Here is a 72,089-nt window from a genome sequence, read left to right as displayed (position 1 = left end):
GGAAACCCCATGCCTATACTCAACCTTCTGCTCTATGTGTTGAAGCTAATCCAATTAGTAGAAACGGAGAAGGGGGAAAATCTAAACGAGCAAACCTATGTCAGAGGTCTTACATGCTTCACTGAAGGAAAAACCTCTTATGCTCTCAATAAGTTAGGATCCCTCTTCTGCCCCAAAAATAAATAAGTGCCTATGCACTATTCTATTAAAAAAAAATACAAAGGTGGAAGAAGAGAAAGGCTTCCTGCATAGAGAGGTGAAGCATGCAACTCCACTAGGGTACTAACCAAGCTCGCTCACACTGGAGAAATGTGTGTGTTCCTATGTGACTCTATGGGGGTATTGTCCAGGCCTTCTGAAAGCGAAGCAACACCGGAGATGAAAACTTATACTCTGAAAATCTTCAACTCGTGAACTAAACTACCCTTCCCAGATTCAAAACACTGAGATCTAGGCTAAGCTTTTGATTGTGTTTGACTGAGTTAGCAAATGGTAGACCATGTATGTCCATGGGGTAAGTGGGGAAACTAAAGTAACCTGCACAGCGATTTAATTCTTCTTGAAATACCAAGGCCCTATGCTAGCAATGAATTGAAACAGAGGAGCTGGATTTCTACCAGTGTGTCGCCAAGTGTTGTAGCGGCTACAACCACCCTCCAAAATTTTGGCCTGCACTAATTTCAGAGCCGCCCTTGGAGAGTTTCAATTGATGACTGCACACACTCAAGTTCACTCCATGAGCTCATGTGAGTCTTTACATTCACCTTGCTTGTTTATTGCTCTCAAATCTCGGCATGTTGATGTCTAAGTCATGCTTACGACCGTTTTCTCATTATGCTCAAAGTCTTTGTTTCGTATGTGTTTGACATGTTTGCCATGAAAGAATCTATCGCACTTACAAACAGAGTCACATTCACTGTCGCGCAAGCGTTGTCTTGATCATGAATGATCAATCACAAGTGTCGTGCTTATCGCTTGCATTATCGGTCAGTCATGTTGAACATGTGTATCCAGATGGTTTGGTCATTTTGTCATCAAGTCATTCGAGTGTGTGTCTGTATGATCGCCTATGCATCTTTTGATTCTTCACACACTTAGTCATTTTTTCTAAAGTTCTGATGACCAAACTCATCACTGAAAGCCGAACCATCACCATGCTTTTGACTCGATCGACTGTCAACCAGAACAGTGCAGAAGCACCAAGCTAGTCCTTTCAAGCTATGCTGCCCACAAGAAATTCAATCAACACTCATTCTGGCCACCCAGACAGTCGACTGGCTATTCATCTAAGAAATTGTGCATTTCTCATGAGCAGGCCTCCCACTGCCCATCAGTCAGCTCAGCTCAGAAATTGCGCTGAGATGATCAGCAGGTCGGCCTCCCGGCCTTAGTGCAATTTTCCCAGCCATCAGCTCCTAGCAGCAAACTACCTGTTCCCTCCAGGAATTGCATAATTTATGCTACCACTGACTAAGCAGCCAATTGGTAGTTCCCTCTCAGAATTACATAGATCTAGCTGCAAGTGACCCAGCAGCCAACTGCCAGTTCCCTCTGGGAATTGCACAGATCTGGCTGCCAGTGACCCTAGTAGCCAAATGGCAGTTCCCTCTAGGAATTGCGCAGATCAGGCTGCTAGTGACCCCAGTAGCCAACTAGCAGTTCCCTCTGGGAATTACGCATATCTAGCTTCCAATGACTCTATCAGACAACTGGAATTTCCCTCTAGGAATTGCGCATATTTGGCTGCTAGTCTCCCAAGTAGTTCCCTAGAAAAATTACACAATCCCTCCCTGCTGACCCCTCAGGCAGCCTGGCCTTTTCCTCTATAAAATTGCCCAAATTTCGTTGTCTAGCCCCTGCTGATTGTTTGTTCCAGGAAATGCGTAAAGCATGTCTGCCTTGCCTTCCAACAGCTGGGATTGTTCCTCCCAAAATTTGTGCAATGTTGCCTCCCAATCGAGCTAGACCTTGCAGTCAGTCAGTGTTGACTCAGATCAGCTATCTCCATCTCTGAGTCACTCTTCCATAGTTTTCATCAGCAGATGCTCAGAGCCATCATCCTGCATCATAGTCCTGTTGCCTCTCTCGGTCACCCGCATCTGAATCATCATGTGTCATGGTAGACTAGGAGGTTTTGGATTTGATGTCGTCTTGTCATGAGTGACTGCAGTTACAGGTACACCCACAAACATGTCGAGACGATGAATGGGATGAATGAAGGCGCACATGCAGATGGATAGGTTCACCAATAGACAAATGGATGAAGCATGTGAAGCAGACGAACGAACGAGGTTAGTGATGTATGGTGTAATGATGTGTCTTAAAACTTTCGCTTAATTCAGAAGCCTGTCAATAGGCCAACGCGTTTTCACACATGTATTGTATTTGTTGTGAGATTGATATTTAACACTTGTAATGCATGTTTCTTTAACCATTTGTTCTACATATGAACTGATTCATTTGTTGTAACGCATAATCTATTAATGGAAATGTGTTGTATATGTTGTTAATGTTGTCTCCTCCGTGTCAACTGCTCTACCAGACATCAAACGGACCTTTCACATGAACCTTGTTGTAACAACCATTATGCTCGTCTCAGACTGATCCATGAGTGATGTACATGTTATCTTACCTTGTATGTGGATTGCCGCATCTAAGTAGACTGCTCCGCCAGAAGCTGTGTATGTCCTTTATATTGTGTGTTCCTAGTCGAGTTGGGACTGATCCCTTTAAACCTGGAACTCATCTTCACCTTTTTCCCCTCACATTGAAAGAAACATTGACACAAGTACACTTACACTCACCAGGAATGTGAACCTCACTTCTCAAAGACAAAGAAAACCACTCTCATGTGCTAACAATCAAGATTTGAGGCAAATCCTTAAGATAATGACAACCGGGCCATCATACCCGATGGGACTCCAACACCAAATGGTGTGAGGTCTAATTGGGACTTCATACCAGGGTGATCCCTTGAATGTTGGCGGGTCCAACACCATCAACATATCCTTAGCAAATAACTTTAAGGTTGATTTCATTTCATCCAAAGTGATAGATCCACCTACTTGTTTGAGTCCTCCTCTCAGAAGAAGTGAGGAAAGTGATGTATAACATGACACTATGTTGAAATTGATTTTTTTCCTGAATATTTGGAAAGGATAGAAAGGTGAGTCTTTGAAACCTCCTCCAATTCCACTTGTGAGCTACAAGTATTTCCATCAACATCCTTTATGTCCTTAATAAAGTTTGTAACTCTCCTAAGTTTTACAAATTATGGAAAATTTCGTTGTTATCATCTCCTTCCTTAACCCAAATAGCTCTACTTTTCAATTGCCACTACTCCTAGTTAGCTTTAAGTAAAAATGCTTTCCAATATTCTAGATTACAAGGATATATTTTCGCTTCAATAGAAAAAATTGAGGAGATATAGGATTGAGAGGTCATCATGTACTCTAATTCATCAAAGCCCAACTCCCTCTACTAATTTTTTTTAGCCCATATTTTAACCTATTTTTAAGTTCCTTCATTTTGGAAATCCAAGATTCCATAACAAAATGTGATGGCCCAAATGAAAAATCCTTCCAATAGGAATTAACCAAATAGATGAAGGAATCATCTTTTATCTAGGAGCAGTTGAACTTGAAAGGAAACCTGATGGGGGAAGCATTAAAAACTAGTTGTAGGAAGATAGGAAAATGATTATATATGCCCTTTGAATAGATCTAGGACAAAAATTTCCCCATCCTAGCAGTTGAGGGTTCAACTATTAGAAAACAGTCCAACCTTTTAGCTATCCCTTGAGCTCTCAACCATCCATTCCTCCAAGCAAGGGGTAGAGGTATTGGACAAGCATAAATAAGGTTGGAATCCTGAATTAGTTGAGAGAAAATTGGGGCAAGAGGGTCAGTCTGAGCATTAACCCCCAAAAATTCACTAGCAGAAGTGATGAAGTTCAAGTCCCTAGCTAAAATGAGTGAGTTTTCCTACATCAAACCACTTTCCTTAATCTATCTCCAAAACACCTCTATATCCTCATACGACCCATAACAATTGACAAGCAAGACAAGACTCTCCAATCCTCTAAGATGACCATCCAAAATTATACTAGACTTAGAAGAGAATTCTCTAAGAACAACACCATGTGGGTTCCACATGAACAAGATACCCCCATAGTGTCCCACATCATCAACGAAGCATATATACCACCTAGGACAAATCTTATGAAACTCCTCCCTAGCTTTATAACCTCACACCATAGTTTCTTGAATAAAGATCACAAAGGGTTTATGGAGACCAACTAGTCTATGAAGAGCATGTTTATTGGGAGGGCCCCCAACTCCTCAGATGTTATAGGACATGAGGATCATGGTGAAAACTCATTAGAGGGATTCTCCGCTCTAATTTCCTTACAGTTCACAAGTATTTATAACCTCCTTAAATAGACCTCTTTAGATTTGTCCCTCCAAGGGTCAAGGGGTCAAGAAGATAACAATCAGATACAAAAGAGAACCCCTTCTCAAGGTAAAAATCATGTTGAGGATTCCTGGGGGTAATAGGTTGTATAGAGGGGAGACAGTGTTCAGGGCACCTTCTTGAGGGGCTCAAAAAGTTAGAATGATTGAAAATATCGAAGGTAAAAGGGATGTATAAGGGGTGCCAGAAAGTCTTAAAGAGGGTTGTGAGAGATAACAGAGTCGAGAGGGTGAAACTATCTAGTAGGAAGAGAGGGATTCCTACTCAGAGGAGGAATTTTTTCATTGCACATTCCATTAGGGATTAAGGAGTAGAGTCAATGTTTTCATAAAAAAAAAAGAAACAGATGAAAAAGATGCAACAGAATGAGAAGAGTGAACTTCAAGATTATCCTGGATTTTAATTTCTTTAGCAATAAGTGATTGGATAAGAATACCTCAGAAGGCATATGATATGAAAGGTTTTTTCCCAAGAGAAAGAGGAGAATGGTTGGTGCTAACATTCAACCCAGGTACACGAATTCCTCAATTTCACCTGTCTCTCCATAATGCATGATACTATGGTAGAAGGGGCCAACAAAGAAGCATGCTTAGTGGATGGATGAGAACCGTCATGAGGGAGGCCACCAGAATGAGCAGGTGCACCCACACATACTAACGATAGGCTCTTATTTAAGTCCATAGACCCAACAACACCAGATGATTGAGGGCGTTCCCCCTCTATAAAAATGGGGCGAGAGAATACAATGGTCGCAGATACAGACACACCATCAACAATATTTACAGTACTTGAAGCCTTGTTAACCAACATCTCCTCAACAAAATTTCGTTTAGATCTCATACTAAAGGAACCCACATCATCTACTAACAGATTAGAAGCCACTACTAGCGAATGACTAACCTCCCCATTGTAAGAGATCTATTAGTCCTGAAAACTTCTAGACTAAACTACTCCACACTAAGGAAAAATAGAGATCCTCTCCCCCAGGCTAGGGATTTTAGGCCCCATCTCATCAACACGAGTCAAATATTCTAAACCACTTAGAGAAACATGGCATAGTCCAGGTTTAAGAGCGACCGAATACTTAGATCCCTTATTAATATTGGAATGACATTCTACTTTAAGGTGACCTTGTTGACGACATCACAAACATCTCAACAAGACCTTCCATTAGTCCAACCATTGATTGAAAGAATTTTCCCCTAGAATAATTTCCAATTCTGCCGAAAGCAGTCGAAAGTCCCTCGGAAACATCCAACTCCACCAAGATCCATATGACCCTCTTGTTAAAAGAAACCAAATATAGGTCGTCAAAATACATAAACATGTTGAAATTGTTGGCCACCTTAACAATGATGTAATGGGTCTAGAGCTCCAGAGGAAAACCAACTAGCTTAACCCAAAGTTTTTGAGACTCGGGTTTCTCCGAAAATGGATTGAAACCCACATGCCATGTTTGTAGCCAAAGGTAATCGTGATCAATAACCCATTTCTTCTTGTAAATCAAGTCTAGGTCTCCTTCGTCCAAAAAATGGAAGTGGAGTGAGTTATTCAACAAGGAGACTAACACTTGGGGTATAGCCAATCAAAGGTTTCTACTGTTGTGTCACCAAATTTTGGATTTTTGCCTTGCTAGGAGCCATGTAAAATAATTTAGGCATCAACGATCTAGACATTAGACTAGTAACCCTGCTCGTGTCAACATCACTTCCCATGGTCAGTGTATGCTTCATTGCATGGGTTCTTAGAGCTTTAGCAGGGCTTTTGTCCCTCGCCAATGTCCCACGTTTCTTTGAAGGATTTTTGAAAGGCACACCTGCCTATTCTAGTTGGGACTCTTAGATAGTTGCCCCTAACTAGCCCGAACCCCATATTGGGGGTTGTTAGAAACCCCAAGCTCCATCTGCACTATTGTGCTAAGGTTTTTCTGAAAGCTTAGGCTCAAGAAGAAAAAATATGATTTAGAATATTTCCTCCTAGACAACTTCTTGCCTATAAAAGAGCAACTTATACTTGCTAGGTTATTAATTCCCTTGAGTATCAAACCTGTAGACCTATTTCTCAAAGTGAAATCCTATTTAAACAAAAGAGATAATGATAATGACAAACATAATGCAGATAGAACCAAAAAACCTCACTCCTATCCTAAACTTGCAACGCTCATCATATGCTTCAGATTTTGTTACCCAACATACACTGACCCTAAAAAATTCAAAGGTTTGAAGGCATAAAACCCTAGAAAAGCAGGGAAGATATATCATAATGATAATAAAGCCCTAATTACGAGTTTGGTGAGTGTGCTTTCCTCACACTCGTTTCGTCTGCACTTCATCTGTAATTGCACGTATTTTCTACATAAAACATGAACACATTTTGAACGCCATTCAGGTATTACTACTAACCCCAAGTTATTTCCAACCAAACACCCTATGTCCTTCTTAAACTAAATAGTCCCGAGTCCTCCCCTTTTCAAATTTGATAACTCACTACTACACGAAGGGCACTTTTAAGATATTTTTTTAAGACAAAAGAAATCTTTTGTCTTAAAAAATCACTTTTCATTTTAGTTATTTTACATTAAAATTTAATATCAATTGAATTGTCTTAAATATAAACTTTAAGACAAAAACAATTTGAGACAAAAATATTTTAAGACAAGACTTTATATTTAAGACAAAAATAGTTTAAGACAAAAATATTTTAAGAAAAAAACAATTTGAGACAAAAATATTTTAAGACAAAACTTTATATTTAAGACAAAAATAATTTAAGACGAAAATATTTTGAGACAAAACTTTATATTTAAGACAAAAATAGTTTGAGAAAAACATTTAAAGACAAAAATTTATATTTAAGACAATTACCACTTTAGATCAAACCTATTTAATACAATTAACAATTAAGACACAAACATATCAATTTAAGACAATATTTTCTAACAACTGCAAAATTGACTGTGACAGTGAGCCCTAAGTCCGCCAACTTGTAGACAACTACTGTCTTGCACCTATATCGAGGTTGTTATTTTACTTACCATTCACACTATCTTATATAAAGACAACCATTTGTTGGGCTCTTTGTTTTGTGGGGGTAGTCGACTAAGAAGAACGCAACACGTTTTTACTGAAAAGATTTCTCGGACATCAATTCCTCTCTTGTCCCTTTCATATATGCTGATACGATTAGAGACAACTTATCTATCGTTTCATTCGACACTACTACACAGAGGGGGATTTTAAGACAATTTTTTAAGAGAAAAGAAATATTTTGTCTTCAAAATTTCAATATGAGGCGATAGTAAGAAAAGGTAAAGGTAAAGGATTAGGGGTCTGTCTACTAGCATTCACCAAGTGGTTGGTTTACCATGGTTGTGAAGTGATATTCAACAAAGGAAAATCATTCCTGAGACACATAGCCATGGGGCAGGTGAACCAAATCGGGGTTCATGTGAAGAACTTGTATAAGCTAGATGTGGAAGACTATGCTACATTAAGCACTAAGGCAGAGAAAGTGAAGGTCGCGATGTCGATGAAATTTGTCACAAAATACTTGGTCATTTTCATCATGGTACCTCAAATATTATAGAAAAAATAACCACTCGCCTCCCTAAAGGAGCACTTAAGCAGTAGGATATATGCAAAAGATGTACGTTGCAGAAGTACATAAAATCCACATTCTATGATCAGGACAACAAAGCACATGCAGTCCTAGAAAGGATCCACTATGATGTTTATGGACATTTCTCAACAACCTACACTGTCAGACACAAATATTTTGTCACTTTTATTGATGACTTCTCACAAAACTTTTGGATCTTCTTCACGTGGAATAAAGATGAGACATTCCCTAAGTTCGTAGAATTCAAGACACTAGTTGAAACAAAAGCTAGCAAGAAGGTGAAGGCTCTTTTGTAGAGACTGCAACACCCTCCAAAATTTTGGGTGGCACTTAAATTTCAAAGCCTACTATGGATATTGTGATTGAGCATTCCTTACTCACTTATTGGTAAATTGATGATCTCAAGCTCCCCTTTTCGATCTTAAGAGTCGTTCATGCTTTTATCTTTACATAGAATGTGTCATCTTTGGGCATGGGGGTAATCACTTGTCATGCAAAGGGAGGTTTGTTTTGCTTCAAGGGGAAATCTTTATGAGAATGGGTTGTCCTCACCACATAGACATGTTTAACACTCATTTCACACACTCTTACACAAGTGTTGCCTTTATCCTCCCAAAGTCTATAATCGGAGCCGCACTTGCCGTAAGCTACCACAAAGGTCGTTGCATTAAGTGAAGTGTGTGTTATATGTTTTGGATGGTCTATGTTGTGAAGCAGGAAAAACCACCTAAAGGCAATTTCCCTGGTTTCCACAATCACCTTATGTAAACCTGTGGGTTGTGGCCCACCTATATAGATCGGAAGCGTTTCTATTGGTGGGTTTTAAAAAAAACCTGACCAATCACCAAGAAACATTTCTACACATAATCCGCCAATGAATGTTGGTCCCATCTGAATGTACACAAGACTGGACCTCAAATCGCAATTGAACACCAGTCGGGAATTGAATAGCAATCACAATTGAACAGCAATCGTAATTGAATAGCAATTGCAATTAAACAGCAATAGAATAGCAATTGAACAACAACTGAACAATAATTGAACAACATTTGAACAATAATTGAACATCAATTGAACAACAACTAAACAGTAATTGAATAGCAATTGAACAACAATTGGTTTTTGAACAGCAACCGGTCCCACATTGACTTCAAGGTTGATTTTCCCTTTTTGCACAGGCGCATCACTCTACGCAGTTGATCTTACCATTCAATCCGATGGTCGTTGATCCACCTGATCATCACACAACGCATATCGCAATTTCTCTCGGCCAGGGTTCATTCACTCATGAATGATGTGATGCGATATTAATCTAATGGTCAGCATCAGTAGTGATCCAACGGTCTGCAACCCTTCAACTAACATGCGGATTACCAAATAGCTCAACCCCCTTAATTGATTGTAACGTAAGCGTTGATTAGTGAGATCGATGGCTATGATTTAGTGCAGGCCTTCAACCATGATCAAGACATCTGTACACTCCTATTCCCCACAGTCTATTCCTCCGTTATTCTTCTTCTTCCTAAACGATTTGACGCTTCCTCTACACTTGTTTGCTTATGATGGAAATTACATCAAACATCCATTAAATCTGCCATACTCTTACCCAATCAGAGAATTGACATGTCATACATATATGACACTTTATTTGATTGTCAAACTCCTAACTTGATTTCACCTTCTTACTCTACATAAACCAAAGTTCTCCTTCATCGATATGACTCAATCTTCATGGACAGACAAGATACTTCCTTCAATGTTGTAAAGAAATTACACATACGCACTCCAAATTCTTAAAACATTTTACGCTGCTCCAATCACTAAGAGATCTCGTAATAGCTAGTCAAGTTTCATGACCTCTGCAAATACCTTCTGCGTTGATAACTTCAGCTTGGCATCACAGGCTTCTTCAATGCATATTTTAAGATCTAAATATTCAACTTATTACAAAGGTCTTTTAAAATGATAGAATTGCTTCAACACAAAACATTAAAGGAACTAATCTCTTATCCAAGACTTCAACAAGAATTCAATCAATCAACAATCATCCAAGATGAAATAGCATAATGATAACTTTCTTTCATTAATCAAACTATATACATAAAATGCTTGGCCTGATTTCTACATTTGAAATGGCCCTCACACATTTCCGCACACCCATCTCTGTCTTTTCCTCTAACGCTACTTCTCCCTATCCTCTCTATCCTATCTATCCTAATATGCAGGCTTACATTTATAAAATTAATTACATGGTTATGGATTATTCTAAATCCATGATTTCCTCCATAGGTCACTCAACTAAATCCCTCAAATATCTTATCCCTCTTTTGACTCAACTAATTTCTATTCAAGGAGTTCATAATCCCTAACATATCTATACAACCCAACTCCTCTCATGTTCTCAATTATAAGAGAATATTTACAGTAAACCACACACTCAGATTTTCCTCTTAAAATGTACATAATTTATAAAATAATTAAGAAAAACATCGCCCCCTAAATCAACCAAATAAACCCTGACATTTGAGCAGGATGCCCCTGCATCATGTTGTATCGCTAAGTTTTCAAGTTTGTGATCGTAGTCAAGTTTTATCACTATTCACATAAGTTCCACTGATCCCACACTTAGCTAAATTTCGGAGTTTCCTTAGCAACCTAGCCTCATCCAACTTTCCTGAACTATGCACTTCACATATGTAACCCACAAGCTTTTTCGTTACCTGTTCGAACTGTGGAATGCGCAGAAATCCCAACCTCCCTTACCATTCAAAATTGCGCAGTGGTTTCCTCCAGTGCCCTTCCCTCAGCTGGAACCCACTATCTCCAGAAACTGTGCAGTTTTGTCCCTTGACTACCCAGTCTGCCTTGCATCCTGAAATTGCATAGATGTGTCCTCCCAAGGCCTCATCCCATAGTAGTGCCTTGCGTCCTAAAACTGTTTAAATGTGTCCTCCCAGGGCCTCATCCCGCAACAGTCACTACCCGTTGAAACTACACAATTATGTCTCTCACGAGCCACAAAGAAAGATGGCATGATAGATGACTCTCAAGGAGTTGAGGAGAAACATAAACAGACCAAGGAACCCAAGGTATGATAGAATATCAGAACCACATGAAGAATCCATCTAATGCATAACCCTTTGGAGGATAAGTATGGAAGACAAAGCACATATTTTGAAATACACCTCTTAATGTAGCTTAAAAGTTTGCTTATCATTGTCGTATCATTTTGTCTTCAATGACATGCAGGGTTGCAAGAACTAAAATTCATTCCAGTTGTTTCCTCTACGTGTCTTGCTCCATTTCACTTGTTTATTACATAGCTTAGAAGATGAAGAGTATTACCACATGTTTATTTAAGCTACGGAGGTTGTGACCAACATGATCTTATGACTAACCAGGCACGATGCAAGGCATACTAAGTGGGATGAAAGATGTTTGATGATATGTATATAGTTAGTACACTCCTTTGCATTAATCCTTGATTTGTATCTTTCATGTACCCTCACTGCTTGTCAGATTTGGCTACCTGCTACCAGTAGTCTCTTAGCTCTTTCCTGACAAAGCAGGGGAAGGAATTTCCTTCAACCTGATTTCTTCAAGGCTTTTCATAGAAATTATAGATCTAAGAGAAGGAGATGTGGAATCTCACTATCAAACTGTTGAAAATACTTTGCATGTTCGAATATATCCAAGTGATTAAGCTGCCACTCAACAACATTGTCAATCTTGCAAGACTCAAGAAATATCACATCTCTAGATATTATAAACTTCTTATTCACTTCATCATAGAGATGGTATGCTTTGGAGGTATGAGTACCCAAAGAAGATACATTTGTGAGTCCTTGCACTGAGTTTTTTAATCTGTTCCTTAGGTATGAAGGCATAATAGGAGGAACCAAAATCCCTAAGATGCCTCACCGAAGGAATGTGGCCATATCACATTTCATAGGGAGTCTTGTTTCTAATAGCAAGAGATGGACACCTATTATTTATATACACAACACATAGAACCACATCAGCCCAAAACCTTATGAACTTAACATGTGAACTATGCCAAGTTCATAGTGAAATTAATACATTCCAATGAACTATGTGTTGAAAAATACAACAAGAAATTCTCAATTTGATTTTTCCTTGATTAAATTGAAAAAATTCGAATTTCCACATCAACAGACAACTTGGATGATGTTAAATTTTGTGACATGGATTGTTTCACCTAGTTTACTCAGTAAATTCGAGTTGGAGGAGTTAGAGTTCAGTTCTGCATACACGATTGCTAATTTGTAGCAATAAAGGTCAATTATCTCAGGTTGTTGTTAGTTAAACTAGTTCTAACTTTTGGAGGAACTAGTGGAAGGTCATTTTGTTTGCATTATGATGTATGTGTTGTACTTTATGGCAACCCACTTGTAGCAGAACAACTCTCTTATATATGGTAACTCGATGAATCTACAGAAGAGATATCAAATGTGACAGAATTCATGGTAGTTGTGTTAACAGATGTGATGCAGGGCAGTTCAAAGGAATCAGTTCAGAAGTAATGTACAATGGTAACTCACTAAGATGCCAGTTCACAGTGCAGCAAGTTAACAACAAAGAATTGTTGCCATCAAGGCCAAACGGGGAGATTGTTGGCATTATGATACAGGTGTTGTCCTTGATGGCAACTCACTCAGATGAAAGATCAACGTACCACATGTTAACAGCAAAGAATTACAGTTCAGGCTACACAGAATGAAGAAAGAAAGGTATACGCAGGTTCACCTTGACCAAGCCGCGTATACACACAGGTTCATTGAACAAAAGGAGCGTATACGTACACACGCACTTTCACAAAAGGAAAAGCACATATATCTTGGGAAAACAAGTTTTTGGGTCCAAGGTATCTGACCCAAGGTATTTGGTCCATGGTATTGATCTGAGGAATTTGGTCCTAGGTATTGGTCCTAAGTGGTTTTGGTCGATGGTATTGAGAAAGGCCTAAAACTATAGAAGGAGGAGAAGATCATTAGGCCAAGTCAAGCAAGTATTGAATATCTGATGAGATATGAGATCAAGTATGCAAGTTATGGGTTTCTGATCTGAACTAAGGATGCACCTATATGGCTGATGATGATTGATGGACCAGAATCATGAAGGCTTAGATGTATTAGCATTATGTGGTTTGATCTTGAGCATTCTAGATCTGAATACTGACGCATGTTTTATTATGTAAATGTGATGATCTGGGTATGAATGAAGTCTGAAATAGTTGTGATGCTTTAAGTTTGCATTTCCAGATCTGTACGCAGGTTGGCTTTGGTAAAATAGCGTATACACGCTGGTTCAGCATACAGAAGTAGCGTATACATCACAGAATGGAATTTGTAGATCTGTACATCGTTAGTTCCCTAGATATGACAGTGTAAATATCATCAACCTGTGACAACGTATGTCTGCATATAGATATCAACTCATCCTCTTGATCTCATCAAGATCAACTTGCTTTGTTTCCATAACCTTCCATGAATCAACTAAGCAAATGTCATATCTCCAAGTGGTAGCACCAAATCATTCACATCATATCATATGTATGTGAAAATACCATAGACATCATCCATGTTCATAACATCATTATCAGGAACTGCAGGATCTTTCCACAAGAACCTTCAATATATCCATCATGTATCATCACTAGGGAACATCCCACATCTGACAAGAATCAATCAACATATGTGAGTATCAACCTATCATAATTAGGTAAGAACTCATCATCATTATGTGACTAAGTAAACCATGTCTTAGAATATCCATGTCTTCAAATAGATATGTCTTCATGAGACCTGCAATAACACCATTCTCTTGGCCAATCGACAATATTTGTCAATATGAAACTTAATTAATTATCCATGTATCCATTCTAGCAATATGTATCTAGCAAACCCTGAGCTCATGGTCATTTGTCAAGATTTCTTGATATCCTCAACAGCAACAATCCTCAACCATGTGAGAGCCAAGAACTATAGGAATCCTGCATCATATCATATGAACTTTATGCATCTTTGAAGGCATGATGACAACAGCATAAAAGAAATGAGTGGCTCATCATCAAATATTGAGGTTGTGTACTGAAGCTTTGTACTTCTCTTTGTCCTTATGAAGATCACCATGTAAACAACATATGTTTACTATATGCATCGTCAAAGACTCATCCACAATCATCATAAATCTGATCTGAATACCAACTATGTGACCCCACGTATCATATGAGATTTTATCATGGGCAACTCATAACCGTAACATAGCAAGATGTATCGTTTAGCCATATAAGCATCATCATCATTGATTAGGTACCAAAGACTTCTATACATTATCCCAACAATGCTTTATTAGAATCATAGCATGTTCTCCCCCTGAACCTGTTCCACCTGTTCACTGTCAGATCTGATCATTGCATATATCAGTAAGAAGTATCAAGGCATTATCATCAATCAGATATACATCAAGTTATCTTGTGAGGAACAAAAAGCACTTCTAAATAACATCTTATGAGTACCAACACATTTCCACACATCATCAGCAAATTGTAACAATCATTAAACAGAGTAAATAATTGGTTGAACCATATCAGACCCTTTTTCCTGAGTCTATCCCACTGCTTTTCCTCAAACTAACATATACGCAACTGTTCAGCGTCAAACTCGCATATATACGGGACTTATCTTTATGAAACTTGCGTATAAGATTTAGAACAATGAGGTTTCACACTTTTAGCTCCCCCTAAGTTTGTTATGTTTGTACATTGTGCCATGTCACATTTTTCTGACTGTACTTCCTTCTTCTTCCATATCTTTGAGTGTAATGATGATTTATCCTTTTGGTATGGTGCCTAAAATTTTCTCCTGCATTCCCTTGCTATATGTCCAAGCTTGTTACATGCATAAAATTTTACATGTTTCATATTTCTTTTATAGCAGTCAATGACTTTGTGACCAAACATATTACAAGAAAAACAATATCCCTTAAAGTACCTGCAAGCTGATGATCTTTCCGTGTGATGGCTTTGAACCATTCTCCTTCCACATCTCGCTGCAACATGTCCAAGATTATGACATATAAAGCATTCAATATTATTCATTTCGGGAAATGACCAACTATCACTTGCATAATTAGGAGTGGAAGATTTTCTTTAAATAATTTCTTTCCTTGGTTGTAGATGGAGTTGACCTCTAGTCCCCTTGTTGAGCATTTCAGTTTTTACATTAGAGTTCCTTGCCTTAGCTTGTGAGCTAGATTCACCTTTAACAGATTCATGAAAACCAACACTGGTTTTGATGGTAGGAGACCTTTGACTACTAAGAATATCATCCAAGATCTTAGTACTATCTTTAAATCATAAGAGCTTATCCTTTTCTTCTAATTTATCTTTTAGAATATTTACCTCAACCTGATGTTGCTCTTCCTTTTCAAGATATTGCTTCTTCATTATTCCTTCAGCTTTTCTTCCTTCTTCCATCTGATGCCTTAATTCAAGAATTTCGTTTTCTTGTTTATCAAGAGCTTGGAGTAGTTCTTTATTCTACTTATTTGATTTTTCAAGATCTCCTTTTAGCGAGAGGATCTTAGCTTCAAGGCTTTCATAGTAACTGGATCTATTTCTAAGTTTCTTGATTGTTGCGCTCCTTTCATTTACTTCATTTCTTAATGATGTCACTTCATCCTGCAGCTTTTGACATTGATCTTCCTTTTCCTTGAATAGCTTCCTTACTTTGATTCCTACCTCTAGTTGAGCTTTTAGTTTGGTAGCTTCTTCTTTGAAGGCACATTCCCTTTTGTCCAATAGATCTTGTTGTTCTCTAATTTTGTCTGTAAGCCTTTTAAATTCTGCCTCTATTTGATATCTTTCTTCCTCACCCATAAGAGCAAATTCAGTTGTTTCACTATCACTTTCATCATCTTCAAATGGATGGAGAAATGTATCACCAGAGGATAATAAATTCATACCTGATAGTTCGTTTTCTTATTCATCTTCATTCTGAGGTGATTCTGAATCTGAAGAGTTGCTTCCACATAATCCCCAATAAATTCTCCTCCTTATATAGTTTTAGGCCTTTTTCAATACCATGGACCAAAACCACTTAGGACCAATACCTGGGACCAAATTCCTCGGATCAATACCACAGACCAAATACCTCGGGTCAGATACCTTGGACCAAAGAAATACCTTGGACCCAAAAACTTGTTTTCCCAAGATATACATGCTTTTCCTTCTATGAAAGTATGTGTGTACGTATACTCTCCTTTTGTTCAATGAACCTGTGTGTATACTCGGCTTGGTCAAGGTGAACCTGCGTATACCTTTCTTTCTTCATTCTGTGTAGCCCGAACTGTAATTCTTTGTTGTTAACATGTAGTACATTGATCTTTCATTTGAGTGAGTTGCCATCAAGGAAAACACCTGTATCATAATGCCAACAATCTCCCCCTTTGGACTTGATGGCAACAACAACCACACCAAGTCACTTGGTTGGGAGAATGGATGTATGTATGAGTCATTGATGATAGGAAGGTCAAACTCGCATAGTTGAGTTATAGAGTCATGTTTTCTTCTTGAAAATATTTGTAGACTCTGCATGTGCTCAGGGGGAGCATGGATGATACAGTATATCTCAGCATGAACAAAGGGGGAGCTCAATCAGCACACTTCAGCATATCAGAGAAGTCAACATGCACTCAGGGGGAGTATGACCCTTTGCCCTTGATGTCAAAGGGGGAGAGTGACTTGGTGTGGTTGTTGTTGCCATCAAGTCCAAAGGGGGAGATTGTTGGCATTATGATGTATGTGTTGTACTTGATGGCAACCCACTTGTAGTGGAACAACTCTCGTATATATGGTAACTAGAAGAATCTACAGAAGAGATATCAGATGTGACATAATACATGGTAGTTGTGTTAACAGATGTGATGCAGGGTAGTTCAAAGGAATCAGTTCAAAAGTAATGTACAATGGAAACTCACTAAGATGACAGTTCACAGTGCAGCAAGTAAACAACAAAGAATTGTTGCCATCAAGGCCAAAGGGGGGAGATTGTTGGCATTATGATACAGGTGTTGTCCTTGATGGTAACTCGCTCAGATGAAAGATCAATGTACTACATGTTAACAACAAAGAATTAGAGTTCAGGCTACATAGAATGAAGAAAGAAAGGTATATGCAGGTTCACCTTGACCAAGCTGTGTATACACGCAAGTTCATCGAACAAAAGGAGCATATACGTACACACACACTTTCACAGAAGGAAAAGCACGTGTATCTTGAGAAAACAAGTTTTTGGGTCCAAGGTATCTGACCCAAGGTATTTGGTTTGTGGTATTTATCCGAGGAATTTGGTCCCTGGTAGTGGTCCTAAGTGGTTTTGGTCCACGTTATTGAGAAAGTCCTAAAACTATATAAGGAGAAGAACATCATTAGACCAAGTCAAGCAAGTATTGAATATCTGATGAGATATGAGATCAAGTATGTAGGTTATGGGTTTCTGATCTGAACAAAGGATGCACCTATATGGCTGATGATGATTGATGGACCAGAATCATGAAGGCTTAGATGTATTAGCATTATGTGGCTTGATCTTGAGCATTCTAGATTTGAATACTGACACATGTTTTATTATGTAAATGTGATGATCTGGGTATGAATGAAGTCTGAAATAGTTGTGATGCTTTAAGTTTGCATTTCTAGATCTGTACGTAGGTTGGCTTTGGTAAAACAACGTATACACGCTGGTTCAGCATACAAAAGTAGCATATACATCACAGAATGGAATATGCAGATATGTACGTTGGTTCCCCTTGATTCAAGGGCGTATACATGCTGGTTTGGCTTATGGATGTAGTGTATATCTTCTGAAGTATGATCTATAAGGGTTTTGGTTGCTGTTGTAGTGTTCAAGGCTCTGCATTGTGTTCTGGTGACTGTTTCTGGTGATAGTATTCTGCATATTTAGATTGGTTGATTGTGATTAGCTTCAGTGTTTATGAATGAAATCTAATGATGGACCAGGATCATAATGACTTATCATTATGTGATCTGATGGGCTAGATCTGATCATTAACACTTGTTTTATAATCTATGTGTGATTATGTCTGAAGTCTGGAAGTGCAGCAAAGTGTTTGCAAATCTATACGCTAGTTTGCTTTAGGGAAGCTACGCATACACACAGGTTGGCTTCTGCCAAATAGCATATACACTTTGAAGCATGGTTTTAAGATTGCAACTGATTCTGAATGATAATATAGTGTCTATGTATTGGTTACAATGGTCTATCTGTTCCAGATGATTGATTGAATATGATTAAGTTTGAATGAATGGTTGATTCAGTTGTGACAAAGGTTTAGTAAGTGTTTGATTCATGTGTGTCAGAGATTCATGGGTTCTCAGTGATTGATTGAGTTTGGTTGATTTGGAAAGTAATGATTGAGTTTCAGTGATTGCCATGGTGATTGATTTGAGCTTCAATGTTGTTGATGGGTCTAGTATGAAAATTAGATGAAACATGGCCTTCAGATTATGATGTTCTGTTCCAGGAGTATGTAGTTTGAAAATTTATGAAACGTGGTACCTGGAGGAAGAGAGAAGGTTGTAGCCTTCTGTAGGTTGGCACCTACGTGCTAGTAAACATATCGGCTAGTACAAGAGCTAGGGGGTTGTAGCTCCCTTCCAGTAGAAGCTGGAGAATGAGAGAAGGTTGTAGCCTTCTACAGGTAGAAGCATGCATACTGGTATGAGTCTGCACCAATACAATGTTGTAAACAAATTTTCTTATTATTAAAAGAAGACAGAGATGACATCAACAGGTGGTTTTTACCCACATTGGGTTTCCACCTTACATCTTGGTGTTCATGTGTGTTGCTTATGTGTGATGGTTCTTTTTGTTATTAACTACACATGGTTACTGTTTAATGTTTAATAAAGTACTCATGCACAGATTAAAGATCAACATATGATGAATTAACTGAATCATTAGTTTGCTGGATATACGCTTGTTTCCTTAAACATAGTTGCGTGCACACGCGGGTTACCTTCATTGAAGTAGCGTATATGAAATTGAGTATGAAATGAAAAATATTATCAACTTTACTAATACTGATTCACCCCCCCTCTCAGTATTATTTTCAACACATTTAATGTCATGTACATTTAGGATTATGGTTTACTGGTTTAACATCATGTACATTTAGTTGTGTCTATTAGAGGCATGTTAGTTCAATGACAAAACCAATGGTTTGTCAACTTGGACAGCTTAGTGAGTTATGTGTTAATCATCTCAGTGAGCAACATATTAGGTCAATTAGCTTAGTCATTGACATGCACATTTCATGGCTTCGACCATTTGTAAATATACATTAATTATAACTTCAGAATTATTATTCTGGAACTATTTATTTCAAATATCTATTCTACTATTTGCTGGTGACGTGGTCCTCCTCTCCTCATCTCCAAAAGGATTGCAGAGGCAATTGGATGCCTTAGCTTTGTTTTGCAATCTTCGACAGTTGATGGTCAACCTGGGTAAAACCAAGGTTATGATCTAGTTCAATGGGGTGAAGAAAACTTCGGACCTTCAGTGTATGGGCTGATTTCCATGCTTGCTGAAATAATGTTGTATGCTCGGGGTCTACTATGTGGCCGATATGGGTAATGTTTGCTGCTCTAAGAAAGTTTTTGAGCTCAACTAGCAGCTTGTGGGCATTCCTGCAGCCAATCCATGGGTCTTGTCCAATCCTCACAACCATTCCAAATTGAATTTTCCATGTAAACGAAAAAAGACTTTAATAGCCTTTGATTTCAAACACCTTTGCTTTTTGCCTTTCCAAGTCCTTTCATCAGGTAAGGAAAGCTGAGGGTTTCTTAGTGAAGGATTTGTCACAGGGCTTGGAGAGTCCAATAGAGGCTCAGATGAGAAAACGTTGGAAATGGGAGGGATCTCGGTAAAATTTCCTGATGGGGGGGTCAAGAAGGGGAGTTCTAGTTGATACCCAGGTGAATTAGCTATGGGCTCCATGGATTGAGCAGCAGAGGGGACACAAGATCTGGCAGAAGGTGGAAGAGAGGCAAGACCCACCGAGGAGATTCCAAATCTAGGGTCAAGGGATTGATCCACAAAATTGAGAGTATAAGGTGACAGAGGCTGAGCTGTGAGGTCTGGCAAAGAGGGGGATGCCTCTGGAGGGTAACCACTGAGCTTGAAGGCCACGAGATCGAGGGCAAGAAAGTTACGATGTAAGAAAGCTTGCAGCCGTAGGTGAAGATGCTTGCTGAATTTACCTGGGGAATAGTCCAAATGGAGGTACCCTCTAATGGGTCCTCCGAATAGTCGACTAGCTCATCCATAACCATCGCGAATTTCCCATGCCAGCTGCCTCCAGAACCTTGAGATGCCTATCGCTGTTGTGACCGGGAGCAGTCAGGGAAGTGTCAAGGAGGAAGAGGATAAAACCAAGGTAGTAAAAGTGAGAAGATTAACCGCAACGGTGCAACAGCATTGTATAGCGAAAACGGGGTTGGTGTGCTGGTAAAAGGGGAGGTATAGTCGCAAATGTCTGGTGATGCTACAAGCTTCAGTGACCAGGCGTAACCCTAACCCTCGTTAGGTCTCCGTTACGTCTCATCCAACTCCATCCTCTAGGTCAGTCTGTCCAATTTTTTTATTTTAACTTCATATTAAGAAAGAAGAAGAAGATATTCTACTAATATATTCCTCTCGATGCAAATTTAAATTCTGTCAAATCACGTTTTTTATTCGCCATATTATAACCCCATCGTTTGTTGAACTAGACTATAAAGCCCCTGATCTTCACTTTGGAATCCATATTTAGCTGTCTGAATATCAATATCAATTTAACTATGTCCAAAACGAACTATTTTCTCGTTAATATGTAGGTTTTAATTTCAAATTCTATTGTTTTTGTGGTGAATCAATCATGGATGGCTTGAGTTTGAGTAGTAGTAACCCTCTCAGTGCAAAGCTGAAGGTGAGTGGCTTATGGTCTAGAGTAATTGAGGTAGATTTGGGGGAGTGGATGGTACCCATGTTGAGAGCAGAGCTTGCTCGTAATTAAACTTTTATCATGGTATAATTTAATTATAAATATTTAAAATACTAGATGTTTGCAATCAATTTTATAAAGTGTTATGGGATTCTTAATATTTTTGCTGGAATTTTAAATATTGAGATAGAAATTTGTAATGATAATATAATGACCTCAATTCCTTGTGAATGCTATAAGTATCTACTATGTGTATTTTTTTCAAATCGAATAGAAATATGAGCAAATTTGTTTTTGCTAACGAAAAAACACACACATATTCTATTATATAAGATTTTTTTTTATTGTTAATAAAATTATTATCAAACATGGTTTTTTAGAAAATAACATATATTAAACTATATAATGAATTATTAAATCGATAACTATTTAATATGGGTTGACTTTGAGTACCAGATTTGTTTCCATAATGGGTCAGAAACCTAGTCAGATGAGGTAGAAAGTGTCGAATAATATTCTTTAAGAGACAACATACCTTTTGAAAGGTGCCCCAACTAAAGCTTGTATGGTTTTCCTTTGTTCAGAATAGGATGTTTACGCAGAATCAGGGTGAGGCCTTCCCAATCTAGGGGTGAGTCCCACATTGGCCAATGATTCAAAGACATCCAAAATCTCCACTTCGTCAATGCATTGGAGTCTTACCAAAACTATCTAACTTTCTCCGCACCTAGATGGGTGGTAAAGGTTTGAATATCGCATAGAATTTCCTCTAGATTAAGTTTGGGGTGCTACATCAAGGCCTCCTCCCAAAATATAGGGTTACTGTCATTTCTGATCTCCCAAAAACCATGGTCCTCATTTAGTGCCCGGTTGTAATTAGCCCTATTCTAGATGGAGGATCCACTCGACCAGAATAAGGGTTGTAACGGTCACGCAAGTTCTGATGTGATGAGACCTATCGACCATCCCATTGACTTGAAGGTGATGGTGGAGAAATATTTGATTAGTGAACTACTAAGCTACTACCTTCTCGTTAAGCAAACAAACCACTAAAGAATTCATTTCTAATTCCTTTTATGATTTCATGATAGGTATGATTTTTTGGAGAATTTTTCTTGTGCGATGAAATATAATTTCTAACTTTATGATGACTTCAATAAATAAAACAAATTTTCTACCTTTTAGGTCAGAACTCCTTATTTTACCAAGAATATCTATGGATGATCACATACATTTCTTGGTTCACCAACAAATTCTAGGGTTTTTGTTGTAATTTCATTCCTACTAGGATTTGAATAGTTGTTTGCACCGAGGTACTTAAATCCTATAATGGCTTCCTCATTTAGTCTCTCTTAATTATTTGTATTGACCCTTTTCTTTTCCTTCACAATTATTGACTACATAGAGTCATTGTAACTTTTGATGGAAGCAATTTTTTTTTGCACTGTGTTCCTTTTAATACTTTACATGAGATGAAGTTAATGGAAATTTCTATCATTATTCATTATAGATCATGTCATTCCTACAACATGCATGGCTATAATTCCCAGTTATCTATATATACATATCATTTTTTCTTATATTATAGTTTCCATATATGTTATAGTAGTTACCATAGCTTTTTCCTTCTAGTACTCACATTTCTATAGTACTTCGAATGTTTGATTTACCCATCTATGTGATAATTGGATCTTTTTCTAATAGGGCTCATAGCCACTGTATGCTTGTTTACAATGTTAAATTGGTTAATCCTTATATGTTGTAATGACAAATGAAGTATTTAATCCTTCCTTGAACCATTTGTTCTTCTTTAAAAGAAAAAATTAAAGAAATTTTAATAAGGGATATTAAAATTATTATAACTCGACACAACTCAAAATTCAAAACTTCAGTTTCGATGTCTTTATTAAGATAAAATTTAACTTTGTCTATCTCGTTTTACTTTCTCCCCAGCTCCAGTGTAAATTCATAATATTTTATTGCAGATTGATTTAAAATCATAAGTATGTGATCCTTTTGTAACTACTCCTATGTGATATTTTGAGCATTTGATATAGTGAGAATTTAAAAGATGTAATTGACAAAATCATATATATGTATATATATAAGGAAGTTGTAGGCAAAGAATCATATATATATAAATTCAATACGTTCCATATACAAAATCTTTTGCCTTTTGAAGTTGAAGGCAAAGAAAGTGCAAGAATGGAACGTGGCAGAATTAGAGGACATGGGGCATACCTAGAGGCTAATGCATGGAAAAATCATGGCTAACATGTGGCAAAATGAAATTTGGCATAAATTTTAAGGTAATGATGCCAGGTTGCACCACAATGAACAACTGATGCCCAACACATGCACCAAATGTACCTTCTAAAAGCTCGACATAGAGATGGTGGAATGTAATGTGACACTACATTTCATTATTTGGAATGATCTGTATTTGGTTTAGTTAATTTAGTTTATCCATAATTATTTGTGTTAATTATTTTAATTTCTATCTCCTTTGTATAAGTAAATTCATTTCCCATTAGACCACAACTATTTCATGTAAACTTTTATGCCAAAAGCCATTTATAAGATGTAGTTTTGTAGAATTTTGGGGAATAATGGTTATAAATCCTTCTCATTTGCATGAAGAGTCTAGATGGACTGTTATAATAGTGTTATAGTCTTCCTAAAAGTATTAAATACATTTTTATTGTATGTTGGAGATCATTTTGATGTAGGAAGGTATTTTGATGTATTTTCTCATCTTTATAATGGATTGGATGTTCATTCGAAGTGAACATAGCGATGTATCTCAGGAGGGGTATTTTGATATTGTTGTGTTTGCAATTACATCTTTTAAATGCTCACTAGATCAAATGTTTGTAATTGATAGAATCATCAATATATGTAATTTGGTATATATTGAATCTGTAATTTGTAACTGAACAGGGCACAATACAAAAATGAAGTTCGAAGGTGTGGTATTCCTGTGAGAGCAGCGTTTAACCTGTGGTTTTACTATGAGAGCACCCACGGCTGGACTCCCAAACAAATTTTGGTAGATTTGTAATTTGTAATCATAAGTATCTACAGGAATAGGGAATGTTACAAGGAATAGAGAGGGTTTCAAGGAACAGAGGAATTTGCTCTCGGAAAAGCTTGAGAAATGTTTGCAGTTGTATTTGATTCATGAAGATGGTGACAGTGCCATTGGGCATGTTGATTGTGCGTAATATTCTCCTGGAGTGCAGTGATGCTAAGCCTGTGTCGGAATGAATTCCCTCTCTACAGTATTCTAGGGTTCTGTAAATATGCACAGCGGATGGTGGTGGCCTGTGTCAGGAGTATCATAATTTATACGCGGAAGGAGGGCCTCGTTTGCCCCATTGCAATGGAGCGTTTGTTGAGAAAATGGAGAGATAAACAGCAATGTTTGAGAGCCACGAGACGAGAGTCTGAGAGCTGCTTAGGGTTTGAGAGCCACGAGATGATGGTTTCTATGATGAGCATTAAGGGCATGAGGCCCAATGGTTATACCCCTTACTAGCATTCAAGGTAGAAGAGCACATACTCATTTATTCATGGGTAGCGGGAGATAGATATTAAGACCCTAATTCTTAGGAAAAGTGGGAGACATGGGCGCCGGCTGAGTGGGAAACAACAAGAAACAACGGGCTAGGCCGGCTTAAAATGAAACAGGCTGGCTTAAAATGGAAACAAGCTGGCTAAAACCACTAATTTTTTTTTGGTGTAGAGGGCAAAAATCATTTTGGTGCCAAATTGTTTTAGTTTTTATATGCTGGGGCTTTCATTGTTATTTTACAAACTGGAAGCTGATCTAGAAGTTTCAAGGAAGACAGCAAAGGGTTTATTTTCCATAGGTATTTTCCTTTCAATTTGATGTATTTTCCTTGCATAACTGTAGGCATTGGTATTATTTTCCTTGCATAGTTGTAGGCACTGGGATTATTTTCATGGTATAGTTGTAGGCTTCATTAATATGATTAGAAAAACTATATCTTGGTGGCTTAATGATTATTTTTGCAATTTCTTGCCTATCTGGTAGAAACTATAATTGACCATTCCTATGCACTATTTTTCTTGGATATCCTGGTATAAGAGCAGTTATGGAAGGGGACTACCAGGAAAGTGTGTGTAAAGTGCCCTTTATTATCCCCAGGTTCACGGGTACACTTCCCAATATAAATTGTGGCATTTTAATCCTTGGTTCTAGAGGGGTGTTATGGAAATACGATTGATTCTCCTCTAAACATCTCAAATCTCCACAAATCTGCGCATATGTATAATACCAAGCCATGATATTTGTAGCTTGGGTCTTTGAGAAGTATGAGGCATGAAATTGGCATTATGGGTTAGGTCATGAGATAAATTTGTAACCTATGCATCCATGTATGACCATAACCTACCATAGAGGTTGTGAAACCTTCATATGTTATGTAAAACACCTTGGCATGGTTCACAAGGGCTTGATGAGTGGATTGGTTTAATCCCACACCAACATTTACTCATGAATTGATGAGACCAGAGGTCATGGGCATTCAATGCATTGGCATTCATTGGAATTCACTTATTCCATGGGTGGTTAGCTATATTGGAGGGTCTGGGTTTTTCTACCCTTTCTACCACCAGTACTCTCCATTATTTTATGTCTTTTCATTTTCCCGACATATTTTAGGGTTCTTTATTGCATATTGGTTCTCTTCTAAGGCATCACACCATATCGCTTCATCTACAATAATAATTCCTTGGACTCTGATTCATAGTTTCAATTCATGCTTAATATGCTTAATATGCATTTCTTTTCAAATGTTGATTTCACAGTTTAATATAAACTGATGATAATTTATTTAAATAATTTATATACTCCCTAGCATACTCCCTACTACTCATCCACTAGCATACTCCCTACTTGGGATTCAAGGGGATGTTGGGGTACATTGCACTCACTAGTTCATTAGGACCTATAATTTGGTCATAATTATACCTTATTCCATATATTATTATGGAAACATATTGTCACTTTTAATTCACTACTACACATTCCATATCATTTCGAAAATTTTCTATTTTGTAGGGTTTTCTATTTTTATTGAGTGTTGATTACATGTGGCCATGACTTGAAATTAGTTGTAGGATGAAATGGGTAATTCCAATCCATAAATTCATGCTACCTCATGCATAGGTATTCCTAGAGTGAGTATGCACTTAGTGGCTACTTTGTATTAGTTAGTGGTCATTTTTTCTCTCTCCTCCCCTTGTTAGTTGAATTTTAGTCCTATTTTTGAGTTTAACAAAATTTAACTAGTTAGTATTATGCATGTGAGAGTTATTATTCAGTTACAAACGATCTGTAACCCCACTAATCTTCATTCACTCCATTTTTAGGATATTTTTCTAATTTTGGGTTTGTGAGTAGAATTTGTGTTTTCCAACTAGGGAAAGTACTTTTGAATTATACTAAGTGCATGCACATGGAACCCCAACCTAATTTGAATTAATTGGTCTTTAGCAGAGTCTATATATTGCATTCATGTTCATCAATAACATATTATTAGATTTTATTAGAAATTTGAATTGTCTCTCTCGTTCATTAGTCAATTTCTTAGTGGTTTTATTCTCTCTTGTTTCTTGTTTTGCAAGTAACTATCTAGTATTTTTTCACACTTATATCTTTCTATTGTGATTAAAATCCAATGTGCATTTTACTTTGAGATTTATATAAGTGTAGATTCACTTTGCATAGGGTAATTCTATTATAGTTTTATCTTGGCTAAGCAACTCATCTTGGTACCCTTTCCTAAAGTTTTGCATTATTGTGATTTGAATCTATTCTCCTTCAAGGAAGTTTTGTATTTCTTCTTCCATGGCTTCTACAAATATTTTTTACTCCTATATTATTGATAATAGTACTTGGAATTTTTTTTCGTATCATCTATAACCTTGAACTCATCAAATTTTATCTACTCTTGGTAGGACTGAGATAGTTCATTGAGAAAATGTTTAATTTTCACTTTCTCATCCCTAATATATATGGAACATAGTGATAGTATGATCTGAAAATGGAATGTACTTGAAAATGGGTGCAAGGTATCCATTTTCATTTATGTAAATGAGTGCACAAATACTCCAAGTTTAAATCTGCAAATATGTGAACTTCTTATTTCTAATATAGAGATAGACTGTAGGGGCATTTACTGGATATGTCACCTCTAAAGAGAGGATGAGATCCAAAAGCTACCTGGCCCTCTACAGACTCTGCCTAAAGAAATAAGAGAAGTAAACACTCAGATTTAATTAAAAAAAGACCTTGCATGAACTTGATGTTATGTGGAATTTTAGCTTGAAAGAGGTGTGTGTCTTTTCTTATGTTTATGTGTTTTAACTTGATTTGTTTTAGCTGATATTAAACATATATATCAGACATATAAGTCAGCAAATAAACATCACACATAATAGCAAATTTAATAAGGAGTTCACCCCAATCTCGTGGGCTACGTCTCCTGTGAGCTCTAGTCAACTAGACCTGGCTCTTTGGGATTATGGTTTGAATTCTTTTACAAGTTCCACACTCAACTCCAAAAGGTTACTGACTAAACCTATGGGTTTAGAAAAAACATATACATCCCTGTCATGACTATCCTCTTTGTGCAGACATATATAGGCTCCCTTGGACTTGATTCCTTCAGTAGGTGCACTAAGCTTCCCTGATCTTCTTAATGGCACAAACTCCTTCAGAATGCTTCAAATGTCTCTGAAACCCCTGCTAATGTCTCCAACACATATCTGACATAAACAAATGACTATTCATTTGCTCAAAATGAGCACTGCATCCTCGATCTAGGCCTTCTCCCATGGTTGGCTCTTGGCTGCCTGGAACTTCTCTTCAGCATCTCAGCCTTTAGAAGTCTCCAAATGCTTCTGAAAATACATTCATTGGATTCATAATGTTCCTTACAATAGAAATAGGCTTTTGGTTCACCTCAAACAGATGAACCTAGCCTAGCACAGCTCAATCACTAAAATGGCCCTAGTGGCTCCTAAGATTTCCATGAAGAAAAATCACCTGTAAATGACCTCTGTTGGCTATGAAACCTATGCCAATGGCTTCAGAAGGTCGAAGAGACCCAAAATCAATAAAAAAATTCATCTCTAAAGGCCTTTCCTAGCCAAAGTTATGGCTCATTCAATGAACTGCGTGTTTGCCCCTAAAAACACTCAAGTTAACTTTAGTTGAGGGCTAGACAAGCCCGCCAAATATGGCGGGTCGGCCAAAAATGGCGCCTCTGCCAAAAATCCGCCAACTTAACCATGAGTTAACTACAGTTATTTACTAAGCATGTGACCGGTTTCCGGCGGTTGGGGTTAATCTCGGATTTCGCGCCATGATTGTCAGTTGACTGGCAGTTAGGTCTGGGATCCCTGCCTCATGTGACCACTGCACTGACGGTTGGAGGATTGGCTGCCAGTTGGCCCATGGTTTTGGCCCTGGTCCCATGTATAGGGGGCTGGCCCTTAGGGGCTAACCCCCTTCGGTTTTCTGCCCAAACAAAATTTAAAGTTCAAATTATATATATCAGCAATACATAGCAAGATATATCCCAGTGTTGCAATGGTAAGGCTGAGTGCTTGTGTGGGGGAGGTCCCTTGTTCAATCCGCTCCATTGCCAAAATTTTAGAAATGCACCCAAGGTAAATGATGATGTCACCCTGGGCCGTGCTGCTGCCTGTGGGCCTGCCACATGGCAACCTCCTATTGGCCTGCCAAAATGGAATATTTCGAGAATATTCTATTTTAATTTTTTTTTTTGAAAAAATTCAAAAATTAAGGGTCATTGGACGATTTTCTTTTTGACATAACTTTTGCATACGGAGACCATTTTTCGAACCGTTCATGGCGCCAGAATCAGGGAGACGAGATCTATCCAGTTGTTTAGGTTCTAACCCAATTTGAGCACTTTCAAGTTTGAGCACTTTCGACACTTGGACTTGAGCTCCTGATCATAGTAATTCCAAAAATTATAGGAAATTTCTTCCAAGTGATATTCCTCTCACAAATTCATTTTATGATGTGTCTTCCCACTGTATGGAAGCCCTTCTAGTTATGTGGAATATTTTCACTATGGCATTCATATTCCTCTAATGTTCATAAACAAGAAAGTATTTCTTTAATCTCAATAATCAAACATTTGTCTTTTTTCATTTATTTATTCACCATAGAAGGTGGGTGGCCTGGCCTTTTTGAAATATACATGCAACATAGTTCAAGAATGCTTATTTTTATTTTTCTTATGTAATTCACTCTTGGAACCATTTCCTAGAAGCTCATATGAATTGACTATCCCAACCTTAGATGAATCAAATAATGATTTGTTACTAGATGTATCTATCCTTTTATCATGGTGTCTTTTTATGGAGGTGATTTTCCTCATTTTATTTGTAGATAATATGTGTTTTTTAAACTCTCAACGAATTTTTATCTTTGAAAATCATCATTGGTATCATTAGGTCTTTGTTGCAATTGCTTTTGAATTTCAGATAGATTTTCTAGCAACAATGCATTCAATTCTAATTATCTTTCTCTCTCTTGGATTATCCTTTCATTATCTATCATGTAGCTTTAGAGTATTTCTTTTAGGATCCTCACTATTTCTGCAAGATTTAGGAGTGTTTCTACTTTAGGATCCTCACCATTTCTACAAGATTTAGGGTTTTTTCTACATTCATCCTCTCTTCATATTCCTCACATTTGACATGGGTGGTTTCTTCAAGAGGACATCATACCATATTGGGTTTTTCTTGTGATGTTGCTTCCACTTTTTTCACTCAATTATATTTTCTTTTTAGTGTTGTAATGCAAAAAATTCAATCATTAGTTCTAAATTAGCATCACAATTAAAATTAATAACGGAGTATAACCTTTTATATGCAATTGTGTCTTATAACATGATAGTATTGCACCCTAACCCAACATACAACCTTGTAACAATCCTAGTTCCTTTGGGTGTGTTTTGAGAAATGAGGTCATCCTTTTATGAAAATGCATGCCCCATTGGCTCATTGCTATATAATTAAACTTCTGTGGAATAAATGGACACATTGTATCACTTGATATCTACCATTCTAGGAGATGGACTGGGATGATCTTTTGCTTGGATATGTGATCATGTGTTTGGAAGTAGACTCTAATTCTTTAGCATGAAATAGGTCCATATCACACAAAGCTTGATTTTACCAGCAAGATAAAATCACATATTGTTATAGACATTTTTGTGCCTTACAGCATTGAGCATGAAATGTCCATAATCTAAGGGATCCAAAGTCCCTAAACATGTTGTTCCTACCCCTAGAGGAACAAGGCTAACAAACCACAGCAATTCACAGAAGTTCTCCACCTGAAACTGCTCAAAAACAAGTCAATTCAGGATCATGTCAATTGCTCCACTGGCTGTGTGCGCTGAATATCAATGGCTACACTGGCTACCTGCGCTGAATGTCAAAGCCAACACTGGCTACCTGCGCTGAGCGAGAGTGGACATGTGGCAAGCTCATTTCTCAAGGTGTCAAAACCCAGGAAGCTTCCAAAATGACACTTGCCTCAGGGAATTCGACTGGTGATGAGTAAGAGGTTCCAAATCTCCAAGTGGAAGCAAGAACCTCCAAGTGGAATCAAGAACTGATAGAGGGAGAGGACACTAGTCAGATCTCAAGCTGACTCATCCTCTCTCCAAACATCTATATATGGATCTCTCCTCCATGAGATCTAGAGGCTGGAATTTTGTTATTGCAAAGAATTGTTGTTGGTTTGAGATTGGAATCATTGGGTGCTTAATGCTTTGAAGGGGGTGAAGATAGGAATTCCATTTGCTGGGAAGGAGATGCTGGATTGGAGCCCTCTGGGTTGTATCTCTTCCTGAACCTTGTTATTCATCAATAAAGCTATCTTGGTTTCTCCTATATACTGATGTATCTTTGATGTATGATTGCATTAGTGTATTTGGTTTATTTCTAATCCTGAATCAGTTATGAATGTGAATATATGTCTTTGTGTAGTGTTCTTCTCTTGTCGCAAGTAGCTGTTCTCTTGTCACAAGTAGTTGTTCTCTTGTGATCTTGCAGGAACCTGTTGAAGCTGGGCTAGCGAGAAGGCAAGTAGTTGTTCTCTTGTGATCTCATATGTACCCGTTGAAGCTGGGCAAGCAAGAAGGCAAGTAGTTGTGAACACCCAAAGAGAAGAGAGATTGGATCGAGGGACAAATGAAAGACACCGGTTAGTCCATCTATCTCTCTTCATTCTTAATTCATAAAGGAAGAAATATTAGAATAGCTGTCTCTGTTTGTTGCTAAGGCACTGTCACACCTTAGGTGGATAAGATCGTCCTGCATAGGCATTTTTCCCCACAACAAATTGGCGACTCCGCTGGGGAGATCTGTTTAGTCATTTTATTTGTGTTTCTATCATTGTTTGTTTCATAGACTTGACAGCAACAATCGAACTGCATCTGCTATTCCCGGATGCAAAGTAGACAGTTGCTGCTTTGATCCAAATACTGGACTTGTCTATGATCTGAACAATGGACTCACAAATGATTTGATGATCCTTTGTGATAGATCTTAGTACTCCCTCAAAGCATCCCTTTGATTGTACCTTGCTTGTTGCTTTTATTTGGCCTGAAACAGTGAATTAAATAGCAATCTGTGACCCAGAACCTGTGGGAAACGAGAGTTTCTCCTTCAGCGCAGACCCAGTGAAGGGATTCTGCATTTCAACACACTTCCCGTGAAGGCTACCTGCGTTGAATGTCAAAACCCCTGCGTTGAGGTTGCGCTGAACCAGTTTGGCCTTATGCAGCTGGGGTTCTCTGCTCTGTTTTGCCTTGTTTTGATCTCTGATTTTTGCAGCCTGTAACCAGCATAGGTACCAGTCTGATAACTCCTTTTCTCTACTTAGATTCCGCCTCCTTTTGTACGAAAAGACTGTGAGTGTTTTTATGTGTTTGTGGCGTCATTTGCAGTTTTCCTTTGCATGAGTGAAATAATCATCCTGTAGCCCTTGATTCAGATCTGTTGATTGTGATCTTAGGAGAGAGTTCATTGGCTGTTTGCAGTTGATTATACATTTACATTTGCATTTGGTTTGAGTTTGTCTCTTTTAAGTGTTGAAACAAGTATTCATTTCGAAAATCGTTAAGTGTTGTAATCTCTTCTACCCTCTCTGATTTCGAAAAAGTAAATTTGTTTGTATTTGTCATTTAAAAGCAAATTCAAAGTTGTACAAAAAGCTTTCTTTGTAGGCATCAATACTAAGAAAGCGGAAAACAAACACCTGCATTGTGCATTTGCATCTTGATAGTTTGCATGTCTGATTTAGGAAAAGTGCATTAGAGTGTGCTGATTGCTCTTTAAGAAAAGATGGTGTCTTTCTTTTCCCTTAGTAGCTAGGATTTTCAAAGTTGAAAAGATATAAAGCTTGCTTATCATCTTTAGACTGCATTTAGGAATTTGTATCATACATCCCGTGGTGAACCTTGAAAGGCAAACTTTAAAAAGATCAACCTAAAATAAATTGAATGAACTTAACAATGCTTTGCAACATAACGCACAACATAGAGGTCTAGGCTAGAGACGTGTTCCGGCGTCGTAAAGCCTGGTGACTGTCGATCTGGTGGATGGTGGGTCATTCCTCCTGAGGGACGACAGCGCCAGTACGGATTGTGCTCCCACATACCGTCCCGTATATATTGGGAGACCCCTATAGGCATAAAACCTTTATCCTTAGGAAGCCGTGTCGACCACCCTACTGATCGCAATGCACTGAACACAGCATTCAGGAAGATCGACCGCCCGTACCCTAAAAAGTATTCTGCGGTTTTGCGAAAAGTTTGGCACACCCTCTGCCTAGAACTCCAGAGCAGTTCCTTTTGGCCTTTTTCAGACTCTATAACGGAAAAAGTCCATCCGAGCATTCGTCATTTTGGGCTCGTTAAAATATCGAAGGAGACTAGAGTCATCTTTAGCTTTTTCTCGACTCTTTAAAATTGAAAAAGCAAGTTGTGTCTAAAGCGTCGTTAAAATTTATTTTAAACGGAACAATCACCCCTTATTCCTACGTTGATCTTTAGGTTGAAAAAATGGAGCACACCAACCAAGGAATTCCCCTTGGTGGAAATCCTAGTCCCTTCTCCTCTTAGGGAGATGTTGGTGCGCCCCATATGGCCACATTGTCACTTCCAGGACTGACAATTGGCCTGCCGGTCTGGCTCTTTTCAACCAATGTCGTTCAGAACACCACTATTCCTGAACAGTCGAGTCAATAGTTAGACCAGGCCAGAGTTACCACCAGCCTTCTACTTCATCTTCCTCTCCTCCTTCCTCTTCGCTTGACGGAACTGGTAAAACAAAAAACCAAGTTCCTAAGGAGAAGAAGGAAAAGAAGAAGAAAGAGAAGAAGAAGAAGGAGCCAAAAGCGACTGGGGCAAACGAGTGTCGTCTGACAAAAATCCACACACAGCACTGACAAGGCCTAAATCACCATGTGTCATATGCAAGGGAGACCACTTCCACAGAGATTGTCCCTGCATTCCTCGGATACTAAGGGACTGGTCTCCCCGTTTGCACAATTCAGTAGCATCAACCTCTGATAGCCATGTTGACTGCTCACCGTCAACTACTGAAAGTGAAGCCACAGGACAGAGAGGGAAATCTAAATTTCCCTGCAAAATGTGTGAAGGCGACCATGCCATCCACCGTTGTCCCTTCTTAGACGAGGCTAAAAGAGTTTTGGAAGGTCGCCCAATTTTACGAGCACAACTTCCTCCTGGATATCAAAAACTCCTGCCAAGTCCTTCACTAGTTGAGAACCCGGCTGGCCCGCTCAGGTGGTCAGCCGAAGCACCTATCATTGAAGATGAACCGTCTGGATCCATGCCTGACGAAAGTCAAAAGGTTGAGGCGCCAGTTGACCCGGTTTTGCCTTCAGAGGCTCTATCTTCGAATGATACCATCACAGAGGAGAATAAAGACGACACCGTCCAAGTTCTCTTCATCAACACAGACTCCGACAAACAAGGGGGCAATTTGCCCATTCCTTTATCACAGGAAGGAACTTCGTCAGAGTCATACCCGGCCATCTATTCGGTCCCACCACCAAGCAACCTAGTTGTCTCGTTCGACTGGAACCAACTAGGCAGACCCCGCTTGCCAGCTAGCATACCATTCAGAATTATCGTTCAAATATACAGAATGGTAATGGCTGGCACTATCATTGATAAGGGGGCATCTGTGAGTATCCTTTCCTCTATTGCTTGGAAAGCGCTTGGTTCACCAGTGCTTTTGCCTGAAATGAGAAATCTATCAGGCTTTGATAAAGGAACCAGTCGACCTTTAGGGATCCTCCCCAATGTGCCCATAACATTGAAAGCGAAGACCGTTCAAATGAACGTGATGGTCATTCAAGGACCCTTGGATTATAACCTACTCCTTGGACGAGACTATATATATTGCATGGGAGCCATCGTCTCCTCACTCTTTAGAGTAATGTGTTTTCCGCATGAAGGAAGAGTGGTCAAGCTCGTGGACCAACTTTCATTTCCCGGATCACGCATCGCAAATAGTCATATACCATCCCTAAATGGTCTCTTCACGCAAGAAATGTCTCAACCCACGGTCCGTCCTCCTGATGAGCGCGAGTAATCCGGGAGGATATGACTGGAACCCAGGGGGCATGCGTCCTGGCCTGCTTCGGCAGGAAAACTTTGGGTATAGGGTAGGTTTCTGCGGGAGAATTTGACTAGTCTGTACCCCACCCATGCTGGAAGAGGGTTATTCTAGAATAAGATTCTTTTGTCAAAGTTATGTGAGTTGACGGGCACCGTCACTCACCTTTGTCTATTTCGGTAGACATTGCCGGGGAAGTGTTTTGTTTGAAAGATTAACGAGACAATCTTTGGGTAACCTGAAAGAGGTAAGCCTCTCTCGTTAAAACAATTGTTTTGACGGAAAAGAAGTAGAGGTAACCTTGAAATCGTACTTTATACCTGGGGGCATGCAAACCTTTTGGAGTGCAAGCAAAGAGCAGTTATTTATCTGTTTTTTGGGTTAGTCGTTTCCTAACTTGCATAAAGAAAGGATGCGGGGCATAGCTTTGTAAGATGAAGCTCCATAAAAAATAGAATCTTAATGAGACATTCTTATCATATGACTGGGTAATCGAGCAGTTTTAGCACACAGTTCATGCTCGTTAAAAAATAAACGCAAGATCCGAGCAGTTTTAGCACATAGTTCATGCTCGTTAAAAAATAAACATAAGACCGAGCAAATGTTTCCACCCGCGTTTAAGCTCGTTAAAAAATGAACTACCCGGTAAATAACCACAGTGAATGTAATATCATCAGCCATCAAAGCCTTGGTCGTGTTTGCACCATCACCTCCACTTTTCATTTGGCCGATCGTTCACCTCCATATGATTGTTTACCCATTTTGAGGAACAGCTGCGAAGAGTGATTTCACCTAGCCATCCTTGTGACACTACCGTGATTGGAAAATTCCAACTTGTACCTGGAATCAGCTATCACTCGTTCCTCAAAAGACGAGTCTTCTTTAAGCTCTTTTCAACTGACTCGTAAAATATGAAAAGATTGCCGAGTCCTTGGCCTTCCAGCTCGTTAAAGGGACAGGAAGAGCTATCCCTCCTCTAGATTTTAATCTTTTTTGGACCTGAGGGATTATTGCACAAAAAGATCGAGCGCTTGTTTTATTCAGCTCGTTAAAACTATCGAAAACTCATCCCTTCTGTATTGTTTTATACTTTTTCGGACCTAAGGGATTAGATGACGAAAAAGGACTTTTGGAGTTAACTTTATGTACCTTTTCAGACTCTCTAAAAATGAAAAGGACTGAGTTATCCTTGTTGTTAGACTCGTTAAAATCATTAAATAGCGACAAACTTGTCTTTAGACGAGGACAAGTTTCACTATCGCTAGGCTCGTTAAAACATAGCGATGGGCTTGCCCGAAGGGCAAGTTATAGAACAAGCATATGTTATCCTCCTCAAGCTTGACAAAAATAAAGAGGTACTGGTCAGCAATGACCGGGGAAAAATTGGGAGAAACTAAAGAAAACTTTGATGGTAGCAAGTCGCTCTTGAACATGACACTTTTCCTCCGTACCACAATCGGGTTGGGTTGTTTCATTCACCGGTCACATCCATGGTCTCGCCATACCATCCATATTTGGGGTAATGCTACCGATCCATCGCATCAGTGTCGCCACATGTTCAAGAGAAGTCGTTCAGAAAAGTCAACCGTGTCCCATCCACTGCCATACATTATCCTTCATCCTTTCATGACCGCCACCCTGAATCATATGTCACAGATCGTTTCCACCTCCATTAAATCATTAGCTTCGTTCCGTGTCACTGATGTGGGATTCATCAAGGCCCTCCTTTGACGGATCGCTTCTTGTCGACATCAGCTCATTATCCAAGAAGTTGATCTAGGAACAACCCCTTCAGTACTTTGAAGCTTGCATGCCTCAATGGCAAGTTTCTCACTTCCGGCGACAGGTATACATCAATGACCTTCGACCGAAAGATTTTGCGTGGTGTTCGACGCCAAGTCCTTTATTCACACCACGTGAATTGTACTGCAGTACCTTGAGGGTCATTATCATTATCGGTGATTCCTCTCGCGCTTGTTAATGGTTTACATCATTGACCGGTAATCAAGCGATGTCTTTCCATGTTCGACTTCAAAACATTTCTCACATGGATCGACTTGTACTTTGAGTGAAGATCGAACGAGTTTGAAGACCCCGGATCTAGTTTCATCCATCCATGCTGCGATATATATTCAGGAAATATAAAGACATTGACATGTACATCATTGCAGCAGATAATCATCCTACTCAAAGGATGGTAATTTCATCAAAATTATCAGTCTACTATCAGACGATTGTCTGTTCTATGTACAGAAAAATGAATTTATAAAGCTGAGCATGGGAATGCCCGCCTCAGCTAGATCATGAAAGCAGTATGAAAAATAATGTATTGTATTGTATCTTATTACAGGTCTCCTCTCAGCATTGGGTGAACTTCGGATCCCCCTGATAAAGCATTTCACCTGATAAACAGCCTCATACTTTAGGGGGCAACTGTTATAGACATTTTTGTGCCTTACAGCATTGAGCATGAAATGTCCATAATCTAAGGGATCCAAAGTCCCTAAACATGTTGTTCCTACCCCTAGAGGAACAAGGCTAACAAACCATAGCAATTCACAAAAGTTCTCCACCTGAAACTGCTCAAAAACAAGTCAATTCAGGATCATGTCAATGGCTCCACTGGCTGTCTGCGCTGAATGTCAATGGCTACACTGGCTACCTGCACTGAATGTCAAAGCCAACACTGGCTACCTGCGCTGAGCGAGAGTGGACATGTGGCAAGCTCATTTCTCAAGGTGTCAAAACCCAGGAAGCTTCCAAAATGACACTTGCCTCAGGTAATTCGACTGGTGATGAGTAAGAGGTTCCAAATCTCCAAGTGGAAGCAAGAACCTCCAAGTGGAATCAAGAACTGACAGAGGGAGAGGACACTAGTCAGATCTCAAGCTGACTCATCCTCTCTCCAAACATCTATATATGGATCTCTCCTCCATGAGATCTAGAGGCTGGAATTTTGTTATTGCAAAGAATTGTTGTTGGTTTGAGATTGGAATCATTGGGTGCTTAATGCTTTGAAGGGGGTGAAGATAGGAATTCCATTTGTTGGGAAGGAGATGCTGGATTGGAGCCCTCTGGGTTGTATCTCTTCCTGAACCTTGTTATTCATCAATAAAGCTATCTTGGTTTCTCCTATATACTGATGTATCTTTGATGTATGATTGCATTAGTGTATTTGGTTTATTTCTAATCCTGAATCAGTTATGAATGTGAATATCTGTCTTTGTGTAGTGTTCTTCTCTTGTCGCAAGTAGCTGTTCTCTTGTGATCTTGCAGGAACCTATTGAAGCTGGGCTAGCGAGAAGGCAAGTAGTTGTTCTCTTGTGATCTCGTATGTACCCGTTGAAGTTGGGCGAGCAAGAAGGCAAGTAGCTGTGAACACCCAAAGAGAAGAGAGATCGGATCGAGGGACAAACGGAAGACACCGGTTAGTCCATCTATCTCTCTTCATTCTTAATTCATAAAGGAAGAAATATTAGAATAGCTGTCTCTGTTTGTTGCTAAGGCACTGTCACACCTTAGGTGGATAGGATCGTCCTGCATAGGCATTTTTCCCCACAACACATATAATATGGAAATTATCTTCCTCAACAATATAGGGAATGATCCTAGCTCTAGCATTGCCTATATAAGTTTCCTTAATCCAGTGCCCTTTATTATCCCCAGGTTCACGGGTACACTTCCCAATATAAACTGTGTAATTTTAATCCTTGGTTCTAGAGGGGTGTTATGGAAATATGATTGATTCTCCTGTGAACATCTCAAATCTCCACAAATATGTGCATAGGTATAATACCAAGCCATGATATTTGTAGCTTGGATCTTTGAGAAGTATGAGGCATGAAATTGGGATTATGGGTTAGGTCATGAGATAAATTTGTAACCTATGCATCCATGTATGACCATAACCTACCATAGAGGTTGTGAAACCTTCATATGTTATGTAAAACACCTGGACATGGTTCACAAGGGCTTGACGAGTGGATTTGTTTAATCCCACACCAACATTTACTCATGAATTGATGAAACCAGAGCTCATGGGCATTCACTGCATTGGCATTCATTGGAATTCACTTATTCCATGGGTGGTTAACTATATTGGAGGGTTAAACATAATTCTGGGTTTTTATACCCTCTCTGCCACCAGTACTCTTCATTATTTTATGTCTTTTCATTTTCCGAGCATATTTTAGGGTTCTTTATTGCATATTGGTGCTCTTCTAAGGTAGCACACCATATCGCTTCATCTAGCATAATAATTCTTTGGATTTTGATTAGTAGTTTCCATGCATGCTTAATATGCTTAATATGCATTTCTTTTCAAATGTTGATTTCATAGTTTAATATAAACTGATGATAATTTATTTAAATAATTTATATAAAAAATGATGCTTGTTTTCTGAGCACCATATATGGAACCTCGTTGGTTTCATTAGTGTGAAAATATAGTGGGTTGGGTTGGGTTGGGTTAGGTTGGGTTGGATTGCGTGGGGTGGGTCAATTCTGACAATAATTGTAAACCCTTATTCTAAAGCATCTCATAATTTATAATAGCAAGAAGATGTAATCATCCATATGTTGTCACAGTGGCAGCTACGCTTCTCGATGGATGTTACATCCATGGCTGCCCAGTTACAACTATCATAAATGTTGAGGGATAGGTGTTACTCTGTCTTCTGGGCCTTTAGTATTCCCTCTTCTTTTGTAAAGCTAGGGAGCATCTAGCCCTTGCCATCAAAGGCATATTCAAGACCATGATTAAAAGGCATAGTCAATCATGTCCCTGGGCTACTCAAGAAAACTACTAGCCACACCAAAAGGCCCACAAGGATGACTCTAGCTAAAGCAACTCTAGTCCTCCCAATCTTAATTTCGCTCAGTGCGGTAGGCGTGATTAATTCTCTTTTAAATATGGATCTCAGTTGTGTAATATTTTCAATCCATAATTGCAGAGAGTCAACCAACTAGACTTTCATTTTAATTTTCTTCAATCTCTCACTTTAATCCAACTTCTCAATGTTGTTATATAAATCCTAAACAAAAGCACAGGGAGAGTTTACCCTGATATTGTTGCTCATGCAGAATTCTCCATCATATGATTTAGAGTCCTTGGAAGAGAATGGTATCAATCACTATCACACCGCGTCTCAAACCTCAATTGTTGGTGTGTATAACATTATTTTTGTAACATAAAAGCCTTCATGATTCAAGATTTCCACTGATACTAAATCTGTGCTTGAGCATTGATTAATTGTTAGAGTATGGGTAATGTCCACTTAAGACCACATGGCGACCCTCTACCTGATGTATTGAGTGCTTTAATTTGCTTACATATGGGAAAGTTACCCACTTTATTATTTATGACTAGGTTGGCCTAGTCTCCCTCTTGGCACTAGTGCCCAACCCTAGAAGGATGTGAATAAATTCATGTACACTCATTTGTACAACATATTCATCGATTATTTCAATCCAGTGTCATATTTACCAAAGTACAATTCTCTATTTTTCTCTCTCATGCTATATTTCTACAATTAATATTATTGTTTTGTTAAATGTCATAGTAAATTTGAAGGGTTTATACATGATTGTATTAGAGTTTGATGAAGAGATCAATATATATCTTCTATCTAAGTTCTCAACATTATATCAATGTGACTCTTTCTTCCCTCGCTAGTAGTATTTACAGGGCTATCTTAGGTCTGAAAAATAGGGTTTTCAACCATTTTCTGGGGAGAAAAAATAGAATTTTGGGTTTTTATACCCTCTTTGCCACGAGTACTCTTCATTATTTTATGTCTTTTCATTTTCCCAACATATTTTAGGGTTCTTTATTGCATATTGAGGCTCTTCTAAGGCAGCACACCATATCACTTCAACTACCATAATAATTCTTTGGACTCTGATTAGTAGTTTCCATGCATGCTTAATGTGCTTCATATGCATTGCTTTTCAAATGTTGATTTCACAGTTTAATATAAATTAATGATAATTTATTTAAATAATTTATATATAAAATGATGCTTGTTAGTTAGGACCACTGCTTGTTTTTTGAGCACCATATATGGAACCTCGTTGGTTTCACTAGTGTGAATATATAGTGGGTTGGGTTGGGTTGGGTTGTGTGGGGTGGGTTGATTCTAACAATAATCATAAACCCATTTTCTAAAGCATCTCATAATTTACAATAGCAAGAAGATGAAGTGATCCATATGTTGTCATAGTGGTAGCTACCCTTCTCGATGGATGTTACATCCATGGTTGCCTAGTTACAATTATCATAAATGTTGAGGGATAGGTGTTACTCTGTCTTCTAGGCCTTTAGTATGCCCTCTTCTTTTGTAAAGCTAGGGAGAATCTAGCCCTTGCCATGAAAGGCATATTAAAGAACATGATTAAAAGGCATAGTCAATCATGTACCTGGGTTACTCAAGAAGACAACTAGCCACACCAAAAAGCCCACAAGGATGACTCGAGCTAAAGCAACTCTAGTCCTCCCAATCTTAATTTCACTCAGTGAGTTGGGCATGATTAATTCTCTTTTAAATATGGATCTCAGTTGTGTAATATTTTCAATCCATAATTCCAGAGAGTCAACCAACCACACTTTCATTTAATTTTTTGCAATCTCTCACTTTAATCCAACTTCTGAATGTTGTTATATAAATGATCAAACAGACACTAACTATGGTAACAAACTAACTTGAGGAATTATCTAGGCAGGGAATCATCCCTGAGACATTATCTAAGGCATTGGCATATCTCTAAGAAATTATCTATAGCAGCAAATTAAATTTGAGGCTTAACTGTGGCAACAATATCTCTATGAAGCAATTCTGAGACAGCAAGATACCTCTGAGGCACTGTTGATGACAACAAATCATCCTTGAGGTATCAATTGAGGTAGCGGACCACCACTAAGGGCTTTTTTGTGGCAACGAATCACCCCTGAGGTTTGTATGTGGAAGTAAATCATCTTGGGGTATGGCCTGGGGTTTTGAGGCAAGCAAGGTCTAGTTTGGAGTTGACTATGGCAGTAATGAGATAGTGAAGTAATGTTTATAAGCAAAAGGAAGGTGGAAACCATACTCTGTGACAGCGAGGGTTTCTGGGTTTGTAATAGTAGCAGATCACTGCCTGAGACAACATATCACTTCCCTGATGCAGTTGAAAGGGTGTGACCCCTCACATAGAGACAGTAAGTGCTAGAAAGAGGAGGACGAACCAGGCAGCAGACTGTCAAGGGTGATAGGAGGGCTAAAGGTCACCTCATTAAGGCATTGAAGGCCAGTGAGACAATAATTAGGATCGGGGACACAGCTAAAGAACATATGACCATTTGAATATCTTTCATTCCAATTGTACATTAAATGTAAGGATCTTTACTTTATATGGATTGATGAATATTGCATTGTTATTGTGAAATATAACCCTATCATACTTTGTTGAAAACCCTATTATATTACATATGTGCTATATTTGTGGATTCACTTGGTTATTTGTTGAAGTATATCGTTGCATTCAATCACTTAATCATAATCAAGGTTTTCTGACGCTCTTCCATTAATCAATCATAACTCTCGCCCATTACCCAAGGGTAACATCTGTAGATTGAGTTTTTCCACTAAGATGCTAGTTTAGGCAATAATAGGATTCACATGTGTTTGAATGAAATTTGACAATTGAAAATAAGGCCACCTAGTGATACCATATACATAGCCCATCATCAAAGTGTAGTGTTTAGAATCAAGGTATTTTTCATGCTACATTTTTTGGAATACAAAGATGATAGATGAGCATTCCTTTAGACAGGAATGTGGTACTATAAAGAGCAGGTGGATTGACCGATTTCTCATCCATACCAAGTATGTCCATCTGCTTCAGAATCTTTAAACTATGATTCTGTCAGAAGCATTTATTCGAGGAAGACTAACTTGTGTATGCACAAAGCGATGATATAATCCATATTGTGTAAGTGACCACTGGTACTTATGCGAGGGTGGTAGGTGGCTAAAAGGGAGGTGATCCAACTTAAGGAAGATAATATTGGTGCTGAAATGGGGGTAGCAGGTTTAATTTGGCCAATGGTTGGCTAATTCTCGAAGCATAAGCTCAAAGGTAATGTCTTCAACAACAGTGTTGAAGTGATTGAAGCAAATATTCAATTCTAGCTCAATGGTCTTGTTTAGTAGTTGTTTTACAGGATAGCTAGAAATTGTCTGGAATCTATTTTCTGAGGGGAAGTAGTGGTGCTGAGTCAGTTATCAAGATCATGTAGAATCTACTAGCTTCATTCTTCAATATTACAAAGAGTTCATTGGAAGTTGATTTTGGAGCTCTCGTCTAATAAGAGGGAGCATTGGTAATCAGACATTGTGCTCCAACAAAAGTTTCATTTATATTAATAGTCCACATTATAATTAACGTTAGTAACATGTAACCAAGTTCAACATTGAGGACTTTTATAGTTAAAACACCTTAATGGGTTTATTTTTTTATAAGTGATGTATTGAGTAATGTATAAGGAGAAAAGGATCAGTAAGAGGGAGAATTACAGAGAGAATTTTGACGGTGGCCTAGGGCTACCCATAGATGTAATGGTATGGAGAATAATATAGCTTACATGTTCCATTTCTAGGTTTGTCCACGTACTCCGTGTCTATCATATGCTCACATGTGATCCTTTAAATTTACGACAGAAAAGCACACAGTAGAAAAGTTAGCTGAGAAATGCACATTATTCTGTCTTCAAGGCATTTAGTATGCCCTCTTCTTTTGTAAAGCTAGGGAGCATATATCCCTTGCCATTAAGGGCATATTTAAGAGCATGATTAAAAGGAAGATTTAGTCATGTACCTGGGCTAATCAAGAAGACATCTAGCACCACTAAAAAGCCCACAAGGATGACTCCAACTAAAGCAACTCTAGTCCTCCCAATCTTCATTTCGCTCAGTGAGCTCGGCATGATTAATTCTCTTTTAAATATGGATCTCAGTTGTGTAATATTTTCAATCCATAATTTTAGAGAGTCAACCAACCAGATATATTAGTTTATATTATTCTGGGAGACATCTTAATACAAGTGCATGTTTTGTTCAAAGTGCAATGGTGGATTTGCTAGGTTTCCACCACTAAGCTCCAGATTCATATTCATATTCATAGATAGAACTTTAACGATGGTTGTTTCCACTTTCGCTTCAAAATTTTCTACCTTGTATTCCAACTTCTCCATTTTGGTGATTATCAAATCCACTATTGCATGCAGGCATTCCACATATTTTTTCAGATCACCAAGTTGATTTGAAATCAAAATAAAGTGGGAATGACTCTCATTGATTAGCTTCTCTCCTATATTAGATATCAACTCTGAGACTTCCTTTTTCATCATGTTGAGTTTCTCGTCTAGGGATTTATCAATACAATTCCCAGAAGCTGAGACCATAATGTCTTCCCTTCACTTTCTAATAATAATCAACTGCACTTTTAAATTTTGTATCCAACCCTTTATATATTTGTTTGGGCCCGAGACAATTGCGGAGGAGCTTTGCTCACATTCAATGCTTACATCATGTCCTCACTCATAATGAATTTGAAGATCCATTTCTAAAACAAACAATTTGAGAGAACACATGAACAAAGGTGACCAATCCAACTCTGAAACAGTACTATCAGGTCCCACCCTGATATAGGAAGTTAATATTTTATCATTGTTTCTCCACTTGTCATGATACCTCTCCATACTCCTCGTGTGTTTCCATCTAGTTTCCTAATTAATGGGCTCCTTCATCCAAAATTGACGATCCTCAAGACTTTGTTTCTTGGAATTAAAAACATTTTTATGTGGTTTGTCATAACTTAATTTCTTCTTAATGAGATTCATTGGGACTATCTTCCCTTGAAGGGGTGCAATCATGGGATATGGCATACATATATATTATTTTGGTCTTCCAAAATCATTCCTTGTGCCAAGTTAACTCCAATATTAACTTGTTCATCTTTTAAAGTTAAAGTGATTGGTATCAGAAAACTAAATCACAGTAAGTGTATGGCAGAATTTTATCACATTAGATAAATAATGGGACTAGATAATAAACAAATCTAACAAGTAACTGTTAAAACATACCAAGGGAAATTACCTTTCACAATAATATAAAGCAGTTTAAATGTTATAACCCTATGGTTGACAACACATAAACCCAATATTCTATAGAGAGATTACTTTGCATAGTGCGACAACAATTTGAGACAATGCATTGCCCTTTGTAATATAATCCATAGAAAATTAATCTCTTACCCAAAAGAGGATCTGAGTCAGATTTTTTTTGTAACACAGAGGTTAGAGAGAGAAAACATTCTAGCCAGATCTATGCATTATTCATTTGTATGGATTGTCACTATAGCCAATGTTGATGTGTATAACATTATTTTTGTAACATAAACGCCTTCATGATTCAAGATTTCCACTGATACAAAATATGTGCTTGAGAATTGATTAATTGTTAGAGTATGGGTAATCTCGACTTAAGACCACATGGCGACCCACTACCTGATGTATTGAGTGCTTTAATTTTCTTACATATGGGAAAGTTACCCACTTTATTATTTATGACTAGGTTGGCCTAGTCTCCCTCTTGGCACTAGTGCCCAACCCTAGAAGGATGTGAATAAATTCATGCACACTCATTTGTACAACATATTCATTGATTATTTCGATCCAATGCCATATTTACCCAAGTACAATTCTCTATTTTTCTCTCTCATGCTATTTTGCTACAATTAATATTGTTGTTTTATTAAATGTCATAGTAAATCTGAAGGGTTTCTACATGATTGTATTATAGTTTGATGAAGAGATCACTATAGATCTTCTATCTATGTTCTCAACATTATATCAGTGTGACTCTTCCTCCCCTAGCCGGTAGTATTTATAGGGTCCAGATGGGTACACTGTTGCATTGGCTGCAGGAGATGAGACTCTTAGGTTTTGGCAAGTCTTTGGAGCTCCTAATACCTTAAATAGGACAAAGTGTAAAGATGTGGCTGATTCTTTTAACATGTATCTCACGCATATTCGTTAAGCAGTTTGTCCTCCTTCAGGAATGAGCACAGGGGTATTATCTTCTCACATTGATTTAGCCAGAACCAGATGACCTTATGGAAATATCCATATATGGTTAAGATAAGATAGCTTTACAGGTCACACGTCTAGAGTGTTGCATCTCGCAGAGGTATTCATTCTATTGATCTAACGCTAAATGGATTTTGTGTTGAAAGTCTTTGTTTTTGTGTTGAAAGTCTTTTTTTTTGTGTTGACAGTGTTTCCTTTGTTTTTGTGTTGACACAACAACAACCTTTCCTTTGTATTTGGTAAGTCTTTGAAGCTCTTGATACCTTAAAGAGTACCAAGAGTAAAGATGTGGATGGTGATTTAAACATGTATTTCAAGAAAATTCATTAAGCAGATTTTCCACTTCAGGTATGAGCACATGGGTATTATCTGCGGTATAAGAATAATTTCTTGCATTCAAAATATCATAAATAAAGAAGACATTGTAAGCCTCTTTTGTTTAACATAATTGTTTTTCTTTCTTTATACCATTTCTCTAACCATTCATGAATTCATTTTTAGTGTATCAAGAGGTTTGTGATTTGTACATGGAGATGTCGTTCTGGACATGTACAACTCTAACATGGAAAGGGTAATCTTCTCAGGTAAGAGTAGCGAATATACTCTATACCATAATGATTTTGTTGTAGGAATAAATTTTTACATTCCTTGCAATTCAAATAGGCAGAGGTATTCATTCTATTGATCTATCACTAAATGGGTTTGTGCTGACAATCTTAGCCTTTTTGCTAACATGCCTTCTTTTGTTTTGTATTTTCAGAGTCCAGATGGGTACACTGTTGCATTGTTTGCAAGAGATGAGACTCTTATGTTATGGCAAGTCTTTGGAGCTCCTAATACCTTAAAGAGGACAAAGCGTAAAGATGCAGCTGGTGCTTTTAACATGTATCTCACGCATATCCGTTAAGTAGATTGTCCTCCTTCAGGAATGAGCACAGGGGTATTATCTGCTCACATTGATTTAGCCAGAAGCAACTGACCTTATGGAAATATCCATATATGGTTAAGATAAGAGAGCTTTACAGGTCACACGTCTAGAGTGCTGCATCTGGCAGAGGTATTCATTGTATTGATTTTTGGAGGGTAAAATCTTTGTTGTTTGCTTGATTTTTTTTCAAAGTATTTTTGCTGCAAAATTATCGAGTTAAAAGTACTAGAGTATTTTTGTTTTGTATTTTTCAAAATTTATTTATTGCAAGAGGACATTTATTATGTTTTGAACAAACTTTCCTCTTGTCTATTTGATGTTTTCCAGTTCCATCACCACTTGATCTCAGGTCATTTGGCTAGGTGGAAGAATTCACTTCTCTCTCCTCTATCTCCTCATTTAGGGAAAATCACATATGCTTGTTGAGTATTAATGTTGATTGAGATTCTACAAGTTTTAGTGAGAGATTCTGTTCACTATTCTAAGAAGAGTTTTCAAAGACTTTCCATCCCACTGCAGAGAAAAATAGGTGATAATGAATCCTCATGTTTGGGGCTTTGTGAACTAGGCTACCAACTAGCTAGCTATATATATTTTAATACTTTGTAAATTATTTTTTCTGGATATTTCCAAGCAAAAAAATATCTTCAAGAAAAAATACTTGAATATTTGTTTAAAAGATTGTCTTTTTGGCCATCTTAAGTCTGTTTCTTAGTGAATGATTCCTTTTTCTATTAATCATGATGTGTTGATCTTCTATATTTGAATGCACAGTTACATATATGGAACTCAACACTCGATGCTCTATATTTTTGGATTCAAATATTTGCACCAGTGTTTATGATATTATGACAAAATTTGTCCCGTGTTAGATGTTTTGTTATAATTGAGTTGTACTTCTCTTCCCACCATCATACTATAGCAATTTAATGTTCTATAGATTGCTAACTATCCTGCCTTTGAAAACACTTGCTCATATCAACGAGTCTTCGAAAATTTTAATTGATATCCTTAAATATTGATTTCATTCCAAATGGATTCACACGCTTCCATACCACCATCTTTTTAAACCAGAAAATCTAGCCCTTGTATTTATTAAAAACTAGTTGTTGTAGTGCCTCTCTAGGTTGGAAGGGCTAGCTTCTAATCTGAAATATTAGTTTCATGTTACCTTGGTAATTTTCTTTCATAGCCAAGAAATTTTCGAGTGATAACAGCTAGAGTAATCCACCTAAAGAGGCTTTTGGCCAGAAGAAAATACAGACTCCCCTGCCTCAATAATTCCTTGTACCAACGTTGTTAGACGAATAACTCCAACTCTATTCTCCCCTCCACTGCCTCAATAATTCCTTGTACCAACGTTGTTAGATGAATAACTCCCACTCTATTCTCCCCTCCATGGTCAACTAAATATATGAATGTAGCCACATTAAAGCCATACAGGCTAATCCTGAGCCAGCCACTATACAGCCTAATCCTCATGTTTGGGGCTTTGTGAACCAGGCTACCAGCTTTGGTAATGTTGTAATCCATGGTGTTTAACATAATAGATATATGAATGTAGCGACATTAAAGCCATACAGTCTAATCCTCAGCTAGCCACTATACAGTCTAATGTTTGGGGCTTTGTGAACCAAGCTACCAACTTTGGTAATGCTGTAATCCATGGTGTTTAACATAATAAACAAGATTGGTGATACTCGGCACTACCAACACACAAGGGGAATGCAAACCACCAACCCTTTTGAACTAACATTCATTCTTCTCATCCTCTCATCATTGAACTCGTTTTCTCATGCCTCCCAACTCATTATTGTAATAAGTAATGACATTTGTGGGAGAGTTCTCTCTGTGATTTACTGCAATAGCCAGAGTACCATCCAGTTGAGTAGTTTGCTTGGAAGGAGGACATTTATTATGTTTTGAACCAACTTGCCTCTTCTCTGTTTGATGTTTTCTAGTTCCATCACCACATCATCTCACTTCATCTGGCTAGGTGGAAGACTTCACTTCTCTCTCCCCTATCTCCTCATTTATGGAAAATCCCATATGCTTGTTGAGTATTAATGTTGATTGAGATTCTGCAAGTTTTAGTTAGAGATTCTGTTCACTCTTCTAATAAGAGTTTTCAAATACTTTCCATCCCAGTGCAGAGAAAAATAGGTTATGTACTTTCATTTTAAAAGGGTTTGAAACTTACCTTGTATTTTCACTAGTATTCATGACATTTTTGGGCTTTGATTGGGAACAAATAGTGCTACCAACCAAAAATAGAGATGGTATCATCATTAAAATTTATGTTTATATTAAACAATGTATTGATTTTGTTTTTGAGCCATTTTTATATTGAGAGTTTAATAAGTTTGCAGAATTTTAATTTTATTTCAATGATTAATTATTATAAAGATGATAGAGGTTTTTATTATAAAAAATAAAATGACTCTGCTATTGCATTTGCAGGTGCTTGAAGGAATCAGGCCAGGCAAGGCAAGTGATAATGAAGAAATACTAAGAGTGCACACATTTCTATTTTAGTTACGCACTACATTTATTTTATTTTATTTCAGGAAGTAGCTCTCTTGGAAATGGTTGAGCAATGGTATAAAACTTGCCTTACAGGAATATATTATTTTATTCTTAACAGGAAGAAGGATGGGTGGTTTGGTGTGCCTCCAAGAAACGATTAACTGCCCATAAAGAAGTCACGAGTATTCACAACTTATCGAGATCAACAAACCACTATTTCAATAAAGGGGAAAGGAGTCTAATAAAGGACTGCCGAGAATTAGGCAAATTTGATCTGTCTTGAATCCCTCCAGCTCCTTGTGGTGTTCCATAGATTGAGGTTACATTTGAGGTTGATGTCAACGATATCCTTAATTTAAGAGCAGAGGAGAAGGGCAACAAGAAGTCAAAGACAATCCATCAGGTATGTATTATCTCTCTGTGTGACTATAGATCTCTATTTTTGGATGAATGCCGCTGCCAGAGCGGAATGATGAATATATTGTGTATATGATTTCTTATTTTGGGGTTGTTGAGTAATTTTGGTGCTGGAACAAGGATTGTTCGCATCGGTAGCTGCTGAAGGTTTCAATTTTGTATTGGACGTGACCATTGGTGCCTCAGCGTGAAGACTGTGTGTTTCTTAGTAAGCCTGTTTGTGCCATATTTGCAAATTATGTAAATGCGACATTTATTTTAATCTTCATTTCATTGAAAACACATTGAAGTGTTTCGATATTTGAGAGAAGACTGGTCGAGAAAAGTCCATGTGAAGTGCAATTAAATGTGTTGTAGACCGTGTGTGAAGATGAATGGCCGAACCAGCTGTAATTTGAACCTATATGGCTGGCACTGGCAGGTTTTGTGGCCTGAAGAGTTTGACTTGTATTAGAAATTTAGCGTAGTTGTCAAGATGCAAGGCTTCGTTTTGCCTCATACCAAGCGTTCGGATTGGTATTCGTAGAAAATTCAAAAGCGAAGAATTTGATGTCGAACTTTTTTACAAATTCATACGCTGCAAAGGAGTTCCTTCTGTGTTTCATGTTTTCCAGTTCCATCACCCTTGATCTCACATCATCTGGCTAGGTGGAAGACTTCACTTCTCTCTCCCCTATCTCTTCATCATTTATGGAAAATCCCTGGTTGAGTATTAATGTTGATTGAGATTCTGCAAGTTTTAGTCATAGATTATGTTCACTCTTCTAATAAGAGCTTTCAAATACTTTCCATCCCACTGCAGAGAAAAATAGGTGATGTACTTTCATTTTAAAAGGGTTTGAAACTTAACTTGTATTTTCACTAGTATTCATGACATTTTTGGGCTTTGATTGGGAACAAACAGTGCTACCAACCAAAAATAGAGATGATATCATCATTAAAATTTATCTTTATATTAAAGAGTATATTGATTTTGTTTTTGAGCCATTTTTATATTGAGAGTTTAATAAGTTTGCAGAATTTTAATTTTATTTCAATTATTAATTATTATAAAGATGGTATGGGTTTTTATTATAAAAAATTAAAATGACTCTACTATTGCAAATGCATTTGCAGGTCCTCGGGGAATCAAGTAAAGCAAGGCAAGTGATAATGAGGAAACACTAAGAGTGCACACATTTCTATTTCAGGTAAGCACTACATTTATTTTATTTTATTTCAGTAAGTAGCTCTATTGGAAATGGTTGAGAAATGGTATAAAACTTGCTTTTGGTGTGCCTCCAAGAAACGATTAATTGCCTAGAAAGAAGTCACGAGTGTTCACAACTTATCAAGATCAGCAAACCACTATTTCAATCAAGGTTTAAGAAGGGGAGCGAAGTCTAATAAAGGATTGCTGAGAATTAGGCAAATTTGATCTCTCTTGAATCCCTCCAGCTCCTTGTGGTGTGCCATAGATTGAGGTTACCTTTGAGGTTGATGTCAACGATATCCTTAATTTAAGAGCAGAGGAGAAGGGCACCAAGAAATGAGAGATGATCCATCAAGTATGTATTATCTCTGTGTGTGATTATAGATCTCTGTTTTTGGATGAATGCCGCTCCTAGAGCAAAATGATGAATAGATTGTGTATATGATTTCTTATTTTGGGGTGGTTCAGTAATTCTGGTGATGGAACAAGGATTGTTCGCATCGATAATCGCTGAAGGTTTCAATTTTGTATTAGACGTGACCATTGTTGCCTCAGCGTGAAGACTGCGTGTTTCTTAGTAAGCCTGTTTGTGCCATATTTGCAATGTATGTAAATGCGACATTTATTTTAATCTTCATTTCGTTGAAAATGCATTGAAGTGTTCCGATAGTTGAGAGAAGACTGGTGGAGAAAAGTCCATGTGAAGTGCAATTAAATGTGTTGTAGACCGTGTGTGAAGACAAGTGGCCGAGCGAGTTGTAATTTGGACCTATATGGCTAGCACTGGCAAGTTCTATGGCTTGAAGAGTTCGACTTGTATTAGAAATGTAGTGTAATTGTCAAGATGCAAGGTTTCGTTTGGCCTCATACCAAGCGTTGGTATTGGTATTCTTAGAAAATTCAAAAGCAAGGAATTTGATGTGGGATTTGAAGAAAAATTCATACCATGCGAAGGAGATTCTTCTCTATTTTGATGTTTTCCAGTTCCATCACCACTTGATCTCACGTCATCTGGCTAGGTGGAATACTTCACTTCTCTCACCCCTATCTCTTTATTTATGGAAAATCCCATGTGGTTGTTGAGTATTAATGTTGATTGAGATTCTACAAGTTTTAGTGAGAGATTCTGTTCACTCTTTTAATAAGAGTTTTCAAATACTTTCCATCCCACTACACAGAAAAATAGGTAATGTACTTTCATTTTAAAAGGGTTTGAAACTTACCTTGTATTTTCACTAGTATTCATGATATTTTTGGGCTTTGATTGGGAACAAACAGTGCTACCAACCAAAAATAGAGATGGTATCATCATTAAAATATATGCTTATATTAAAGAGTATATTGATTTTGTTTTTGAGCCATTTTTATATTGAGAGTTTATTAAGTTTGCAGAATTTTAATTTTATTTCAATTATTAATTATTATAAATATGGTAGGGGTTTTTATTATAAAAAAATAAAAAGACTCTACTATTGCATTTGCAGGTGCTCTAGGGAATCAGGCAAGGCAAGGCAAGTGATAATGAAGAAATACTAAGAGTGCACACATTTCTATTTCAGGTAGGCACTACATTTATTTTATTTTATTTCAGTAAGTAGCTCTCTTGGAAATAGTTGAGTAATGGTATAAAACTTGCCTAAGAGAATTTATTATTTTATTCTTAACACGAAGAAGGATGGGTGGTTTGGTGTGGCTCCAAGAAATGATTAACTGCCCAAGAAAAAGCTAGTGATAGAGACTTCTCTGCTACTTCAGCTTGCTATGAAGTTGATCATAATAGTTCATTACTCGAATTAGATTCCTTGGATATGAAGCTTCCTCAGAAACTATATCACCACCAATTTGGATACCAATTGCAACAATTCTCGGGTTGCAAACAGGAGATGGAGCCAACTCGAATTGTGAAAGCCAATAGTGGAGAAGATAATTATGTAGGTCACCAATAGATTGAGAATTGGCCTATCTCATGTTGCGAGGATCTGTGTCAATTTTTCATCTTTTGTAAAACGTTCATGAAGACAGAATTTCCAATCAATTGTAAATTCAAATGCATATACATTATTACAATTCTTTCTTATCAAGCAAGCCAATTCCAATTATACAGCTTTATTGAAATTGTGGTTTAACAAATGGACATGAATTTAATTTCCATCATGTAATGTTATTGAAGATTTGAATTTCTATGTTAGACAGTAAACCCTCTTGTAGGATGGAGAAATCTAGAACATTTCTTTTTTGACTCATAATATGTCTTAAAATGAAATTCCAACAGAGGATACTTATGACATTGAATATTCAATCCTTCCCAACAAATCTTGTGAAATATTCAATCCTCACCAACTAATCTTCTGAGGTCAATGAAATGTGATAGACATCGACTCTTATGAAGCACAAAAGACAAATTTAAGCATGTGAAGCCCAGCCCTCCTTGAAGCTGATACATAAATGGACATGGTTGGAGTGAATAAATGTACGAATCTTGTGAGGGACCAAAGACAGATAGTGAAAATCTCAATGAAATGTGATACACATCGAATCTTCTGAAGCACAAAAGACATGGAATCTTCTGAACGATAAAAGACAAATTTAGGCATCTGAAGCCCAACCCTCCTTGAAGCTGACAAATTTAGGCATCTGAAGACCAACCCTCCTTGAAGCTCATACATAAATGGACATAGTTGGAGTGAATAAATGTACGAGGGGAGACGTAGAGATAGTTGCAGATATTGAGCTAATGTCCAGGAAATTGTGATGCAAAGGTTGTGTCTCGGGTGAATAATAGGTCAAGGTAGTTTAAAGCGATGATATGGAGAACTGAGAAGCGCGGAGGGAAGATCTAGAAGTTTCGAAGCAGGTTATGTTTGTGTTTGCGCGTAGAACTTAGTTTACATCAGATATTTTATAGGTTAAACATCATGATCAGAGTTTAACGAACATTTTCAGCTTAGCCTCCCGCTTCTCAATGATTTGTGTGATGGATGGCAATTCATAAGGCAAATCCAAGCATAGGCTTTTAGCTTCATTTAACATTGCAGGAAAGACAATTTCAAATCCACTTGGCCGTTGATTGTCCGCTTCCTCCTCCATCAATCCAACGTGTCTCCTGAAGAATTCGAATACCTGCGACACATTTATAGTTTATTCACAATGTTCGTTAAACATCAGAATGTTCGTTCGAACGGTATAGAGAGCATCAGTGGGAATCATTATTAATTACCTTGACAATCGTGGTGGTGTTTCGATCAGGATTCCCACTGATGCTCTCTATACCGTTCCAACAACATTCTTGTATTATTTGGAAGGCCTGCAAGAAATAATAGACTGGGACAAAATAATGAAACTTCAATCCAAGGATGGATCATTCCTCAGCTCGCCGGCATCTACAGCCGCTGTATTCATGCGTACAGGGAACACCAAGTGCTTGGAATTCTTGAACTTCGTTTTAATGAAATTCGGAAACCATGGTATGGACAGACAATTTCATGTTACGGAAGTTTTTTTATTTTATTTTGTGACAAAAATTAAATTGAAGTGCCGTGTCACTATCCGCTTGATCTGATGGAACGTCTGTGGGCGGTCGATACTGTTGAACGGCTAGGGATCGATCGCCATTTCAAAAAGGAGATCAAAGACGCATTGGATTATGTTTACAGGTATCATGCCTTTAATTATCGTGTCATTATAATTAGCTCATTAACGGCCGAATTTTCTTATCTCGGAGATTGATGCGCAGCCATTGGGACGAAAGAGGCATTGGATGTGGAAGAGAGAATTCTGTCGCTGATATTGATGTTACGGCCACGGGTCTTCGAATCTTGAGACTACATGGGTACAATGTATCCTCAGGTACTAAACGAAAATGTTGATGTAAAGAACTATATTTTGCCGGCAATTGTTGACTTCTCAATCCAACTTCGTTGGCAGATGTTTTAAAAGCTTTTAGAGATGAGAAAGGCGAGTTCTTTCGTTTCTCGGGTCAAAGACGGAGAGGAGTAAGAGACATGTTAAACCTCAATCGTTGCTCACACGTTGCAATGCCGGGCGAAACGGTGATGGAAGAAGCAAAACTGTATACCGAAAGGCATCTGCGGAACGCTGTGGAAAATGTGGATGCGTTAGACAAATGGGGTCTAAAAAGGAACATTCGGGAAGAGGTATATAATATTATTGCCCCCTCTTTTAACATCTCAGTCTTGCTACCACCTAAACCTCACATCAATGAATGAGTATATATATATATATGCGCAATTTTATTTGCAGGTGGAGTACGCCCTCAAATATCCATGGCTTAGGAGTCTGCCAAGGCTGGAGGCCAGAAGCTACATTGAACATTACGGGGCAAACGATGTTTGGCTTGGGAAAACCATGCATAGGTAAGATTGTAATATTTGTTTCCAATATAATACCGTTGAACCCAATATTGGTTTTAGTATGCTAAATCGCAAACCATTTGTATTTTAATACATAATTGACGGGAGCAGGATGCCATATATTAACAACCGCAAATACTTGGAACTGGCCAAACTGGACTTCAATAATGTGCAGTCTATACACCAAAAGGAGCTTCGCGAGCTTCGAAGGTGCTACTTATTAATTAATTTATTTATTTTTTAATTCGATGTTTCAATCAATTAAACCTGTCTTACCACTTACTATTTCTTTTCGATTCAATGTTTCTTTCAGTCATGTAATTCTATCTTACATAGTGAAAGCTGAGATAGTGTATCTGGCATTGTTCAAAGGTGGTGAAAATCATCAGGTTTCGCAGAGCTCAAGTTTACACGCGACTGTGTGGCTGAAATATTTTTCTCAATCGGGTCTTCTGTGTTTGAACCAGAGCTGGCTACGTGTAGAGCCGTTTATACGAAATCTACCGTCTGCACTGTCATTTTAGATGACCTATATGACGCTCATGGAACTGTAGAAGACATCAAGCTGTTCAATGAAGCAGTTAAAAGGTGGAGATTTAATTTCTTTTAATCTAAGAATAGATGAAATGAAAAAAATTCAATGACTATTGTCGCTTCTAAACACATGCCTATTCTTCGTCTTTGTTTTAGATGGGATCTGTTTCTGTTAGACCGAATGCCAGAGCACATCAAAACATGCTTCCTGGGTCTGTACAATCTGGTTAATGAAATAGCGGAAGAAGGCTGCAAGAGACAGGGGCGTGACGTGCTAGGCTACATTCGAATTTTGGTATGTAAATTAAATATACAAGTGTTTGATATTAAAGGAGCTTTTCATTTCCACAAAAGTACGATTAAATACTGATTACGGACTTAAATCGGTCATATGATCTATGGCAGTGGGAGATCCAGCTTGAAGCATTCACTAGAGGAGCAGAATGGTCGGAAGCTGAATATGTGCCGTCCTTCCATGAATACATAGAGACCGCTAGTATCTCAATAACCCTGGTAACTATCGTTCTGATTAGTGTTCTCTTCACTGGAGAGGTTCTTACACATCCCAAATTGATTACCGATCCAAATTTGCATATCTCATGGGGTTGACAGGTAGCTTGATAAACGATATCAAAACTTACCAGGCAAGTTATTCAATCTCTTATAGTCAAATATTATAACCCCCATCCTTAATCGGTTGTAATTTATTTGCACGGTTGCTAATTATGTGCAGGCGGAGAGAGGTCGAGGGGAGGTGGCTTCTGCCACGTGTTACATGAAGGACCATCCCGAATTGTCAGAGAAAGAGGCTCTGGAATATGTTTATAGTCTCATGGAAAACGCCCTCGCAGATTTCAAGTGTGAATTTCTGATGACAAATGAGGTGCCGAACAATTGCAGAAGACTGGTTTTTGACAGCGCGAGATCAATGCAGCTGTTTTACATGGAAGGAGACGGTTTCACACTTCCACGTGATACGGAAATTAAAGAGCATGTCAAAAAGATCCTCTTCGAACCAGTTGCGTAGAGGAAATTATTCCAACCAAGGCCCAGCCCCCAACGTGTTTTGTTTTTCACAATTCGTTAAAGAATATTAAATTTCATTTTAGGTTAAAAACTTGTTTATTAATCATATTTTAGGTTAAAAACTTGTTTATTAGTCCTAGGCGTAGATGAGAATCGTTGGAAAAAATTATTTGTAAATAATTAGGTGACGAACCATTTTTATAATTGCAACACAAAGTTGACCATTGGTTTATCGTGTCGATATTTGTAATTATTAACACAAAAAACTCTAGGAGGTGCACATATTTTAAAACCAAAAATCCATTTTTATAATTGCAATCCAAAGTTGACCATGGGTTTATAGGGTCGATATTTGTAATTATTAACACAATTATTAACACCGAAAATCTAGGACGTTATAATTGCAATCCAAAGTTGACCATTGGTTTATAGTGTCGATATTTGTAATTATTAACGCTAGGAGTTGCACATATTTTAAAACAAAAATCATTGTATAAGGAAGATATTCAATTTACACAATCCCACATCTTTAATGTTTTGAAAGATACGATAGACCCAATTAATTTTAAGTGTGAAACATTATGTATTACAAAATATTTTGTTTAATGTTTTGAAAGATACGATAGACCCAATTAATTTTAAGTGTGAAACATTATGTGTTACAAAATATTTGGTTCAATGTGTGTTGTATATATTGTTTATTTGGGTGTGATACGTAAGGTGTTGCACTTTTTTTAAAATGGTGGGAAAAATGTGCCATATCACATGGATAAGGAATTTTGTGTAATATGAAAGGCAGAGTTGGTGTATTAAACATGTTTCTAGAATTTTATGATAAAAACAATTGGTATTGCAATATATTATTTATTATAAAAATGATATTTATACGAGAATTATAGGGAGATAATTATTTTTGGATAACTAGAAATACACGAAATAACTAATCAATGTTTTAACTAAAACTATGTTATCTATATACAAATCTTGAAAGATTAGCTTATCTATATACAAATCTTGAAAGATTAGCTAATATTTCCCCTGGTAACTTGAAGAGACATGTGACATGCCAAGTAAAGATCTAAATTTTTCAAAAATTTCATGTCCTAATGCTTTCGTAAAATATGTGCAATTTGTTCTGAAGTAGGACAATGTGGCAGATGAATTGCTTTGGCCTTGACATGATGTCGAATCAAATGATACTTGGTGTTGATATGTTTGGTTTGATCATGAAATTTTGGATTCCTCATCAATTGAATTGCAAAAGAATTGTCAGCGAATAAAGGAGTTGAAGTTTTTTGTTTCTTCTCCAAATCTTCAAGTATTTAGCGAAGCCAAATTATTTCTTTTGTAGCTTGAGCTCCTACAACATATTCGGCTTTAATGGTAGAATCAGCACGAACAATTTGTTTTCGTGATCTCCAACACATAGTTGTTGATCCAAGATTTATCAAATAACTAGAAGTTGAGACTCCATGCTCATTGTCACCATGAAAATATGAATTTGAATAACCAGTAAGATGAAAGTCTGAAACCTTGGAATTTTGATGTCATATGTTTCAATTCCACTTAAATATTTAAGTAATTTTTTTGGTGTTACCCAATTTCATTCACAAGGTTGATGATTAAATCTAGAAAGTATCCCTACATCAAAAGTTATATCAAGACAAGTAGTAGAAAGATAAATCAAACTTCTAACAAGTTGTATGTACTTTGTTGGACCTTCAAATGGTTTTCTTTCTTCTGAAGTAAGTTTCGTATTTTGTTCCATTGGAGTAGCAACATGATTACAATCCATCATTCCATACTTGTTCAATAATTGTCCAACTTATTTCTTTTAAGAGATAAAAATATATTGAGGCTTTTGATCAACTTCAATTCCAAGATAATAATGAAGTAAGCTTAAATCTGTCATATCAAAAACCTTTTGCAATTCCTTCTTAATGGATGATATATAGTCATCATTGTTCCATGTAATCATCAAATCATCAACACAAACAACTAGATATGCACTTATCTTCCAACCTTCTTAATGAAAGGAGTTTCCTCACCTAGGTCAAAATGCTTATAATTTAACTTAAGAAGATGTTCGATTAGTTTCTCATACCATGCACGTGGTGTTTGTTTCAAACCATACAAGGACTTTATGAGTTTGCATACATTTTGTTCTTTCCCTTTGACAGAAAAACGTTCTTGTTGAAACATGTAAACATCTTCTTTCAAATCTCCATTTCAGAAAATAATTTTAACATCCATGTGACGAATTTTCCATCCTTTCTGAGCTGTAAAAGAAAACAAAGTTTTAATAGTGCCTCATTTAGTTGTAGGAGCAAAAGTTTATGTGTAATCAATACCTTCTTTTTGCACATATCCCTTTGCTACAAGCCTTGCCTTGTACTTGTCATGTGAACCATCAAATTTATATTTGATTTTATAAACCCACTTGAAACTAGTGGGTTTGATGCCAACAGAAGGATCCACCAACCTCCAAGTGCCATTTTTAATGAGTGCATCATATTCCCTTTGCATTGCATTTTTTCATTCATTACAGCTAACAACTTCTTCAAAACAATAAGGCTCACTATCGACAGAGAAATTATATTAAAAAACATGGATATGGTTACGTGAAGAACTTCATGTTTCAAAATCATCATATTTTCTTCGAAATGTTCTTATACGAGTTGATCTTCGTAGAGGTTGTTCATCTTGTGGAGCAGACTCTTCTGGAACACAAGTACATTATGTCCCTCCAGAAACACTTCTATCATCCATTTTTTCTTCAGCGTAACCATTATCATCATTGAGAGGTAAATTTATTGAAGGAAAATCCACAGACTAATCTAGAATGGGAATCCCCCCTTTAGGATGTGGAAGATTATTATCGAATTCATAATAAAATTTCTTATACAAACTTTTTTAAATGATTAAGTTGTCTATCAATTGTCGATGTATCTTTATTAGATTCAAGAAAAAATACATTTCTTGACAAAATAAACTTCTTATTCTCTTCATCAAATAACCTGTATGCATTATAAGTCATAGAATATACCAAAAATATACATTTTTTGCTTCTTGTACTCAACTTATTTCTTTGGTACTTAGAAATTAAAGCATAACACCGAGAACCAACAACTTTGAAATGTTGAACAACACAAAGATGATTATACCACAATTCATATTGAGTTTTATTGTTGATAACAGAAGAAGGAAAATGATTTCTGATATAGGCTGCACAAAGTATTAGTTCTCCCAAAAACATCAACTTTACATTTTTAAAGAACATCATTGATCTTACCGTATTAAGCAATGTTCTATTCATTCGTTCTCTAACACCATTTTGTTGTGGATTATAAGGAAATGTGGTTTGGTGTTTCATACCATGCTCTTACAAATAATTTTCAAAAGCATGTGAAGATACTATCCACCATTATCAATTTTGATAGTGCCTATATTAAGTTGAGTTTCATTTGTAATCAAAAGATGAAATTTTTTAAATACATAAAAAAATTGACTTTTCTCTTAAAATATAGACGCAACACATCCTCAAATAATCATCAATGAATGTTAGTATACATTTATTACCATTTGCAGTAGTAACAAGCATATGTCCAGATAAATCTGAATGTATGAGGCCTAATTTTCTTGAAGCTCTAGAAGTATAACTTTGAAAAGGCTGTTTATGGTGCTTCCCAAAAATATAAGCATTACATGGAGTAAGTTTTCTTAGAACTATTGGAATCCCCTTAATTCCCTATTGTCTCATAATTCTTATACTGTCATAATTGAAGTGACCAAAATGAGCATGCCATAATAAACTTGAAGACAAAGTATCTTTTTGTTGGATTGAATGAGTAGTATTCAATGCAATGGATGACATAGCTTTCAACTTTAAGAGTTTGTCTTCTTCCACATTAGTCATTATAGTCTCATTATCAACTCACTATAAGCTAAATAAGTTCTAGAGGAGGTTATAATAGAGGTTTTTAGTGTTATAAAATTGACAAAAATTGTCAAAACAATGTTTGCTAAAACATTTGTTTGTCGGAACGAATGTTTTAGCGGAGCTTGTAATGAAACTTCATCACAACTGAAAAAATTGGGTGGCTAGAGGTTTTAGTGGGTGTTTTTCTTTCAATGTGTTTTATGGAACAAGAAGCCCCGATGTGCTGCTTATACAAATGCATTTGGTTTTGATACGTAATTAAAAGCACCAAGGCTTTTAACTAAAAGAGCACTCAAACCTGAAATGTATACTACCCCATTGCTTACAACAAAAAAATTCACGGAGCATTCAACGCAAAGAGAACCGGACCTTGACATGTATACCACGTCGGTGCTTATATAAAAAAATCCCCAATACTTCTTTAGTGAATGAATGGCTCCGGGGCATGCAAAACATAATTGCAGTTCTGATGCTTTCTCTTAAACATGGAGCACCAACACGTCTTGTTTACATAAATGCACCGGTATGTTATTTATATAGAGGGTATAATCCTGTTAATTTTAATAGTGGAGCGAGAATGGAAATAATATTTTGTAGAACCGTGAGGTGTTATTTCTATGAGAGCACTAGTGTGTTAAGAGTTACAATGCACAGGGGCATGAATTAAAAACAATACTCGTGCTTGAAGACATGAAAGCCTCAGTGTTGTGATTTTCTAGAAAGGCACCAGTTATGTTAAAAGATGACGTCACAGTGCTTTTATTTAAAGTAAAGCATCGATGCATTTTTATGTTATGGATGCACCAATGTTTTTTCTCTTTTTGGAGACATTGACTTGTGGCAGTGCAATTATTGTAATTTTTAAAATCCATTATTCATTGAGAAATCAACATATATATTATAACAATATTCATATAAATTAATATTTGATTAGTGCATTTGTATGTGATGTTTGGATTAATTTGTTATATTATCAGATTTCACATCTCTGCATTATAATATTTAATCATTCATATATTTAATTAGTCGTGTAACATTTCAGAGCAACATTGGATAACACAATAGAATAAATAAAAATGTATTTTATTATATATCAAGAAGAGGCTATTTGTCATACAAAATGGGATTGCTATTGGTAACCCCTTGTCTTTCAATTGGGACACTATGTCCATGATTACATTAAACAAAATGTCTAATTTTCAAAGACAATTATTTCACGACAAGTTGCATTGATATGCAAATAGATCATCATTCTTTGCTAGAACTGATGTCAATGCTCGAGTTACATCCCTGACCTTGGTTAGTTGGAAGAATGTTTTATGGATTGCATCGATTTTTTTGATCTTCTTGATCTTGTTCCATCTGCAAACATAAAAATAAAGCGCAATGAGTGTATCTACATTGGTGAGAAAAATGAAAATTGAAATAAATAATATACATCAATGTAAATCGAAAAACAATGTACCATAGCAAGAAGTGACTCATGAATTACACACATTCCTTCAAAACCAAATCTCACGTCTTTTTTCAACAACTCTTCTGTTGGCGTAGTTCCATACTTTGTTTCATGCAAGTTTTATGCCCCATAATATACCATATATGTAATATAAATGTTTTTTTTGTTCTATTAATTATAAACTCAAAGAAGTAAAACAACAAAGATACTTGCAAATTCCACAAGCAATTTTTGATATGCCAACAGACACCCACAACCATTATTTAACCCAATGTTAATCAATTCTTTTGATGGTTCTTCTTTGTATGTTAGAACATATTTCAAGACATTCAAGGATGGTTGTTTCAAAAAAACTTAAAATATACAAAAATGAAACCTTGATTTGTTATAAGGAAATATTAGCAATTACTCAAAAACTTTGAAATCAACACTTTTTTTCCTTGTCATCCTGTCTTATCTGTTGAATGAGTTCCATCTTGTTTACCTTTCTTGTAAGAAAATACTTGAAAATTAATATTTAATTCTAATTGTTTTTTTATATGTACAAAGTCAATCATGACTACATTCATTTGAAGCATGTTGTTGTTGAGATGGTTCCTCCTGTGATGCAATTATGTCCATTTCTTTGACCATCTCCTTATACACTTTTTTGGACATTCCTACTGGCATGTTTCATATATCAACGTGTTGATCATTTGGGATTTTCATAATCTTCCTGAAAAAAGTAATAAACTATTTTTATAATGATATATGAAAACTAAATATAAGAAAATTGATATTAATAAATTAATGGTTTGTAGTAATAAATATGTATAATTCTAGAAAATAATTTTATACAATTAGGAATATTACCTTTTGAATGATTCTTTTTTGTTGTTGTATGTTTTTGCTATTGCAAGTCTAACATGTCTCATTGACCATTGCTCTGAAAATGATTCCTGTAGTTTAGATATAATTTCGTTCTTAGAATCATTGCATTTATTTTTGTATTGTAAGTGTAAAGTACGTCTATAAGTTCATTCCACTATATCCCTCATAGTTCTGTAAAAACAATTCCCCCTTTCATTAACCTCCAACACCACTCCACATGAGCTATGAACCAATTCATCTCCATTTACATGTTCCATCATTTTTCTTTTCTTAGAATGACATTGATATTTTCCTTCGTTGTTGGTCCCTATAGAACATTAAATATATATGAATTAATAGATTGTTTGAAACATGTTATCTAATATTCTTAAGTATATTATTAATGAAAATTCAAAAAAAAAAAACCCATATTGAATAGTTCTTTTTCATTCACTTGATTCATCATTCTGCATTTTTTCAATTAGGATTTTATGCTATTCTACACTTAGATGATAAATAATATTATCGACCTCTTTCATTTTGTGGATTTTCATGACACACACCAACTAATACACATTAGTTAAACTTAGATATAGTTTAAACATATTAATTTTGTAAAGAATTTACAAAGAACTTTCCTTCTCTGCTTTTTTTGATGTGTTGTGATGCAGGAGCACTCAAAAATATCATTATATTTTAGTAGACATAGGGGGTCTTGTGTTTTAAGGAAGTTGGTTTCCTAAGCACTTAATTAATATAATTTTAATGTTTTTGAGAGATATTAAGAATAGGATTTAATTAAGTATTGTGAGACATATTTGTAAGTGTTCTCGAATGTTGGAGAACATGAGAGAATTAGGCTAGTTAAGATTCCATAGGGATTAAGAGATTTATTGTAAATCTTAGATTAGGAATTGGTTTTATGATTTGAGGAACTAGAGAGGATCCATAGGGATAAAGAAGAGATTTTAGGATTTTGTTGAGAAGGTTATGGATCTAAATTAGGAATTGGTTATAGAATCCTTTTGTATAAATGCAAGCCTAAATGGCATAAAAAGAGTTAGCTAGTTAGCTAGTTGCTAGTTAGGCGGTTAGAGAGTTTGATTGTAGCCTACGAGCAGATAGGGAAACAGAGATCACTGATTAGAAAATCAGGCCAGAGAGAGAGATTCATCTTGTAATCATTTGTTTATATATATACAGAGAATTCGATTCCTGCATTGTGTGATGTGTTGATTGTGGAATGATAAATTGTGTGAGAATTATAGTAATTTTGCATACATAGGTTTGCAGGTGAAATTAAAGCAGAAGCAGAGAAGTAAGTTTAGGAGGAAGTTGTGTTGCAAAACAACCAAAGACCAAAAACCTTGGAGAAACCTAAACCACAAAAGAATTGAGAGCAGTGCACAGACGAGGAGAACAATAATCAGAAGTGATTGAATAAGTCCAGGAAGGATAAACGCACAAAGAATGATATAGGCATGTGTCGGGTGAATAGACCAGAACACTGGAGAAGTTTCATAAAGGCGAAGTAAAGGGAAGGACGAAGAAATGAAGTAACCTTGCACAAGAACTGTTGGATCAGTCAGATCAATGGATGTGGTTGTGTGCGATAGACGAATAAGATCTTATCGTGCAAATAAAGTCAAGAAGTTGAGCAGCAGAGATTAAGCCAAATGTTAGTAGAAGGAAGGAGCAGTTTTCATAAGTGGGAAGTTGTTTCTCGCACGACCTCAAAGCTGTAAGCAGTATTTCAATTCCAGACTCGAGAAATTTATAGATTGTGATCTAATCTAGTTGAAGTCTAGATAGATCACAACCGTTCGTTTAATGGTGATCAGAAGTATATCACATGCTAACAAGCGTGGAGTTTAATTTAGAAACCGGACGCGATGAAGTTTTATACAACGTGTTTAAGAGCTCGTTGAGTTTTGGCAATCAGGAACGTTTGCCGCAGGATTGATCAGATGGTAATCGCGTGCAAACATGTGTGTGATTTAACATTCCTGGTGATCTCGATGAATTATTAAAATAAGTTTAACTTCTTTGAGTTCCACAGCAAATGGGTTAACCTTGGAGATCGCGCTATAGACATTGATCTCAAGGAGTGAAATCGACGGTGGAGGTTGAACGTGATAAAGGGAGCATCAGAATATGTGCTAAGGTTGTGGAATGGTGCAAAGGTAAGGGTTAAGTGTGATTCATGTAATATTTCTATTATATAAGAGTTATAATAGAAATAAGTGGATTAACGTATTATGGTTAATGTGGGTAAAATCTAAAGACCAAAGTTAAATGGTATGGTTAGCATGGCTGTTTAATAGAATTAACCTAAGCTTAATAAGGGTTGAGTTATAAGGGTTAAGAAAGAATCAAATATTAGGTTCCGCTCAAAAGGTTAATTAAAGGCTAGACTTTGGATAAGTTAAACCAAATGTTTCCGCTTAAGCATTTCACTAAGAACATTAAATCTTGGTTACAGAGGCTTTCACCAATGATATGGGAGATTAATATTGGGACATAGTCAGACATGAAATTTTACTTGCATAATGTGGGTAAGACCAGCTAAGGCTGCATCAATTGGTATCAGAGCAGAATAAGGAAATTTTGTGTTATGTTTTAAAGATGTGTATGTAGGCAAGAGGAGATTAGGTTATTTGAATCCGATAAGTAGAAGGCATGAGATAAGATAAGAGTAAGTGATACTCTTAAGAAGAGATTGCAGAAGCATAAATAAAACACAGTGATGTTTGTTTTCTTGAGGAAAATGGAGATTCACTCGAATGTGAAGAGTGAATGGAAGACTAGAAAAACAAAAGTGCAGTGAACCTGAAGAATCCAACTGAAGGTTGGACAGAGGGGACAAGAGTGTTCTCAGAAGGAAGCTGAGCAGAAGCATTTTTAAGTAGCCATATAAATTTGGCAGCAGCAAACTTTTGAAAGCTTGGAATGATCTTTGGTTTAAATATCATTGATATGCAGGTAACAACAATTAGTGAAGCATCTTAGCAAGAAGGTCACAGCCTGAAGAGTAGTGATGAAGGAAGCTAGTAGGGGTTTCTAAGTGAGAGTGGCCAGAACCTAGTATTTCATTTGTGTTTGAAATACAAGAGGACAGTTGTGTTCTCAAAAGAGCATTATGTGATGGAATGTCTATCGGCGGTCGATACTGTTGAACGACTAGGAATCGATTGTCATTTCAGAAAGGATATCAAAGACGCATTGGACTATGTTTACAGGTATCATGCCTTTGATTATCATGTCATTATTAGCTCATTATCAGCCGAATTTTCTTATCATGGAGATTGGTGCACAGCCATTGGGACGAAAGAGTCAATGGGTGTGGAAGAGAGAATCCTCTTGCTCATATTGATGTCATGACCATGGGTCTTCGAATCTTGAGACTACACAGCTACAATGTATCCTCAGGTACTAAACGAAAAATGTTGATGTAAAGAACTATATTTTGCTGGCAATTGTGCCAATAGCCAAGTCTTTCAATTTTTTCAGGCCGTTGACTTCTGAACCCAACTTCATTGGCAGATGTTTTAAAAGCTTTTAGAGATGAGAATGGAGTTCTTTCGTTTCTTGAGTGAAAGACGAAGAGGAATGAGAGACATGCTAAACGTCAATGGTTGTTCCCACATTGCAATGCCAGGAGAAATGGTGATGGAAGAAGAAAAACTCTGTACCGAAAGGTATCTATGGAACGCTTTGGAAAATGTGGATGCGTTAGACAAATGGGGTCTAAAAAAGAACATTCGGTAAGAGGTATATAATATTATAGCCGCCTATTTTAACATCTCAGTCTTGCTACCACCTAAACCTCACATCAATGAATGAGTATATATATATATATATATATATATATATACACAGTGGAGTACGCCCTCAAATATCCATGGATTAGGAGTCTCCCAAGGCTTGAGTCCAGAAGCTACATTGAACATTACAAGGCAAACGATGTTTGGCTTGGGAAAACCATGCAAACATAAGATTGTAATATTTGTTTCCAATATAATACCGTTAAACCCAATATTGGTTCTAGTATGCTAAATCGCAAACCATTTGTATTTTAATACATAATTGACTGGAGCGGGATGCCATATATTAACTACCACAAATACTTGGAACTGGCCAAACTAGACTTTAGTAATGTGCAGTCTATACACCGAAAGGAGGTTCGTGAGCTTCGAAGGTGCTACTTATTAATTAATTAATTAATTTTTTAATTTGACGTTTCAATTAAACATGTCTTATGCACTTACTATTTCTTTTCGATTCAACGTTTCTTTCAGTCATGTAATTCTATCTTACATACTGAAAGCTGAGATAGTGTATTTGGCATTGTTCAAAGGTGGTGGAAATCATCAGGTTTCGTAAAGCTCAAGTTTACACGCGACCGTGTGGCTGAAACATTTTTCTCAATCGCGTCTTCTGTGTTTGAACCAGAGTTGGCTACGTGTAGAGCCATTTATACGAAATCTACCATCTACACTGTCATTTTAGATGACCTATATGACATGCATGGATCTGTAGAAGACATCAAGTTATTCAATGAAGCAGTTAAAAGGTGGAGATTTAATTTCTTTTAATCTAAGAATAGATGAAATGAAAAATATTCAATGACTATTGTCTCTTCTAAACACATGACTATTCTTAGTCTTTGTTTTAGATGGGATCTGTTTCTGTTAGACCGAATGCCAGAGCACATCAAAACATGCATCCTGGGTTTGTACAATCTGGTTAATGAAATAGCGGAAGAAGGTAGCACGAGACAGGGGCGTGACATGCTAGGCTACATTCGAAATTGGGTATGTAAATTAAATTTACAAGTGTTTGATATTAAAGGAGCTTTTCATTTTCCACAAAAGTACGATTAAATATTGATTACGGATTTAAATCGGTCATATGTTATATGGCAATGGGAGATCCAACTTGAAGCATTCACTATAGAAGCAGAATGGTCGGAAGCTGAATATGTGCCATCCTTCCATGAATACATAGAGACTGCTAGTATCTCAATAACCCTGGTAAATATCGTTCTCATTAGTGTTCTCTTCACTAGAGAGGTTCTTACAGATCACATACTCTCCCAAATTGATTACTGATCCAAATTTGCATATCTTATGGGGTTGACAGGTTGCTTGATAAACGATATCAAAACTAACTAGGCAAGTTATTCAATCTCTTATAGTCAAATATTATAACCCCGATCCTAAATCTGTTGTAATTTATTTGAACGGTTGCTAATTATGTGCAGGTGGAGAGAGGTCGAGGGGAGGTGGCTTCTGCCATACAGTGTTACATGAAGGACCATCCTGAGTTGTTAGAGGAAGATGCTCTGGAATATGTTTATAGTCTCATGGAAAATGCCCTTGCAGATTTCAAGTGTGAATTTCTGAAGACAAATGAGGTGTCGGGCAATTGCAAAAGACTGGCTTTTGATAGCGCGAGATCAATGCAGCTGTTTTACATGGAAGGAGACGATTTCACAGTTCCACGTGATACGGAAATTAAAGAGCATGTCAAAAAGATCCTCTTCGAACCAGTTGTGTACACGAAATTATTAAACCAAGGCCCAACCCTCTCATGTTATGTTAACAATGCTGTAACTCCCGCTTGCTCAGCAGGTGTTATAATCATTTTATTTCCCTCTTTCGAATGTGAGAGATGAAATTCATGCTGGCCAACGTGTTTTTGTTTTTCCCAATTCATTAAAGAATATTAAATTTCATTTTATGTTAAAAACTTGCTTATTAATCATATTTTATGTTAAAAACTTATTTATTAGTCATAGGCATAGATGAGAATCTTTGTGGGAAAAAATTATTTGTCAATAATTAGGTGACTTTGCAATCCAAAGTTGACGATTGGTTTATCTTGTCAATATTTGTAATCACTAACACTGAAAATCTAGGAGGTTGTGCATGTTTTAAAACCAAAAATCCATTTTTATAATTGCAATCCAAAGTTGACTATCAATATTTGTAATTATTAACACAATTATTAACACCGACAATCTATGAGGTTATAATTGCAATCTAAAGTTGACCATTGGTTTATAGTGTCGATATTTGTAATTATTAACGTGGAAAATCTAGGAGGTGCACAAATTTTAAAACAAAAAATCATTGTATAAGGAAAATATTCAATTTACACAATCCCACATCGAAAGATACCATAGATCAAATTAATTTTAAGTGTGAAACATTATTTGTTACAGAATATTTGGTTCAATGTGTGTTATATTGTTTATTTGGGTGTGATACCTAAGGTGTTGCACTTTTTTTTAAATGTGGGAAAAATGTGCCATATCACATCGATAAGAAATTTTGTGTAATATAAAATGAAGAGTTCGTTGTATTAAACATGCTTCGAGAATTTTATGATAAAAACAATGGTATTTTACGATATATTATTCATCATAAAAATGATATTTATACAAATAGAATTATAGGGAGATAATCATGTCTCCATAACTAGAAATGCAACAAACAAAATGGATTTTATTATTTTTTACTATAATTTTTAAAAAATATTGTAAATTTACTCCGAAAAAAAAGTGGTGATGCAAAATCAAAACATCTTGTTTTCGGGTTGTTTTTTCATTTATTTTTTTTAGGGTTTTTTTGCTAGAGTTCGTGTTTTGAGGTAATAGTTCTCGTTTGATTGGTAACCATGTTCAATATTTCCTTTTAGTTTTTCAAGAAATAAGATCTCTCCTAACAACTAATGTGTCAGTTTATTTCAATGGTATGTGCCTCCATAAAGAAGATGAAACATTTTTAATTATATGCATGGGATCTAGTAAATGGGAAATCTTAAGATGCTCCCAATATGGGAGCTCATAAAAGACAAATTTCCTTTTCAACGCAATGGGCAATTTCTCAACATAGGTGTCAAGTAAGTTTGGATCATCGAACATAGGCTCCTCATTTGAATCGAACATTTTTTGTAAACTCCTTCTCCTTCTCTATCTCAGATCCTCTAAGCCAACCAACTCGTTTCATTATTGCAGGTATTTGCGTTCTCTCTCGTTTACAATTAAAAACAGATGTTCCTCTTTTTTAAGGGTGCTCTTCTGGGAGGACTTCACTACACGAGGGTTAGGAAACGGTTGCAGAGCGAGAGCGATAGAAACATGACGACCAGGGTTCCTCAACAAGCATAGTTCGAATCATATGGATAGTGGCAGGGGAGGGAGCTCGGCTCCCTCCTACAAAGATGTAGTAGCCAGTGGAAGTAAGGGACCAATTGGAAATAGTAAAAGTGATATGAACTACAGAATCAGCGACAATGAAAGGGAAACAGATGGGACCAGAGCAAAAGAAAATAACAGCACAAAGGACAAAGAGGAAGAAGACAAAAGTCTGGGTTCAAGAAACAAGAAACTAAAAGGACCTTGCAAACAAAAAGCAGAAATCACTCCCCGAGTAATATTAAATGATCCTGCTCTGCAGGAGCACAGGGAACATATGGGAACCTACGCCATAATCTGTAAATTCATGGGACTATGGCCCACTAAAAAAGCTTTACAGACGTGGATCAAGTATCATTGGAAGCCCAAAGGAAGCATTGACCTACATCTGGGGTCAAAAGGATTCTTCATAGTAGTGTTCTCCAATATCGAAGACAAAGACAGAATATTCGAAGGAGGACCCTATTTTTTTGCTGTAGCAGGTCTCTATATGAGGCCTTGGAAAATGAACTTTGTCCCAGAGGGGGAGACTTTCTCTTCAGTTCCTGTGTGGGTAAGGCTCTACTCTCTACCTCTTGATTATTGGCAAACTGAATCATTGGCTGCCATTGGAAATAAACTAGGACGCTATATCAAAGCTTTTGAAGCCACAAGAAGGGGAAAATATACCTCCTTTGCTAGAATCTGTGTGGAAATGGATCTATCAGGAGCACTTCCAGACGAAGTTATCCTGGAAGTTTTGGATGAGGAGTGGGTGCAGGTGGTTGACTACGAGCATATACCCTTTAGATGCTGAAGATGCCATGAACAAGGGCATTTGTTAAGAGACTGCCCTCTCAGCAAAGAAGACAACAAAGAAAAACTCAATACAAAGAAGGACACCGAAAGCTTTCAGAAAGTGGCCAGTAAAGGAAGGGGAGGAAAAAAGGGATCAAAACAACAACATACTGAGGGGCAAAAAGGCAGTCAGAATATGTTTAAAGCGCTAGAAGAGACTGAAGAAATCACAAGAGAAAATCAAGATCCAGAGGAAGATGCTAAAGAAAAAGAAAAGAAAGAGGACTTAAATCTCTCTTTGGCCATTGACACTCTAAAAGAAGCAATAAGAAGTGAAATAGAAATGGAAATGGACCAAGAAATGACTCAAAGTGAAACAGATCTAGAAGAGCATGAACTACAAGAAATCCTTGACAAGGAAAACTTAGATCTGGAAGGATTCGTGAGGGAAGGAACCAAAGGAGGAATAGATTCTCTGCCCCAAGACGAATGCAACAGAATACAACAGTTGTTATTATGGAAAACTCAGGAACAAGGACAGGAGAAAGGTAAGAACATCCACATATAGGAGCATAGAGGGGTGAAACCAATGAAACCAAATCTCGGATTAGAAACCAGAAATCCAGGAAAGAAGAGAGGCAGAAAGAAGAAAAATGAGCTCCTGATGGAGTGTGGAAAGCTAATGATAGACTCAGGTAAGATGAATGATCTAACCAGTTACTCCTTTACAAATCTTTAACTATGAATTTCATCTCATGGAATATCAGAGGTCTAGGTAGTAAAAGAAAACAGTGAATGCTAAGTAATAGAATGAAACTCGCAATGCCGGACATAATCTTCATTCAAGAAACAAAATGATCCATTTAGAAAATCAAACAAATCCATAGCAAATGGCTTAGTAAA

At 37.0% G+C, this 72,089-nt stretch overlaps 2 pseudogenes; both read left to right on the top strand.

The window, feature by feature from the left end:
- The first annotated feature begins 46,532 nt into the window (after positions 1-46,532).
- LOC149229326 (monofunctional isopimaradiene synthase, chloroplastic-like) lies at positions 46,533-56,964 on the top strand (annotated as a pseudogene).
- Positions 56,965-66,352: 9,388 nt separating this feature from the next.
- Positions 66,353-68,885, top strand: LOC149229325 (monofunctional isopimaradiene synthase, chloroplastic-like; annotated as a pseudogene).
- Positions 68,886-72,089: the final 3,204 nt, after the last annotated feature.

The sequence above is a fragment of the Pinus tabuliformis genome, chromosome J (assembly GCF_031772625.1).
Source record: "Pinus tabuliformis cultivar Carrire ecotype Pingquan chromosome J, CPIR1, whole genome shotgun sequence".
NCBI lineage: Eukaryota > Viridiplantae > Streptophyta > Pinopsida > Pinales > Pinaceae > Pinus > Pinus tabuliformis.
Note: the sequence above shows the minus strand (reverse complement) of the source record. Positions and strands in the feature narration are given on the sequence as shown.